This window comes from Oncorhynchus tshawytscha, linkage group LG01 (genome assembly GCF_018296145.1).
Source record: "Oncorhynchus tshawytscha isolate Ot180627B linkage group LG01, Otsh_v2.0, whole genome shotgun sequence".
Classification (NCBI taxonomy): Eukaryota; Metazoa; Chordata; class Actinopteri; order Salmoniformes; family Salmonidae; genus Oncorhynchus; species Oncorhynchus tshawytscha.
In genome coordinates, this window is record NC_056429.1 from 9,526,285 (window position 1) to 9,598,373 (window position 72,089).

At 44.1% G+C, this 72,089-nt stretch overlaps 3 protein-coding genes and 1 pseudogene across 3 annotated transcripts; 2 read left to right on the forward strand and 2 right to left on the reverse strand.

The window, feature by feature from the left end:
- Window positions 1-5,685: 5,685 nt before the first annotated feature.
- On the reverse strand, window positions 5,686-18,421 carry LOC112222202 (stonustoxin subunit beta-like). Its single transcript, XM_042327716.1, has 5 exons — window positions 18,365-18,421; window positions 13,047-13,142; window positions 6,638-6,797; window positions 6,453-6,512; window positions 5,686-6,225 (listed from the first exon to the last, which is right to left on the reverse strand). Exons 1-5 carry the CDS (start codon window positions 18,419-18,421, stop codon window positions 5,729-5,731), a joined length of 870 nt encoding a protein of 289 aa, XP_042183650.1. The 3' UTR covers window positions 5,686-5,728.
- A 6,384-nt stretch (window positions 18,422-24,805) lies between these two features.
- Window positions 24,806-44,117, reverse strand: LOC112247915 (tripartite motif-containing protein 16-like). The gene is made up of 6 exons (XM_042327642.1): window positions 43,490-44,117; window positions 42,970-43,065; window positions 27,140-27,373; window positions 25,807-25,966; window positions 25,617-25,676; window positions 24,806-25,389 (listed from the first exon to the last, which is right to left on the reverse strand). Exons 1-6 carry the CDS (start codon window positions 44,069-44,071, stop codon window positions 24,875-24,877), a joined length of 1,647 nt encoding a protein of 548 aa, XP_042183576.1. The 5' UTR covers window positions 44,072-44,117; the 3' UTR covers window positions 24,806-24,874.
- Window positions 44,118-45,525: 1,408 nt separating this feature from the next.
- LOC112221316 (tripartite motif-containing protein 16-like) lies at window positions 45,526-54,956 on the forward strand. Its single transcript, XM_042327439.1, has 6 exons — window positions 45,526-46,175; window positions 46,968-47,063; window positions 53,344-53,577; window positions 53,782-53,941; window positions 54,065-54,124; window positions 54,356-54,956. The coding sequence occupies exons 1-6, from the start codon at window positions 45,594-45,596 to the stop codon at window positions 54,877-54,879; spliced, it is 1,656 nt and encodes a 551-aa protein (XP_042183373.1). The 5' UTR covers window positions 45,526-45,593; the 3' UTR covers window positions 54,880-54,956.
- Window positions 54,957-68,318: 13,362 nt separating this feature from the next.
- LOC112222203 overlaps window positions 68,319-72,089 on the forward strand; it is an 11,621-nt pseudogene continuing 7,850 nt past the window's right edge.

Here is a 72,089-nt window from a genome sequence, read left to right on the forward strand (position 1 = left end):
AACTTTGCGACCTTTTGCCACATTTCAGGCTTCAAACATAAAGATATAAAACTGTATTTTTTTGTGAAGAATCAACAACAAGTGGGACACAATCATGAAGTGGAACGACATTTATTGGATATTTCAAACTTTTTTAACAAATCAAAAACTGAAAAAATTGGACGTGCAAAATTATTCAGCCCCTTTACTCTCAGTGCAGCAAACTCTCTCCAGAAGTTCAGTGAGTATCTCTGAATGATCCAATGTTGACCTAAATGACTAATGATGATAAATACAATCCACCTGTGTGTAATCAAGTCTCTGTATAAATGCACCTGCACTGTGATAGTCTCAGAGGTCCGTTAAAAGCGCAGAGAGCATCATGAAGAACAAGGAACACACCAGGCAGGTCCGAGATACTGTTGTGAAGAAGTTTAAAGCCGGATTTGGATACAAAAATATTTCCCAAGCTTTAAACATCCCAAGGAGCACTGTGCAAGCGATAATATTGAAATGGAAGGAGTATCAGACCACTGCAAATCTACCAAGACCTGGCCGTCCCTCTAAACTTTCAGCTCATACAAGGAGAAGACTGATCAGAGATGCAGCCAAGAGGCCCATGATCACTCTGGATGAACTGCAGAGATCTACAGCTGAGGTGGGAGACTCTGTCCATAGGACAACAATCAGTCGTATATTGCACAAATCTGGCCTTTATGGAAGAGTGGCAAGAAGAAAGCCATTTCTTAAAGATATCCATAAAAAGTGTCTTTAAAGTTTGCCACAAGCCACCTGGGAGACACACCAAACATGTGGAAGAAGGTGCTCTGGTCAGATGAAACCAAAATGGAACTTTTTGGCAACAATGCAAAACGTTATGTTTGGCGTAAAAGCAACACAGCTCATCACCCTGAACACACCATCCCCACTGTCAAACATGGTGGTGGCAGCATCATGGTTTGGGCCTGCTTTTCTTCAGCAGGGACAGGGAAGATGGTTAAAATTGATGGGAAGATGGATGGAGCCAAATACAGGACCATTCTGGAAGAAAACCTGATGGAGTCTGCAAAAGACCTGAGACTGGGACGGAGATTTGTCTTCCAACAAGACAATGATCCAAAACATAAAGCAAAATCTACAATGGAATGGGTCAAAAATAAACATATCCAGGTGTTAGAATGGCCAAGTCAGTCCAGACCTGAATCCAATCGAGAATCTGTGGAAAGAACTGAAAACTGCTGTTCACAAATGCTCTCCATCCAACCTCACTGAGCTCGAGCTGTTTTGCAAGGAGGAATGGGAAAAAATTTCAGTCTCTCGATGTGCAAAACTGATAGAGACATACCCCAAGCGACTTACAGCTGTAATCGCAGCAAAAGGTGGCGCTACAAAGTATTAACTTAAGGGGGCTGAATAATTTTGCACGCCCAATTTTTCAGTTTTTGATTTGTTAAAAAAGTTTGAAATATCCAATAAATATCGTTCCACTTCATGATTGTGTCCCACTTGTTGTTGATTCTTCACAAAAAAATACAGTTTTATATCTTTATGTTTGAAGCCTGAAATGTGGCAAAAGGTCGCAAAGTTCAAGGGGGCCGAATACTTTCGCAAGGCACTGTATTTCTCTCGTGTGCTTTCTCTTTTTCTCTCTCTTTTAAATCCTCATTTTGGGTAACGCTCCATAGTGTGTTGGCCTGTTATACTAAGTTCTAATCTATAGCCTAGAATGTGTTTTTGTGTATGTGTATCTTTTATCATCATTTTAGCTTTCTAGTAAATAAATACTCAACTAAGATTGGTGTGGTACGAACTCATTGGTGAGACCCGGGTCCGTGCAGATTCCCGGATTATGCGACGTTCAGAATGAGACTGTAGAGGTAACTGATTAATTAGCGACTGTTGTAAAATCTATATTCTGATATTCTTTGAGTTAATTTGGGAAATAGAAACTCAATAAAACAAATTTTCCCATGGTGCCCCAGGTTAATGAGTTAATAATTGCTTGATTCAGTTAATCACGCAATTAGAAACCTTTAATCATTCGATGAGCAACAGTTGTCACATTAACATAAATGTTCAATAATGTTCCAACTGGAGAATTCTTTTGTCTGTAGGAAAGCACTGGAACGAGTGCTAACTCTGTCGGGACGGTGCGTCACGAGCCTGAGACACTCTGCCAGACAACTTACTCAAACAGCTCTCATGAGCCCCTCCTTTATAGTATAATCCTCAAACCAGTTTCTAAAGACGGTCTAGTGGAAGCCTTAGGAAGTGAAAAATGACCCCATAGACAGCCTCAGATTTCCCACTTCCTGGTTGGATTTTTCTCAGGTTTTCGCCTGCCGCCTGTTATACTCACAGACATCATTCAAACAGTTTTAGAAACTTCAGAGTGTTTTCTATCCAATACTACTACTAATATGCATATATTAGCATCTGGAACAGAGTAGCAGGCAGTTTACTTTGTGCACCTTATTCATCCAAGCTACTCAATACTGCCCCCCGGTCACCAAGAAGTTTTAAGCACCAGCTGTCAGAGCAGCTCACAGATCACTGCACCTGTACATAGCCCATCTGTAAACAGGCCATCTACCTCATCGCCATACTGTATTTATTTATTTATCTTGCTCCTTTGCACCCCAGTATCTCTACTTGCACATTCATCTTCTGCACCAGTACCATTCCAGTGTTTAATTGCTATATTGTAATTATTTCGCCACCATGGCCTATTTATTGCCTTTACCTCCCTTATCCTACATCATTTGCACATACTGTATTTAGACTTTTTCTACTGTATTATTGACTATATGTTTGTTTACTCCATGTGTATAGACTTGTTTCTACTGTATTATTGACTGTATGTTTGTTTTACTCCATGTGTAACTCTGTGTTGTTGTATGTGTCGAACTACTGTGCTTTATCTTGGCCAGGTCGCAGTTGTAAATGAGAACTTGTTCTCAACTAGCCTACCTGGTTAAATAAAGGTCAAATAAAAAAAAATAGATATTCCAGTAACCGCAAATCACCCTCTCTCCTATTTGTACAGGAAGACCATTGTAGCTGTCACTGCAAAACGTTGTTTCTCTTCATTACTTCCCAATTATGGCATAACAACTGAGCTTGATTCCATTAGAGAACTAGCTAATGAAGAAAAATAATGGGGGATTCTACTGCCACTGCTGTGGAAGCATTGACTGCTGAACTTGTAGCTACACGTACCAGGGACTTACAAAATAGATTGGCTTTGGATTTTCCCCTAGTGGATAAGGGGTGGGGTTTGTGCGGTGGTGGGGGCAGAGTGTTGTACTTACATCCCGTATTCCTCCATTGTGGTTGCTAAGTCTGTGGCCATTATCAGACAGGTGGAAGCTACTGTAAACAGGGGAGATAACTAGTGGGGTTGGGATCTGTTTGCATGGGTGAAAACTAACCTGGGGAACATTGGAACACTCCTAGACCTGGTTGAAGTCCTTGTCCTTGTTCTGCCTCTTCTCACGCCTGAGGATCTTGGCGAGGAGAGAGTGGTCTGTTCTCACACCTGAGGACCGTGGTGAGGAGAGAGTGGTCTGTTCTCACGCCTGAGGACCTTGGTGAGGAGATAGTGGTCTGTTCTCACGCCTGAGCACCTTGGTGAGGAGATAGTGGTCTGATCTCATGTCTGAGGACCTTGGTGAGGAGAGAGTGGTCTGTTCTCATGCCTGAGGACCTTGGTGAGGAGATTGTGGTCTGTCCTTCTGCCTGAGGACCTTGGTGAGGAGATTGTGTGAAACAGCAGTATCTCCTCCCCACCAGACGGTCATGTGACCACAGAAGTCAACTTGAATGACCTGACAGAGCTCACCACTGTTTCAACCTTTATTGGGGATCCAAATATCCTACTGGAGATGCTAGTTCCTACTGCCCTCTAAATTACCCCGAATCCTATGAACCCCCTTTATCCCCAGATTGTGATTATTAAATGATCTTTTAGAAGTTCCATTCCACCCCTTTCCGTGTAAAATGCAATTTTCCCAGAATTCAGAAGGTTTTCAATTCTGTCTGACAACAGCTCAGATATATTATGCCTGGTGATGCCTATGGTTTCCATGCCATCAAAGGGGGAATTGCGGTGGCAGAATTTGGGGTGAGCTGTTGTAACTTCTCAAGGGATATGTTCTGTGTTGGACAGTGATGTTCTGTCTTTCGTAGACTCCTGATATGTCTGCACCCTGACACAAGGCCATTGTGTTCTGGAACTGTTGATGTATTAAGAACTGTTGTGTAACAATATGATTGTATTATAACCTCACACTATATCAGAGACATGGAACCATTTACTCATCAAATTCTTCCCTGTGAAATCACAGGTAGAGCTCCCTGCAGCTGCTTGTATTAAGGACTGTTCTATTAAACAGTTAAATAGTCTCTGCCTTCATATTAGGATCTAATTGTTCACATAGTAGAACCCTACCTTAGACCTGGTCAGAAGCACCGTAGTGCACTACGTAGGGAATAGGGAACCATTTGGAACAGAGACAGTTATTCCCCTGAACATCTTTCTCTTCCTCATCTGGTTTCTTTAACAGCCCTTCACTCCTCCACTCTTCCTCCCCTCCTCCCTTTTCATTCTATTCTATCAGCCACACCACTATCTCACCTCCACACAATACATTTAGAAGTTAAAGACACACATTGGAATAAATAACAAAGGAAAACTATTACTAGATTAAGTTTAGTGTTGTATTTTTTATTTCCCATCACCATAAATCATATTTAATCACTGAACAGTAGCAGACCTAACTTCATATGTTCCTGACTCTGGATAGTGGATCAAAAAGACCATCAATCTCCAATGATATTAAAGTACTATTCTGAACATTACTGATATAGTGAGTGGCAAATCAAGATATCTGCTGGTTATATTGTTTGGTCAATACCACCACCTGCTGGACAGGTTTAATGTTGCTTGATTGAGCAGTATGGGAGGATGAAAGATGACACATTTCGGGCCGGTTTCCCGGACATCTACATTGAACATACTGTTTAGTCCAGGACTAGGATTAATCTGTGTCTGGGAAACCAGACCATATAGTGTAGTAGAAAGTAAGTGATACCAGCTTGTAGTGGGCTGACTAGTCCTGAATTGTCCTTTAGGTCCTGGAACATTTTTCATGCAGCTCCAGGTGACAGAAAACACATCAATTAGGACCGAGCCTACAAACTGTTCAATGATACTGAGGAGATTTACATAGAGACAGAGAACTAATTGAGAAAACATATCAATGGTTCTGAATGACAACTGATATACATCAACACCACACATCATGATTCATGGAAATTTACAAGATTAAAACATTGTATTTGATAACAAATAAATACATTACATTTTAATTAAACTATACAGTCAGACAAATTATTGTACAGAAGACCATTATATCTGGGGACCATCACCACCAGCATGACTAGTATCTATGTGGACCCTACTACAGTTTAACCAGCTCAACTATAGACTACACCAGCATGACTAGTATCTATGTGGACCCTACTACAGTTTAACCAGCTCAGCTATAGACTACACCAGCATGACTAGTATCTATGTGGACCCTACTACAGTTTAACCAGCTCAGCTATAGACTACACCAGCATGACTAGTATCTATGTGGACCCTACTACAGTTTACACCAGCATGACCAGCTCATGTGGCTATAGTTTAACCAGCTCACACCAGCATGACTAGTATCTATGTGGACCCTACTACAGTTTAACCAGCTCAGCAGTACCAAAAAAGAGATAAAACCCAGGATAGAGAGGGCTGAGTGAATGTGGTCTGGACTCTGTGGAGGAGGGTCATTGTGTCAGAGACACTGTAGAAGGACAGAGTACCCGCCTTGTGATCCAGGTACACTCCTACTCTGGAGGACTGAGGGCCTGATACTTTAGTCTCAACATTATTGTGTGTGAACCAATAACCACCACTAGAGCACTTTAAACTCCAGGACTTGTTATTGTGTCCAAATATATTACCTGTCTCTGTTCTGCTGATGTCTTTATATGAGACTGCTGTAATAACATAACCACTCCACTCCACCTCCGAGTAACAGTGTCCAGACAGACCCTCTCTACACAGAACCTGGTAGTAGTTGGTGAATCTGTCTGGATGGTCAGAATATGGTTGTACTTGATGTGTACGTGTCACCTTTCTGTTCCCTTCAGACAGAGAGAGACATGTGCCTGCTATGTTTGGGTCCAGTGTGAGCTGACAGGAATCTGGGAGAAGAGCAGAGCAGAGACCAATGAGAAGAGTTAGAACAATAACGTCAGATACTGTATTTGTCTTTGACTAGAGCAGAGCAGAGATCAGATCAGAGTAATATGAGGAGTCAGATAGATACCCAGTCTTTGATTAGATCTACTATTGCTATATATTTCTAGAGGGATTGTTAGGAGTGTCAGTAAAAAGAGACTGTTAGTTACTTCACAATAAAGAGACTCACATTGTAACAACTGTTCTCTGGTCTTGGGCTCTGGAGGCAGTACAACATCAACTATATTCACTACAGACACACAAACACATTGACAGAGAGAGGGAATGTTATCATCATACCATATTCCACATGTATATGACTAGTAGGGAACTTTCAATGGTCTAAAGTTGATGTTCTTATTGTTTTCAACACACCTGTAGTGGAGATCTTGGTCCATTCTCCTTTAAGGAAGTCCTCTAATTTCTCTCTCAGTTCAGACACAGTCTTACTCACGTCTCCAAAGTACTGAAGAGGACGGACAACGATGCTGGGTAAGTCTGAAGATACACTGATACTGGAGAGAGACTGATAACTCTGGAGAGAGAGAGAGAAAGAGAGAGAGATTGAGAGAAGGAGACAGAGAGCAAGAGAGAGAGGGGGACAGAGAGAGAGAGAGAGAAAGAGAGAGAGAGGGACAGAGACAGGGAGAGAGAGAGGGATAGAGAGAGGGACAGAGAGAGGGACAGAAAAAAAGATGGAAATAGAGACAGACAGGACAACACAATGATTGAAATGAATAGTTTCACATTAAGTTAATTTCACATGTAACAAGGTAGTTTAGTTACCTGGAGGAAATGGACGTGATCCTCTGTGTGTGAGAGTTGATCCAGTTCATTGCTTCTCTTCCTCAGCTCAGCTATCGCCTGCTTCAGTTGCTCCAGGAGTCCTTCAACTTGACTCACTTGAGCCTTCTCTTTGGCTCTGATCAGCTCCTTCACCTCAGAGCTCCTTCTCTCAATGGAGCGGATCAGCTCAGTAAAGATCTGATCACCGTCCTCCTCCCTAGTCTGCCCCCCTGCACTTCCTCCCTGATCAGTACCTCTTACCAAGTAACAGGCAATATTTCCTGGGGTGAGCTCTCCAAGCCTTTACCCACTGGAGTCTCCGTTACTACGGCAACCTGCCTCTGCTCAATGACTCACATGTAAAAGGAAACTAGCCCTCTGTGAAAGTGGTTAGAGTGCTGGGCAAGTAACCGAAAGGTTGCTGGATCGAATCCCCGAGCTGACATGGTGAAAATCTGTTGTTCTGCCCCTGAACAAGGCAGTTAACCCACTGTTCCCCGGTAGGCTGTCATTGTAAATAAGAATTTGTTCTTAACTGAGTTGCCTAGTTAAATAAAGGTTACGTTTAAAAAATAAAAAGCGTGGCAATAACTTATTAACTTTTCATTGTTCACAGACAGACTCCTCTGAAGGCAGAATGGCAGCACACTCCTGAAAACTAACTGCTCAGCAAAGCAAAGGATCTTTTGAGAGCTACCAGATTTATACGAAAAAATATCATTTTCAGTGTCTGTGTCCAGTGTCTGTGTTTATATGTTAAGGGGGTGTTTCTTTGGCAGATAATGTCACCCATCTAAATATATATATTTATAAATATAATTAACTCAACTTATTTGTATGTATTTTCACTTATAAATGTCCTTGTTTTTGAAAGAAAATAAAGAATTGTGTCCATTAAAAATAACATCAAATTGATCAGAAATACAGTGTAGACATCGTTAATGTTGTAAATGACTATCCACAGTTGAAGTCGGAAGTTTCCATACACTTAGGTTGGAGTCATTAAAACTAGATTATCAACCACTCCACAAATTTCTTGTTAAGAAACTATAGTTTTGGCAAGTTGGTTAGGACATCTACTTTGTGCATGACACAAGTAATCTTTCCAGTCATTTTTTACAGACAGATTATTTCACTTATAATTGACTGTATCACAATTCCAGTGGGTCAGAAGTTTACATACACTAATTTGACTGTGCCTTTAAACAGCTTGGAAAATTCCAGAAAATGTCATGGCTTCAGAAGCTTCTGTTGGCTAATTGACATCATTTGAGTCAATTGGAGGTGTACCTGTGGATGTGTTTCAAGGCATACCTTCAACCTCAGTGCCTCTTTGCTTGACATCATGGGAAAATCAAAAGAAATCAGCCAAAATGGTAAACCTCTACAAGTCTGGTTTATCGTTGGGAGCAATTTCCAAACACCTGAAGGTACTACGTTCATCTGTACAAACAATAGTACGCAAGTATTAACACCATGGGACCACGCAGCCGTCATACCGCTCAGGAAGGAGAGTCTCCTAGAGATGAACCTACTTTAGAGCGAAAAGTGCAAATCAATCCCAGAACGAGCAAGGACGCCGACAAACCTGACTCAGTTTCACCAGCTCTGTCAGGAGGAATGGGACAAAATTCAACCACCTTATTGTTGGAAGCTTGTGGAAGGCTACCCGAAACGTTTGACCCAAGTGAAACAATTTAAAGGCAATGCTACCAAATACTAATTGAGTGTATGTAAAGTTCTGACCCACTGGGAATGTGATGGAAGAAATAAAAGCTTAAATAAATAATTCTCTCTACTATTATTCTGACATGTTACATTATTAAAATAAAGTGGTGATCCCAACTGACCTAAAACAGGCAATTTTTTACTAGGATTAAATGTCAGGACTTGTGAAAAACTTTAAATTAATGAGTTTAAATGAATTTGGCTAAGGTGTATGTAAACTTCCGACTTAAACTGTACAGAGGCCCATTATCGACAACCATCACTCCTGTGTTCCAATGGCACGTTGTGTTAGCTAATGTGTTAGCTAATCCAAGTTTATAATTTTAAAAGGCTAATTGATCATTAGAAATCCTTTTGCAATTTTGTTAGCACAGCTGAAAACTGTTGTCCTGATTAATTAAAGCAGCCATAAAGCTGGCCTTCTTTAGACTGTTGAGTATCTGGAGCATCAGCATTTGTGGATTCGATTACTGTCTCAAAATGGCTAGAAACAAAAACTTTCTTCTGAAACTCGTCAGTCTAGTCTTGTTCTGAGAAAATGAAGGCTATTCCATGTGAGAAATTGCCAAGAAACTGAAGCTCTCGCACAACGCTGTGACCTACTCCCTTCACAGAACAGCGCAAACTGTCTCTAACCAGAATAGAAAGAGGAGTGGGAGGCTCCGTTGCACAACTGAGCAAGAGAACAAGTACATTAGAGTGTCTAGTTTGAGAAACAGACAAGTACTCAACTGGCAGCTTCATTAAATAGTACCCGCAAAACACCAGTTCCAATGTCAACAGAGAAGAGGCGACTCCGGGATGCTGGCCTTCTAGGCAGATTTCCTCTGTCCAGGGTCTGTTCTTTTTCCCATCTTAATATTTGTATTGGTCAGTCTGAAATATGGCTTATTCTTTTCAACTCTGCCATCCTGGAGTCGCCTTCTGTCAGTTTCATTGTTTGTTATGATATACATTGTTTTTTATGGCTGTTAGTGATAAAATGAACTACAACATTTTACTAAATTCTGAGTAATTAAAGGATATACATTTTACTTAGTACTGCTGATACTGCTAAATAATTCCAATAGGTGGCAGCATAAGACAGTTAACACTAGTTAAGGTCAAGTACAAGTAGCCAACTCAACAAGCCCCGCCAAAAGCTTGTTAAGTCAGCGGCAGCGATCACTCTGCCTTCTCCCACAAGAGAGGGGCATGTTGAGGTACATTTACTAACCGTGAGGGTTGCATGATGTCATTTATTAGCGGGCTGGAAGATGCATCGTCTTTCTATTCCGAGGCTGTTTACTCCCAATATGACATATTAACATGATGTCATAATGCATGTTTACTAGGGTTGAGGTTAGCACATTTGACCAGGGTTCAATACCTGCTATAGTTAATATTTTTTCCTCTCCCGAAAGCAACACAGTTCTAATAGGAGATAAATAGCTAACTGCCATCTATTGGAAATATTTATAAATTAAAAGTTATTAATTCACATAAAGACATTGGTGAGGCAGCAGAGAAATAAAGTGTATTTTTCTTATTTATTCCAGAGATCAGTCACAAACCTGCCCCACACCAATTGCTGGACTTTCAAATAGAAGTTACTAGTTCACCCAGTTTTAAACCACATTTAAAAAATAAAACTAATGTATCTTATTTGTCAAGTGTTCTGCCTTGCAATAATAAAATAACTAATCACAAAAAAAGTGCAAAATATTGTTATCAAAATGTTATTTAGTACTATAATGGTATATTTACTAACATATTATTACTAAAATAGTTTCTAAACTTGTTCTAGGCTACCCTACCCTAGAATTAGGGATCATGCTAAAATGGGTTATATGTAGGGTTAGAGTTTCTGTATAGCAGTTTGTGACTTCTGTTGATGTAAAAAGGGCTTTAAAAATACATTTGATTGATTGTTAGGTTCAGGGTATTTAAAGAGAAAAACTGTATGGGTTTATAGCTCTCTTGCTCCTCCCTGTGGTCTTCTATGGGTACTACATACCTCATTTACAACACTTGATGGGCTCATAATCTGAGGTACCAACTGCGTCAGAGCTACAAATCAATGAGCTACACCAGGGGTTCTTAAACTTTTTCAACCTGGGACCCAAATGAGAAATTCTGTGTTTTCCTGGGACCCAAGCTGAGGAACGTATGCAACTATACGTAAATATTGGTACATTTCTTTGCCCTTATGCCTAAAACAAATGCAATACAGACAAAAACTACGTAAATATTGGTACATTTCTTTGCCCTTATGCCTAAAACAAATGCAATACAGACAAAAACGAAAAATCATGAAATTGAAATAGCCATAAATAGCTATTAATGTTTATTTTCCCCATTTAAAAACTCTGAGATATCTGTCTTGGTTGGAACTGTTGCTGTTAAAATTCAATAAATAATTTTCATTCTGAACTTGAACAAATTGATTGATCACATCACACAGATGCATAACAGAACAGACATGCAGGCTTTTTGATAGTGCAACCCTAAGTAACAGTACAGATGAAAAATGATCAGGCCTACTGTACATCTTACTGTAGAAATTGTTGTTGAAAACAACTGGAATAAACTTGTGAATTTACCAAAACGAACCAACTCTTTTACGTATATGTTCGTTCGTAATAAACGGAGGCAGATTAGACACCACTGCTCTTGTCGAAATCAGCACCAACACACCCCTCACAAAAATCCCACTGGTAACTAGCCGGACAACAAGACGCACCTTAATCATTACCAAAACCACCACCTTGTTCATTCTGGTTGAAGAGTGTATATGTTCCACACCCACCTGTTTGCTGACCATGATCAATAATTCTTCCACACCATTCTCCGGTACCGCTACTGCACGGCAAGCGGTACCGGAGCGCCAAGTCTAGGTCCAAGAGGCTTCTAAACAGCTTCTACCCCCAAGCCATAAGACTCCTGAACATCTAATCAAATGGCTACGCCCCCCCCCTCTATACTCAGCTGCTACTCTCTGTTGTTATCATCTATACATAGTCACTTTAATAACTCTACATACATGTACATGTTACCTCAACTAACTAGTGCCCCGACACATTGACTCTGTACCGATACTCCCCTGTATATAGTCTCGCTATTGTTATTTTACTAATGCTCTTTAATTACTTGTATTTCTTATTCTTAGATGTATTTTTTAAAACTGCATTGTTGGTTAGGGGCCCGTAAGTAAGCATTTCACAGTAAGGTGAACAGTACCTGTTGTATTCGGCGCATGTGACTAATAAAATATGATTTGATTTGATTTAGTAGGTCACTCCTATTAGATTTATCCGAGGTTAAACTATTCAATACAGACAGAATCTGAGCATCCTATAATTCTAACAGGTTGTACGTCCTCCACCCACTGGAGGGCAACTATTATCACCAACAGTTCAACTGAGTAGACTGACAGTTCATCTGTTAGTCTTCTACATATCTGCACATCAAATTCAGGAAGGTAAACGCGTGCTCCTGTGCCCCCACTATCTGGGTCCTTGGATCCATCTGTGAAAAGCTATAAAAAAGCATAAAAACTTCTACCAATGTAATTGTCAACCAGTTTCCCTTTATCACTGACTTCTGACCAATCTTTCCAATCTTTCCTTTTCTCTACCAAGGTTAGATCAACAACGGGATCTGGGAGTAACCATGGAGGAACATCCCCTATCACCACAGTTGCGTGACACAGAGCGCCCACTCCCTCTGGTTAGAAGAAACACAGACAAATATCACAAGTCCACTACAGGTTACCTTCACTGATTCAACTACACCCAACTCCTTTCCCATCCACCCTGAAACCACAAACAAACTTGATTTCCACTTGAATTATAAAAGTTTAAATGTCTCTATTCCTTTGAAGCTTTTGTGAGTGTAATGTTTACTGTTCATTTCTGATTGTTTAATTCACTTCTGTTTATTATTCATTTCAATTGCTTTGGCAATGTAAACATATGTTTCCCATGTCAATGATGCCCATTGAATTCAATTGAGAGAGAGAGAGCTCCATGTTAATGTATAGGGGACATGAGTTGGTCATGGTTACTCAAGGTTATGTGATGAGGTAGCCACGCCTGCGACATCAAAATCACTGTCGACCCAATAGGGAATGTTCTCTTGGTGTAATGGTCAAAATGTTGGTTTCTCCAGGGTCCAGGGTTCATATCCTGTCAGTTACATTAAGCAGTCTATTCTTTGAAAGGGTCCAGACAGCCTGTTCCCAACAGTGAAGTCAAGTGAAATTGGTGTGTCTCTGGTCAACAATACTCACCTTGAGAGACTCCACAGCCTGTTGGAGCTCTTTTAGCTCCTTCTCTCTCTCCTGGAATCTCTGCTGGACCTTCTGCTGACTCACTACCAGCTGCCTCTGTGGAGAATCACTCTTCAATGAGCTATCAAACTTTATTTGTCCAGTAGATCAATAGTATAGTAATGTGATATAGGGCCCATAGAAGATAAGGATACAAATATTGAGGAAATATCTGTGTGAAAATGTATCATTATGTTATGTGAAAGATTATAGTTTTAACAGAACACAAATCATAGAGCTGATTGGGTGTTTGATAACAAATGATAATGGTGTTTGATAATGAATGACAATGGTGTTTGATAACAAATGATAAGGGTGTTTGATAATGAATGACAATGGTGTTTGATAATGAATGACAATGGTGATAATGGTGTTTGATAATGGTGTTTGATAACAAATGATAATGGTGTTTGATAATGAATGACAATGGTGATAATGGTGTTTGATAATGGTGTTTGATAATGAATGACAATGGTGATAATGGTGTTTGATAATGAATGACAATGGTGATAATGGTGTTTGATAATGGTGTTTGATAACAAATGATAAGGGTGTTTGATAATGAATGACAATGGTGATAATGGTGTTTGATAATGAATGACAATGGTGTTTGATAATGAATGACAATGGTGATAATGGTGTTTGATAATGGTGTTCGATAACAAATGATAATGGTGTTTGATAACAAATGATAATGGTGTTTGATAATGAATGACAATGGTGATAATGGTGTTTGATAATGGTGTTTGATAACAAATGATAATGGTGTTTGATATCAAATGATAATGGTGTTTGATAACAAATGATAATGGTGTTTGATAATGAATGACAATGGTGATAATGGTGTTTGATAATGGTGTTTGATAACAAATGATAAGGGTGTTCGATAATGAATGCCAATGGTGATAATGGTGTTTGATAATGGTGTTTGATAATGAATGACAATGGTGATAATGGTGTTTGATAATGAATGACAATGGTGATAATGGTGTTTGATAATGGTGTTTGATAACAAATGATAAGGGTGTTATCATACTAGAACATGTTGTTTACTTTACATATACAGTGGATGAGAACAAGTATTTGATACACTGCCAATTTTGTTTTTTCCTACTTACAAAGCATCTAGAGGTCTGCAATTTTATCATAGGTACACTTCAACTGTGAGAGACGGAATCTAAAACAAAAATCCAGAAAATCACATTGTATGATTTTTTAAGTAATTAATTAGCATTTTATTGCATGACATAAGTATTTGATCACCTACCATCCAGTAAGAATTCCGGCTCTCACAGACCTGATAGTTTTTCTTTAAGAAGTTCTCCTGTTCTCCACTCATTACCTGTATTAACTGCACCTGTTTGAACTCGTTACCAGTATAAAAGACATCTGTCCACACACTCAATCAAACAGACTCCAACCTCTCCACAATGGCCAAGACCAGAGAGATGTGTAAAGACATCAGGGATAAAATTGTAGACCTGCACAAGGCTGGGATGGGCTACAGGAAAATAGGCAAGCAGCTTGGTGAGAAGGCAACAACTGTTGGCGCAATTATTAGAAAATGGAAGAAGTTCAAGATGACGGTCAATCACCCTCGGTCTGAGGCTCCATGCAAGATTTCACCTTGCGGGGCATCAATGATCATGAGGGAGGTGAGGGATCAGCCCAGAACTACACAGCAGGACCTGGTCAATGACCTGAAGAGAGCTGGGACCACAGTCTCAAAGAAAACCATTAGTAATACACTATGCCGCCATGGATGAAAATCCTGCAGCGCACACAAGGTCCCCCTGCTCAAGCCAGCGCATGCCCAGGCCCCTCTGAAGTTTGCCAATGACCATCTGGATGATCCAGAGGAGGAATGGGAGAAGGTCATGTGGTCTGATGAGACAAAAATAGAGCTTTTTGGTCTAAACTCCACTTGCCGTGTTTGGAGGAAGAAGAAGGATGAGTACAACCCCAAGAACACCATCCCAACCGTGAAGCATGGAGGTGGAAACATCATTATTTGGGGATGCTTTTCTGCAAAGGGGACAGGACGACTGCACCGTATTGAGGGGAGGATGGATGGGGCCATGTATCGCGAGATCTTGGCCAACAACCTCCTTCCCTCAGTAAGAGCATTGAAGATGGGTCGTGGCTGGGTCTTCCAGCATGACAATGACCCAAAACACACAGCCAGGGCAACTAAGGAGTGGCTCCGTAAGAAGCATCTCAAGGTCCTGGAGTGGCCTAGCCAGTCTCCAGACCTGAACCCAATAGAAAATCTTTGGAGGGAGCTGAAAGTCTGTATTGCCCAGCTACAGCTCCGAAACCTGAAGGATCTGGAGAAGGTCTGTATGGAGGAGTGGGCCAAAATCCCTGCTGCAGTGATCTTTGCTGCTGCAAAGATGGTCAAGAACTACAGAAAACGTATGATCTCTGTAATTGCAAACAAAGGTTTCTGTACCAAATATTAAGTTCTGCTTTTCTGATGTATCAAATACTTATGTCATGCAATAAAATGCAAATTAATTACTTAAAAATCATACAATGTGATTTTCTGGATTTTTGTTTTAGATTCCGTCTGTCACAGTTGAAGTGTACCTATGATAAGAATGACAGACCTCTACATGCTTTGTAAGTAGGAAAACCTGCAAAATCGGCAGTGTATCAAATACTTTTTCTCCCCACTGTATAAGGAATGTATATGTTAGGGTCAATGAAGGGTGGATAGGAACTTGGTGCATGGACAGTTACTGAGAGAGACAAGGGGAAGTGCTGAAATATTCTGTTCAAACATGTTATTGTTGAATATCAATGTTCCTAAAGAGCGAGAGAAAGGGCACAGTCTCTGTTACAGTCTCTGATAAGGCAGGCCAGCAGCAGAACTAGGGAAGAGCCAGGAATTCAACAGTCTAGTTAGTCTCTGATAAGGCAGGCCAGCTGCAGAACTAGGGAGGAGCCAGGAATTCAACAGTCTAGTTAGTATCTGATAAGGCAGGCCAGCAGCAGAACTAGGGAAGAGCCAGGAATTCAACAGTCTAGTTAGTCTCTGATAAGGCAGGCCAGCTGCAGAACTAGGGAGGAGCCAGGAATTCAACAGTCTAGTTAGACTCCTCTGATAAGACAGGCCAGCTGAGGAACTAGGGAGGTTAGTCTCTGATAAGGCAGGCCAGCCGCAGAACTAAGGAGGAGCCAGGAATTCAACAGTCTAGTTAGTCTCTGATAAGGCAGGCCAGCTGCAGAACTAGGGAGGAGCCAGGCATTCAACAGTCTAGTTAGTCTCTGATAAGGCAGGCCAGCTGCAGAACTAGGGAGGAGTCAGGAATTCAACAGTCTAGTTAGTATCTGATAAGGCAGGCCAGCTGCAGAACTAGGGAGGAGCCAGGAATTCAACAGTCTGGTTAGTCTCTGATAAGGCAGGCCAGCTGCAGAACTAGGGAGGAGCCAGGAATTCAACAGTCTAGTTAGTCTCTGATAAGGCAGGCCAGCTGCAGAACTAGGGAGGAGCCAGGAATTTGTATCGAGGTCACGTCAACAGAAGAAGTGAGAAAAAACCTCTGGGAGGGGGGCCAGAGGGGCCCACCACAACGACCCTCCTACTACAGACCTATCTCACACACACACACTTCCACTCCCACCAAGGTTTTAGCATCATACAGGGCCATGACTCCACCAGTGAGAGGATCCAATTATGTTGCTGACTAGCATCAGAGATGTATTGGCTGTCTCGATGTGTAGGGAGTTTATCCCGCCTAGCATGAGGTTATAAATATATGTGCTTGTATACATTGTCATTGCAGCTGTATGACCCAGTGGGTGAATAAACTTGGTTTGAGTTTTAACTCTGTCTGTTCAGAACCTAACCTAACAGACTTTAGAAAATGGTGATACATTTGGAGAAGCTGAGTTAACATGTCTATAAACTCAAGGTTTGTGTTCATATTTGTTCTGCTGAGGATCGATTTCATTTGAACGATCTCATATTCAAACAGCCCTAGTTCCTACTGTATCTTTAATTCTTTGTTTATCAGACAGTCAGGCCAGGGAGGAGACAGGAAGAACTAGGGCTTCCGTCCGTCCGTCCGTCCGTCCGTCTGTCTGTCGATGCAGCCAACTTCTCTGCGGTGGTTGTTGTTGCTATCAGTGTTAAAAAAAACATACAACTCTATGCACAACGACTACTTTTAAGAAAATACAAAATAATGATACAATTAAACACATTGACTTGAAGAACAGTGCAGATGCAGTTAACCAGCAGGCCACCATCTTGGTTCTAGAAGACCAGAGTGACACCACTGAATCCTCTGCAGCTTCTATTAGGGCCAGGAAAGACTTTGTCTCCAGTTATATTATTGCTCACAGAGTGAGTTCATTGACTTATGTGACTTGTTAAGTACATTTTTACTGGACTACAGAGCATTCTAAAAGTATTCAGCTCCTTTGACTTGTTCCACATGTTGTTACGTTACAGCCTTATTTTAAAACGTATTAAATCATTTTTCTACCTCATCAATCTACACACAATACCCCAAAAATGACAAAGCAAAAACAGGTTTTTAGAAATGTTTGCAATAATAAAAAATGCTGAAATATCACATTTACATAAGTTTTCAGACTCTTTACTCAGTACTCTTCTCAGTACTTTGTTGAATCACCTTTAGCAGTGATTACAGCCCCGAGGCATCCAGGGTTTGACGCTACAAGCTTGGCACACCTGTATTTGGGAGTTTCTCCCATTTCTCTCTGCAGATCCTCTCAAGCTCTGACATGCACTGTCAACTGTAGGACCTTATGTAGACAGGTGTGTTCCTTTCCAAATCATGTCCAATCAATTGAATTTACCAAAGGTGGACTCAAATCAAGTTGTCAAGAATGGCCAACAGGATGCACCTAAGCTCAATTTCAAGTCTCATAGCAAAGGGTTTGAAAATAAGGTATTTCTGTTTTTAAGTTTCATACATTTCCCCCAAAAATCTATAAACATGTTTTTACTTTGTCATTATGGGGTATTGATAAGGGAAATTATTTATTTAATCCATTTTAAAATAAGGCTGTAACTTAACAAAATGTGGAAAAAGGGAAGGGTTCTGAATAGTTTCTGAATGCACTGTATGTATGTTAATACTGAATGCTCTGTATGTATGTTAATACTGAATGCACTGTATGTATGTTAATACTGAATGCACTGTATGCTCTGTATGTATGTTTCATTCTATTAACATGGTGTGTGTGTGTGTTATAGCAGTAATGGGGTTAAACTGATATTAAAATGACAACTCCATAGGTGGTACCAGGTCAGGGGAGTTCATCTCTGCTCCCAGCATCCCTGGGACAGTACTGATCAACATAGCTGACTGTCACGGTCGTTGTTGGTGGAAGAAGGTGAGGACCAAAGTGCAGCATTAACTTAATTTAAAAATGACGCCGACAAAACGAAGAACACAAAACCAACCGTCAAGCTTTGGGCTATGTGCCCTGAACAACTACAAAGTTAACTCCCCACAAAACAGGTGGGGTAAAAGGGTACCTAAGTATGGTTCTCAATCAGAGACAACGATAGACAGCTGTCCCTGATTGAAAACCATACCAGGCCAAGACATAGAAATACAAAACATAGAAAAAAGGACATAGAATGCCCACCCTAGTCACACCCTGGCCTAACCAAAATAGAGAATAAAAAGCCTCTCTATGGCCAGGGCGTGACACTGACCTGATGCAGAGGTGGACCACTGATGATTTCCTCTCAACGGTGAGACTTGCCCTTCTATTTGACACACCTCTACCTGATAAGATCATACAAGATGTTACAGGCTTATTGCATGTAGAAACAGACCTGCGTTCAAATACTATTTAAAATAATGTTGAATACTTAATAATCAGAGTTTGATTGAGTTCGTTGTAATGGAACAATAGAAAAGTCCTAACCAAACCCACCTGGGAGACTAGGGCCTAATGATTTTATTTAAATTGATGAATTTCCATAAATGAACTGTAATTCAGTAAAATCGTTGAAATTGTTGCATGTTGGGTTTATGTTTTTGTTCAGTATATTTGAAATCTTACAAATACCTTTGAGCATTTCATTTAATCTATGGATTTCACATGACTGGGCAGGAGGGCACCCACTGGTGAGCCAGGCCCAGTCAATCAGAATTTGTTTTTCACGACAAAAGGGCTTTATTACAGACATAAATAATCCTTCATTTCCTGAGCTGTCTGGGTGGCTGGTCTCAGACGATCCCGCAGGTGAAGAAGCTGGATGTGGATGTCTTGGGCTGGTGTGGTTACAATTGACATGCTGACTGCAGGAATGTCCACCAGAGCTGTTGCCAGAGAATTTAAAGTCATTTCTCTACCATAAACCGGCCTAAAACAGTTGGTTAACTGCCTTGTTCAGGGGCAGAACAAGAGATGTTTACCTTGTCAGCTCGGGGATTTGATCTTGCAACCTTTCGGTTACTATCCAACGCTCTAACCACTAGGCTACCCCGTGAAGAGAAGTGGGAGAGAGAGAGAATCAGATAAAGTTGTGGAGATAAAGGAATATGTGAGCAGAAACCCTCCAGGTACAGATACTGTATGTAGAACCATAGTAAAGACCAGTATGGACTATCAATACAGATACTGTATGTAGAACCATAGTAAAGACCAGTATGGACTATCAATACAGATACTGTATGTAGAACCATAGTAAAGACCAGTATGGACTATCAATACAGATACTGTGTGTAGAACCATAGTAAAGACCAGTATGGACTATCAATACAGATACTGTGTGTAGAACCATAGTAAAGACCAGTATGGACTATCAATACAGATACTGTGTGTAGAACCATAGTAAAGACCAGTATGGACTATCAATACAGATACTGTATGTAGAACCATAGTAAAGACCAGTATGGACTATCAATACAGGTACTGTATGTAGAACTATAGTAAAGACCAGTATGGACTATCAATACAGATACTGTATGTAGAACCATAGTAAACCCCAGTATGGACTATCAATACAAAGTGACCATTTAGAATGAGGCCCAGTTCAATGAGGGGAGGTCTTAACAGAACTGGGAGATGACAGACATGAAGTGGGTGGGTTGAGATCTAATATTTTTTTGTGACAAAAACTAAAGCTTGATATTGTAATAAATCTACACTCTATTCCCTATGTAGAACACTACTTTAGACCTTTAGACCACTACGTAGGGAATAGGGAATAGGGAACCATTTGGAACAGAGTCAGTAATTCCCTTTAACATCTATCTCTTCCTCATCTGGTTTCTTTAACAGCCCTTCACTTCTCCCCTCTTCCTCCCCGCCTCCATTTTCATTCTATTCTATCAGCCACACTACTAACTCACCTCCACACAATCCATTTGCAAGTTAAAGACACACCTTGGAATAAATAACAAAGGAAAACTATTACAAGATGAAGTTTTGTGTTGTATTTTTTAAATTTCCCATCACCATAAATCATATTTAATCACTGAACAGTAGCAGACCTAACTTCATCTGTTCCTGACTCTGGATAGTGGATTAAAAACACCATCAATCTCCAATGATATTAAAGCACTATTCTGAACATTACTGATATACTGAGTGGCAAGTCAATATATCTGCTAGTTTTATTGTTTAGTCAATACCACCACCTGCTGGACAGGTTTAATGTTGCTTGACTGAGCAGTATGGGAGGATGAAAGATGACAAATTTAGGGCCGGTTTCCCGGACATCTACATTGAACATACTTTTTAGTGCAGTATTAATCTGTGTCTGGGAAACCAGACTATATAGTTTAGTAGATAGTAAGTGATTCCAGCTTGTAGTGTGATAACTAGTCCTGAATTGTCCTTTTGTTCCTGGACCATTTTCCATGCAGCTCCAGGTGACAAAGAACACATCAATTAGGGCCGAGCCTAAAAACTGTTCACTGATACTAAGGAGAATTACAAAGAGACAGAGAACCAACTGAGAAAACATATCAATGGTTCTGAATGACAACCAATATACATCAACACCTTACATCATGATTCATGGAAATGAATAAGATTCAAACATTGTATTTTTATCAAATATGAATACCTTAAATCTCTAACATCTGAAGATCAAATCAGTCAAATTATTGTACATAAAACAGAGCAAAATGAAGCATGACTAGTATCTATATGGACCCTACTACAGTTTAACCAGCTCAGCTATAGACTACACCAGCATGACTAGTATCTATGTGGACCCTACTACAGTTTAACCAGCTCAGCTATAGACTACACCAGCATGACTAGTATCTATGTGAACCCTACTACAGTTTAACCAGCTCAGCTATAGACTACACCAGCATGACTAGTATCTATGTGGACCCTACTACAGTATAACCAGCTCAGCTATAGACTACACCAGCATGACTAGTATCTATGTGGACCCTACTACAGTTTAACCAGCTCAGCTATAGACTACACCAGCATGACTAGTATCTATGAGGACCCTACTACAGTTTAACCAGCTCAGCTATAGACTACAACAGCATGACTAGTATCTATGTGGACCTTACTACAGTTTAACCAGCTCAGCTATAGACTACACCAGCATGCCTAGTATCTATGTGGACCCTACTACAGTTTAACCAGCTCAGCTATAGACTACACCAGCATGACTAGTATCTATGTGGATCCTACTACAGTTTATCCAGCTCAGCTATAGACTACACCGGTATGAATAGTATCTATGTGGACCCTACTACAGTTTGACCAGCTCAGCTATAGACTACACCAGCATGACTAGTATCTATGTGGACCCTACTACAGTTTAACCAGCTCAGCTATAGACTACACCAGCATGACTAGTATCTATGTGGACCCTACTACAGTTTAACCAGCTCAGCTATAGACTAAACCAGCATGACTAGTATCTATGTGGGCTGGAGGTCGACCGATTACAATTTTTCAACGCCGATACCGATTATTGGAGGACCAATAAAAGCCGATACCAATTAATCTGCCAATTTTTTAAAATGTATTTCTAATAATGACAATTACAACAATACTGAATGAACACTTATTTTAACTTAATATAATACATCAATAAAAATCAATTTAGCCTCAAATAAATAGTTAAACATGTTCAATTTGGTTTAAATAATGCAAAAACAAATTGTTGGAGAAGTAAAAGTGCAATATGTGCCATGTAAAAAAGCTAACGTTTCAGTTCCTTGCTCAGAACATATGAACGTTGGTGGTTCCTTTTAACATGAGACTTCAATATTCCAAGGTAAGAGGTTTTAGGTTGCAGTTAATATAGTATTTGTAGGACTATTTCTCTCTATACCATTTGTATTTCATATACCTTTGACTATTGGATGCTCTTATAGGCACTATAGTATTGCCAGTGTAACAGTATAGTGTCCGTCCCTCTCCTTGCCCATACCTGGGCTCGAACCAGGAACACATCGACAACAGCCACACTCGAAGCAGCGTTACCCATCGCTCCACAAAAGCCGCGGCCCTTGCAGAGTAAGGGGAATAACTACTCCAAGTCTCAGAGCGAGTGACGTTTGAAACGCTATTAGCGCACACCCAGTTAACTAGCTAGCCATTTCACATTGGTTACACCAGCCATTAGGCTGATAGGCTTGAAGTCATGAACAGCGCTGTGCTTGCGAAGAGCTGCTGGCAAAACGCACGAAAGTGCTGTTTGAATGAATGCTTACGAGCCTGCTGCTGCCTACCATCGCTCAGTCAGACTGCTCTATCAAATCATAGTCTTAATTATAGCATAATAACACACAGAAATACGAGCCTTTGGTCATTAATATGGTCAAATCCGGAAACTATAATTTCGAAAACAAAACGTTTATTATTTCAGTGAAATACGGGACTATTCGGTGGCATCCCTAAGTCTAAATATTCTTGTTACATTGCACAACCTTCTATGTTATGTCATAATTATGTACAATTCTGGTAAAATAGTTTGCAATGATCCAGGCTGCCCAAACTGTTGCATATACCCTGACTCTGTGTGCAATGAACGCAAGAGAAATGACACAATTTGTCATGAGAATTTTGTTCTCAATGTTCATAAACTGAATTTCAATTCAAATACTCTGTCTGTTACTAAGAATTAGTAAGGTTCTTATAAAAATGAAACAGTCAGAGGCCAGTCTACCATAGTCAGCAAGGTTTATTTCCGAGAGCGCTGCCATGCATATACAAAGACATTACTTTTATAATATTCTCTTAACCTACACATAGACACCAACCATTGGATTTTCTCATGAGTCTCACCACAGTTTATAACCACTCAGCTGACAGTTCCAGTCTCCCCCAGATACTAGGGCTCTGGAGGGGCTCTCCCTGTCCTATCTTATCTCTCCGGAGTTACACCCAGGTCAGTTCAAACATAGGTTAATTCATCTCTTTGTTCTCTTTCGACACACATACATTCCTTTCTTCCTAGATCTATGCTACATAACCCATTCCTAATGAACAAACATTATTTATCATTATATAAAGACAGGGTAGAATTCTGTTAGTTATAGTTCCACGTTAAGTGTATACATCATTTAGTCATTATTCATAAAAATCATAACAATCCACCCTTTGACTAAATATTATAGAATCACACATCTATTTTTATTAGAATGATCCATTATACTCGAAATCAACCACACAAAAAAAAAACAGTATATGTATTTACAATGACTGTTCCAGGCCTACATCAGAATCATAACTCTTATAGTCAGGATTTTTAGACAGAATTTCTAGACAGAACATAAGATTGCCTGCTAACCTGGATTTCTTTCAGCTAAATATGCAGGTTTAAAAATATATACTTCTGTGTATTGATTTTAAGAAAGGCATTGGTGTTTATGGTTAGGTACAGTCGTCCAACGATTGTGCTTTTTTCGCAAATGCGCTTTTGCTAAATCATCCCCCAGCATTGCATCGATTATATGCAACACAGGACACGCTAGATAAACAAATAATATCAACCATGTGTAGTTATAACTAGTGATTATCTTATTTTCATAAGATAAGTTTAATTCTAGCTAGCAACTTACCTTGGCTTCTACTGCATTCGCGTAACAGGCAGTCTCCTCGTGGAGTGCACTGAGAGGCAGGTGGTTAGAGCATTGGACTAGTTAACTGTAAGTTTGCAAGATTGGTTCCCCCGAGCTGACAAGGTGAAAATCTGTCGTTCTGCCCCTGAACAAGGCAGTTAACCCACCGTTCCTAGGCCATCATTGAAAATAAGAACGTGTTCTTAACTGACTTGCCTAGTTAAATAAAGGTATAAATATAATATTAATAATAAAATAAAAAATTAAAATCTTCCAAATCTGCGTCCAAAAATATCGATTTCCGATTGTTATGAAAACTTGAAAACGGCCCTAATTAATAGGCAATTCCGATTAATCGGGTGACCTCTAATGTGGACCCTACTACAGTTCAACCAGCTCAGCTATAGACCACACCAGCATGACTAGTATCTATGTGGACCTTACTACAGTTTAACCAGCTCAGCTATAGACCACACCAGCATGACTAGTATCTATGTGGACCCTACTACAGTTCAACCAGCTCAGCTATAGACCACACCAGCATGACTAGTATCTATGTGGACCTTACTACAGTTTAACCAGCTCAGCTATAGACTACACCAGCATGACTAGTATCTATGTGGACCCTACTACAGTTTAAACAGCTCAGCTATAGACTACACCAGCATAACTAGTATCTATGTGGACCCTACTACAGTTTAAACAGCTCAGCTATAGACTACACCAGCATGACTAGTATCTATGTGGACCCTACTACAGTTTAACCAGCTCAGCAGTACCGTAGAGATGAAACCCAGGATAGAGGGGCTGAGTGAATGTGGTCTGGACTCTGTGGAGGAGGGTCATTGTGTCAGAGACACTGTAGAAGGACAGAGTACCTGCTTTGTGATCCAGGTACACTCCTACTCTGGCGGACTGAGGGCCTGATACTTTAGTCACAACAGTATTGTGTCTGAAACAATAACCACCACTAGAGCACTGGTACTGTAAACTCCAGGACTTGTTATTGTCTCCAAATACACTATCTGTCCCTGTTCTGCTAATGTCTTTATATGAGACTGTTGTAACAACATAACCATTCCACTCCACTTCCCAGTAACAGCGTCCAGACAGACCCTCTCTACACAGAACCTGGCAATGGTTTGTGAATCTCTCTGGATGGTCAGGATATTGTTGGTCTTGGCCTGTACAGGTCACCTTTCTGTTCCCTTTAGACAGAGAGAGTTCTGTGTGTGCGGTGTTTGGGTCCAGTGTGAGCTGACAGGAATCTGGGAGAAGAGCAGAGATCAATGAGGGGAGTTAGAACAATAAGTTAAGCCAGATACTATATCTACCCTGTCTTTGATTAGAGCACACCAGAGATCAAATCATAGAAATATGAGGAGTCAGATACCCAGTCAATGATTAGATCTACTATTGCTATATATTTCTAGAGAGATTTTTAGGAGTGCCAGCAAAAAGAGACTGTTAGTTACTCCACAATAAAGATACTCACATTGTAACAACTGTTCTCTGGTCTTGGGCTCTGGAGGCAGTACAAAATCCACTATATTCACTACAGACACACAAACACATTGACAGAGAGAGGCTATATGATGTTATCATCATACCACATTCCACATGTATATGACTAGTAGGGAACTTTCAATGGTCTAAAGTTGATGTTCTTATTATTTTCAACACACCTGTAGTGGAGATCTTGTTCCATTCTCCTTTAAGGAAGTCTTCTAGTTTCTCTCTCAGTTTAGACACAGTCTTACTCACATCTCCAAAGTACTGAAGAGGACGGACAACGATGCTGGGTAAGTCTGAAGATACACTGATACTGGAGAGAGACTGATAACTCTGGAGAGAGAGAGAGAGACAGACACAGAGGGGGAGACAGAGAGGGAGGGACGGACAGAGGCAGAGAGGGAGGGGCGGGACAGAGGGAGGGAGAGAGAGGGACAGAGAATGGGAGAGAGAGAGAGAGAGAGAGAGAATGAGAGAGGGACAGAGAGAGAGAGAGAGAGAGGGACAGAGAAAGAGAGGGACGGAGGGAGGGACAGATGGAGGGAGAGAGACAGAGAGCGGGAGGGAGAGAGAGAGCGACAGAGAGGGAGGGAGAGTGTCGTGGAAATTTCCTGCATTACCAAATCAGGAGAGAGCAAACCACACACAAGTCAGAGTTATATCATAAAGTCCATATTTAATTATATGAGCTTCACCCTGTTTGACTCTCAGATCAATTCAGTGTCCATAAATGAGCCAAGACACACCCATCTCAACTCACATGATGAATAACAGATCTTAGGAACATTACAAAGGAAGACTTTACTTGAGAGAGGAGTATCCCATAGCCAGACAGCATTAGCTATAAATTATCATTCAGTTTGCTCTCCTAAAACGAGGTTCTACTTCTCGTTCTTGGTTCAACATAATACCAAAACATTACCTCATCCAATGGCATATATCAATTGTCAATTCTAGATACTCCCATCTCAAATACAATTCCTCCTGGACAAGCTCACGGAGAGGAGTGACCTGCACACAGACATTGTGGAGCCAACTAACTGGTTCCTCTTTAATCACACCATCCCTTCACCTGGTTTAGGAATAGTTACAGACACATTCACAGATAAGACTCCCCTCTCTGGGCCCCAAGTAACTGAGCCCTAGCAGAGAAGGGATAACTGCAAACTGCCAACATTATCGTCCAAAAAGAAGACATCCTAATGACAAATATCTCACATAAGCATTATTATGTAAATAAAACATCTTATTTATCAATGTTACCTAACTAATTCTGATTCTGCTACCACAAGAGAGAGAGAGAGAGACAGAGATAGAAGGAGGGAGGGAGAGAGACAGAGAGGGAGACAGAGAGACAGAGAGAGGGAGAGAGACAGAGAGGGAGGGAGAGAGATGGACAGAGGGACAGACAGAGAGAGAGAGACAGACAGGATAACATAATGATTGAGATGAATAGTTTCACATTAAGTTAATTTCATATCACATGTAACAATACAGTTTGATTACCTGGAGGAAATGGATGTGATCCTCTGTGTGTGAGAGCTGCTCCAGCTCAGTGCTTCTCTTCCTCAGCTCAGCTATCTCCTGCTTCAGTTGCTCTAGGAGTCCTTCAGCTTGACTCACTTGAGCCTTCTCTTGGGCTCTGATCAGCTCCTTCACCTCAGAGCGCCTTCTCTCAATGGAGCGGATCAGCTCAGTAAAGATCTGATCACTGTCCTCCACTGCTGCTTGTGCAGAGAGCTGTTGAAAGAGAGAGAGAGAGAAAAGAGAGAGAGAGAGAGAGAGGTGGGAGGGAGATATAGAGACTGACTTGCCATCCTCATTACACTAACACCACCCTCCCCTCCAAAAACACATTGTGTGCCACCACAACCTCCACACTATCACATTATACAGTTCCCAAACATTACAGTACAATACACCATCCAGCACCACATTCCTACCATACATCCAACCCCTCCTCTCCAGCCATACAGACAGCCCTCCTAAGCCCCCATACCTCCTGAAACATCTCCACACTGTTGATCATCTCAACCCTAAGCCATCAACAGTAATGGTATTACCCTGGCAACACAGAAAAAAACACGATGAACAGTCTGTCATTGCAAAAAAAGGACACCCTTCCCCAACTCCCAGGTCAACCCGAGCCAACCAGCTATTGGTGTCCAGGGCTCCATGTAATACCCTCCACTGGATGACCCCTGACCTTTCCAGCACTGGGAGCTGATAGAGCACCCTCCACCTATATCCTGCCATGCTCTCAGCCCCCACAACCCCCTGCCACTGATGCCCCTTCACTCCCTCTAAGCCCACCTCCATACGGTACAGTAGCCTCTGTGCTGCTGAGTCAGAATGCTGCCACCCTGCTCTCCAGGTCCACCAAACCCAGTGATCAGTGGGTTGTGGAAGATGGTCTCCTCCCATACATACGGACCAGGCACCACACGCCCGTCTCGTGTGGGTCTCAGCAGCTGCCAGACCCTCAGTACTGCAGCATAGAAATCAGAGACCCCTGTTGTATTGAGTCTCTCCAGCCGGTTGATGAAGAGCTGCTGATCCAGCCATAAACCCAATTCCATTTTCCCTAAATGCACCAAAAAATGTCTACCTTTTTATTTTACCACTAACATCCACACCTTGTTGATGCAGGGGTGGTCAGACGAGTGTTCAGAGAGGTGTATAGGAGTTTCCATCGGTGCCACGACGGTGGAGAGTCCAGACCAGGTTTCCACCGTGCGCATTCCCCCAGAATATGCCGATTTGGCTATCGCTTTTAGTAAGAAGAAAGCGACCAAATTACCACCCCATCGACGGTGGGATTGCGTGATAAACCTCCAGGAGAACGCTGCACTTCCCCGGAGTCATGGGTACCCACTGTCACAGGAGGAGACGTTAGCTATGGAGACATATGTCACGGAAGCTCTGAGACAGGGGTACATTCGGCCCTCCATGTCACCCGTCTCCTCGAGTTTCTTTTTTGTGAGGAAAAAGGAGGGAGGTCTGCGTCCACAAGCATTTCGCTACACTCGCATTAACATCTGCTAACCATGTGTATGTGACAAATAAAATTTGATTTGATTTGCCAAGTGTGTTTATGTCGGCATTACCAGCAAGTAGGGAAAAATGGAAACTTCTGACTATTTCTGGTCTAGCGATCGATGATAGCAGAGGACGCTGCCCAACTTTATGTCATTAGAAAGAGGAGATTTTCCAGATTAAAATGGTGTCTGACATGAAAAAATCTAAACACACACATTGTGAGATATTTAGTGAAATAAACAGACATATCTATATTTCCCCTTTTCGAAACAATGGGATGACCTCAGAGTTTCAGGTGTACAATTTCTTTAATTGACTTTTTAACTACCAGCAATTGGTAACAGCATTGTACGCTGCCAAACCTACATCATTAGAAATAATAGGTTTTCCTGATTAAAATGGTGTAGAACTTCAAACCATTACAATAAATACATCTATTAGAGATACTTGGAGAATTAGACAGAAATGTCCCTATTTCCCCAAAACAATGGCAGTCTGGAAGTTATAACAGCAGTCTTTTATTTAACCAGTTTACCATTTATCTACCACCATTTGACTTGTGGTTAACATTTAGTGGTTTGTAGTCTTGTGGTTAAGAGCGTTGGGCAGTAACCGAGACGTGGCTTGTTCGAATCCCCTAGCCGACAAGGTAAGAAACCTGTCGATGTTCCCTTGTACATTGACAGATTTAGAAACTTAACCCCAGCAGCTCTGGATAAGAGTGTCTGCTAAATGACTCACATGTAAATGTAAAATAGGCCTCTGTGAAAGGCCGGCAGGTAGCCTAGCAATTAAAGCCTTGGCCAGTAACCGAAAGGTTGCTGAATCGAATCCCAGAGATGACATGGTAAAAATCTGTCATTTTGCCCTTGAACAAGGCAGTTAAGCCACTGTTCCCCGGTTGGTCGTCATTGTAAATAAGAATTTGTTCTTAACTGAGTTGCCTAGTTAAATAAAGGTTACATTTAAAAAAAAAAAAGCGTGGCAATAACTTCTTAACTTTTCATTGTTCACAGACAGACTCCTCTGAAGGCTGTCAGGCAGCACACTCCTCTGAAGGCAGGCAGCACACTCCTCTGAAGGCAGGCTGTCACGAACCTCGCCGAAGAGGGTGCCTCTTCCTGTTCGGGCGGGGCTCGGCGGTCGTAGTCGCCGGCCTATTAGCTGCCATCGATTCCTTTTCCGTTTGTTTTGGTTATTGGTTAATTGGGTACACCTGTTTTGTATTAGGGTTTGTTTGTAGGGTATTTAAGGGCACTAGGCCCGCTGGGTATTTGTGCAGGCTTTTTAATTGTTACTCTGTGTTTGATGGTGTGATTTATTTTCCTATCTTTATTCTCCGGTCTATTTTGTCCTGTTGTTTTGGACTGGCAACTTATATGCGCCCTGTGTGTTGGCATGATCGTTTTGTTGCACCGGTGAAATAAATTTGATAAACGACAGAACCCTGCTCTCTGCGCCTGATTCCACCCACCACTCCTAGTTATTCGTAACAGAAGCCCGCACCGAAGAAATGGAGTCAGCAGGAGCAGCGACCACCCCTCTCCCCACTATGGAGGAGCGCGTCCATCACCACACAGCTGTCCTCCATCGGATTGGTACGGCGATGGATCAGATGATGGAGAGGATGGAACGATGGGAGAGGAGTGGTCTACCGACGTCTATCTCAGCTCTCCCACTGCCGACACCACCTACTCCACCTACGTCATCCTCTGGGTCCGGCGCACTGTGTCTCTCCCCGAGGGAGTACGATGGAGCAGCGGCTGGGTGCCAGGGATTTTTGCTCCAGCTAGAGCTCTACCTGGCTACCGTGCGTCCGGCTCCCTCAGGTGAGGAGAGTGTGAGCCTCCTCGTCTCCTGTTTAATGGGCAGGGCCCTGGACTGGGCTAACGCGGTCTGGAACAGTCCAGACTCGGCTCGGGACAACTACCTGGAGTTCACCCGCCGTTTCCGAGCTGTGTTCGATCATCCACCAGAGGGTAAAGCGGCGGGTGAGCGACTGTTCCACCTCAGACAGGAGATGAGGAGCGCGCAGGACTTCGCGTTGGAGTTTAGGACCCTAGCTGCTGGTGCTGGGTGGAATGACAGGGACCCTGATGGACCATTACCGGTGTAGTCTCCGGGAGGACGTCCGCTGGGAGCTAGCTTGCAGAGACACAACTCTCTCCCTGGATGAACTTATAGACATGTCTATTCGATTGGACAACCTGCTAGCTGCCCGCGGGCGTTCAGAAGGGGTCCTGTTAATTCCACCTTCCAGCTCTCCCACTCCCACTCCGATGGAGTTGGGAGGAGCTGCATCTAGGGGGACCAGAGGGGGCTTCTCCTGCTCCTATTGTGGACTCAGAGGACACACTTCAGACCGGTGTTGGAGGAGTCCCTCTGGGAGTCGAGATGGTCGGCGGAGCACTCCTCGGCCACCCCAGGTGAGTAAGCACCAAACTCACTCAGAGCTCCCTGTTGGTCACATGTTTTTGTTAATTTTTTTCCCTGCGTTTTTCCCCTCTCTTCAGCATAAGGCGCTAGTCGATTCAGGCGCAGCTGGGAGTTTTATGGATCGTGGACTCGCCAGTAAATTGGGTATTCCGTTAGTGCAGATAGACCCACCTGTCCCCGTGCACTCCTTAGATAGCCGACCGTTAGGGTCAGGGCTGGTCAGGGAGGCCACGATTCCGCTGGACATGGTAACGCAGGGGAATCATAGGGAGAGGATCAGTTTCTACCTTATTGATTCACCTGGGTTCCCGGTGGTGTTGGGGGTTCCCTGGCTGGATATTCACAATCCCGTTATTTCCTGGAAACAGGGGGCTCTTAAGGGGTGGTCAGACGAGTGTTCAGAGAGGTGTATAGGAGTTTCCATCGGTGCCACGACGGTGGAGAGTCCAGACCAGGTTTCCACCGTGCGCATTCCCCCAGAATATGCCGATTTGGCTATCGCTTTTAGTAAGAAGAAAGCGACCAAATTACCACCTCATCGACGGTTTGCGTGATAAACCTCCAGGAGAACGCTGCACTTCCCCGGAGTCATGTGTACCCACTGTCACAGGAGGAGACGTTGGCTATGGAGACATATGTCACGGAAGCTCTGAGACAGGGGTACATTCGGCCCTCCATGTCACCCGTCTCCTCGAGTTTCTTTTTTGTGAGGAAAAAGGAGGGAGGTCTGCGTCCGTGCATTGATTATCGAGGTCTCAATTCGATCACAGTGGGTTTTAGTTATCCGCTACCTCTCATCGCTACGGCGGTGGAATCATTCCACGGAGCGTGTTTCTTCACAAAACTGGACCTCAGGAGCGCGTATAATCTGGTGCGTATTCGGGGAGGAGACGAGTGGAAAACAGCGTTTAGTACCACATCAGGCCACTATGAGTACCTCGTCATGCCGTATGGGTTGAAGAATGCTCCAGCCGTCTTCCAATCCTTTGTAGATGAGATTCTTAGGGACTTGCACGGGCAGGGTGTGGTAGTCTATATTGATGACATCTTGATTTATTCTACCACACGCGCCGCGCATGTTTCCTTGGTGCGCAAGGTTCTTGGGCGACTGCTGGAGCATGACCTATACGTCAAGGCTGAGAAATGTGTGTTCTCCAAACCAGCCGTTTCCTTCCTGGGTTATTGCATTTCCAGCTCGGGGATGATGATGGAGTGTGACCGCGTTAACGCCGTGCGTAATTGGCCGACTCCGACCACGGTAAAGGAGGTGCAGCGGTTTTTAGGGTTTGCCAATTACTACCGGAGGTTTATCCGGGGTTTTGGCCAAGTAGCGGCGCCCATTACCTCACTGCTGAAGGGGGGACCGGTGCGTCTGCGGTGGTCAGCAGAGGCTGATGGAGCCTTCAACCAGTTGAAGGTACTGTTCACTGGAGCTCCCGTGTTGGCGCATCCGGACCCTTCGTTAGCATTCATAGTGGAGGTGGATGCGTCCGAGGCTGGGGTTGGAGCCGTGCTGTCTCAGCGCTCGGGCACGCCACTGAAGCTCCGTCCCTGCGCTTTCTTTTCTAAGAAGCTGGGTCCGGCGGAGCGGAACTATGATGTGGGGGATCGGGAGTTACTAGCTATGGTAAAGGCCCTGAAGGTGTGGAGACACTGGCTAGTAGAGGGGGCTAAACACCCTTTTCTCATCTGGACTGACCACCGTAATCTGGAGTATATTCGAGAAACGAGGAGACTGAATCCGCGTCAGGCTAGGTAGGCCATGTTCTTTACACGTTTTAATTTTACGATCTCTTACAGACCAGGTTCCCTCAACACTAAGGCCGACGTGCTGTCCCGTCTCTATGACACCGAGGACTGGTCCATCGAACCCACTCCCATCCTTCCAGCCTCTCGGCTGGTGGCCCCAGTGGTATGGGAGGTGGACGCGGACATCGAGCGGGCGTTGAGGGTTGAACCTGCGCCTATACAGTGTCCGACTGGTCGAAGTTACGTACGATAAATTGATTCGGTGGGCTCACACACTACCGTCTGCGGGTCATCCGGGGATTGATAGGACAGTGCGGGGTCTTAGGGGGAAATACTGGTGGCCCACTTTAGCTAGGGATGTGAGGCTCTATGTCTCCTCCTGTTCGGTATGCGCCCAGAGTAAGGCTCCTAGGCACCTTCCTAGAGGGAAGTTACAGCCCCTCCCGGTTCCCCAACGGCCATGGTCCCATCTCTCGGTAGATTTCCTTACTGATCTTCCCCCATCTCAGGGGAACACTACCGTTCTGGTCGTTGTGGATCGGTTCTCTAAGTCCTGCCGTCTCCTCCCATTGCCTGGTCTTCCTACGGCCCTACAGACTGCAGAGGCTCTATTTACCCACGTCTTCCGGCACTATGGGGTTCCAGAGGATATAGTCTCCGATCGGGGTCCCCAGTTCACGTCCCGGGTTTGGAAGGCGTTTATGGAGCGTCTGGGGATCTCGGTCAGCCTTACCTCTGGTTATCACCCCGAAAGTAATGGGCAGGTGGAGAGAGTAAACCAGGAAGTGGGTAGGTTTCTGAGGTCGTATTGCCAGGACCGGCCAGGAGAATGGGCGAGGTACGTCCCGTGGGCAGAATTGGCCCAGAACTCTCTTCGGCATTCGTCCACGAATATGTCGCCATTCGAATGCGTACTGGGCTACCAGCCGGTCCTGGCTCCGTGGCATCAGAGTCAGACCGAGGCTCCTGCGGTGGAGGAGTGGGTACAGCGTTCTAGAGAGACCTGGCGGGCAGTCTAGGATTCTCTCAGGCAGGCCAGTGAACGGCAGAAGAGAGACGCTGACCGCCACCGCAGTGAGGCCCCGGTGTTCGCACCAGGGGACAGGGTCTGGCTCTCGACCTGAAACCTGCCCCTCCGCCTGCCCTGCCGGAAGCTGGGGCCGCAGTGTGTGGGGCCATTTAAAGTCCTGAGGAGGATAAACAAGGTTTGTTATAGATTGCAACTTCCCTCTTATTAACGCATTAACCCCTCATTTCATGTGTCTCTCCTCAGGCCGGTGGTAGCTGGTCCCCTACAAGACAGTGAGGTACCGGAGGTCCCTCCACCCCCTCTGGACATCGAGGGGTCCCCGGCGTACACAGTACGAGCTATTCTGGACTCGAGATGCCGGGTGAGGGGCCTGCAGTACCTCGTGGACTGGGAGGGGTACGGTCCGGAGGAGAGGTGCTGGGTACCGGGGTGGGACATTTTAGATCCTTCCCTCTTGAGGGATTTCCACCGCCTCCACCCGGATCGCCCCGCGCCTCGTCCTCTGGGTCGTCCTCGAGGCCGGGGTCGGCGCGCTGCGGGAGCCGCGCGTCAGGGGGGGGTACTGTCACGAACCTCGCCGAAGAGGGTGCCTCTTCCTGTTCGGGCGGGGCTCGGCGGTCGTCGTCGCCGGCCTATTAGCTGCCATCGATTCCCTTTCCGTTTGTTTTGGTTATTGGTTAATTGGGTACACCTGTTTTGTATTAGGGTTTGTTTGTAGGGTATTTAAGGGCACTAGGCCCGCTGGGTATTTGTGCGGGCTTGTTAATTGTTACTCTGTGTTTGATGGTGTGATTTGTTTTCATATTTTTATTCTCCGGTCTATTTTGTCCTGTTGTTTTGGACTGGCAACTTATATGCGCCCTGTGTGTTGGCGTGATCGTTTTGTTGCACCGGTGAAATAAATTTGATAAACGACAGAACCCTGCTCTCTGCGCCTGATTCCACCCACCACTCCTAGTTAATCGTAACACAGGCAGGCAGCACACTCCTGAAAACTAGCTGCTCAGCAAAGCAAAGGCTCTTTTGAGAGCTAACAGATTCATATTAAAAAGGATAATTTTCAGTGTCTGTGTCCAGTGTCTGTGTTTATTTGTTAAGGGGGTGTTACTTTGGCAGATAATGTCACCCATCTAAATATATATTTGTAAATATAATTAACTACATTTATTTGTATGTATGTACATGTAAACTGAGCAAAAAAAGAAACATCCCTTTTTCAGGACCCTGTTTTTCAAAGCTAATTCGTAAATATCCAAATATCTTCACAGATCTTCATCGTAAAGGGTTAAAACACTGTTTCCCATGCTTGTTCAATGAACCATAAGCAATTAATGAACATGCACCTGTGGAACGGTCATTAAGACACTAACAGCTTACAGACGGTAGGCAATTAAGGTCACAAACTTAGGACATTAAAGAGGCCTTTCTACTGACTCTGAAAAACACCAAAAGAAAGATACCCAGGGTCCCTGCTAATCTGCGTGAACGTGCCTTAGGCATGCTGCAAGGAGGCATGAGGACTGCAGATGTGGCCAGGGCAAGAAATTGCAATGTCCATCCTGTGAGACGCCTAAGACAGCGCTACAGGGAGACAGGACGGACAGCTGATTGTCCTCGCAGTGGCAGACCACATGTAACAACACCTGCACAGGATCGGTACATCCGAATATCACACCTGCGGGACAGGTACAGGATGGCATCAACAACTACCCGAGTTACACCAGGAACACACAATCCCTCCATCAGTGCTCAGACTGTCCTCAATAGGCTGAGAGAGGTTGGACTGAGGGCTTGTAGGCTTGTTGTAAGGCAGGTCCTCACCAGACATCACCGGCAACAACGTCGCCTATGGGCACAAACCCACCGCTGGACCAGACAGGCCTGGAAAAAAAGTGATCTTTACTGACGAGTCGCGGTTTTGTCTCACCCTGGGTGATGGTTGGATTTGCGTTTATTGTCGAAGGAATGAGCGTTATACCGAGGCCTGTACTCTGGAGCGGGATCGATTTGGAGGTGAAGTGTCTGTCATGGTCTGGGGCGGAGTGTCACCGCATCATCGGACTGAGCTTGTTGTCGTTGCAGGCAATTTCACCGCTGTGCGTTACAAGGAAGACATCCTCTTCCTTCATGTGGTACCCTTCCTGCAGGCTCATCCTGACATGACGCTCCAGCATGACAATGCCACCAGCCATACTGCTCGTTCTGTGCGTGATTTCCTGCAAGACAGGAATGCCAGTGTTCTGCCATGGTCAGCGAAGAGCCCGGATCTCAATCCCATTGAGCACATCTGGGATCTGTTGGATCGGAGGGTGAGGGCTAAGGCCATTCCCCCCAGGATTGTCCGGAAACATACAGGTAAATTGCAGGTAAATTGCAGGTACCTTGGTGGGGTAATATCTCACAGCAAGAACTGTCAAATCTGGTGCAGTCCATGAGGAGGAGATACTTCTCCATGAGGAGTAGTACTTTATGCAGCTGGTGGCCACACCAGATACTGACTGTAACTTTTGATTTTGACCCCCCTTTGTTCAGTGACACATTATTCCATTTCTGTTAGTCAAATGTGTGTGGAACTTGTTCAGTTTATGTCTCAGTTGTTGAATCTTGTTATGTTCATACAAATATTTTACACATGTTACGTTTTCTGAAAATAAATGCAGTTGACAATGAGAGAACGTTTTTTTTGCTGAGTTTAGATGAAGTTATTAGGTGAAAAGTCAAATGTGTATGTCTTGGTCAGTGGACTAGAGGAAGGGGCACTAGGTGAAAAGTCATTGCTTCAACGAAAGAGGCCATTGAGTTGTGCTTGGGAGCCATTGACCAACACTATGGGCAAAAGTAGACACACATTCACAGTAGAAGTGGGTGTCCATACTATTTTTAAAATGACACCGATGTTTGGAAACTATATACATGTATTGAAAAGAATATTTGTAATAATTAAGTACTATTAGAAATGCACTTATATTGGGAATATTATTATATATATATTATACTATTATATATTATATATATATATATATTATATATGCAATAAATGTATTATTTTTTTAATTAACACTCTGGCGCCTCCACCATTATAATCTAAACTGAGCAAAGATAAGTCAGATGTGGGCATTGACATGCAAGAATTGAGACAGAAAGATAATGGTGGCGAGAGGCCAAGGGGCGTTTATCATTTACATAAGAAGGAGTGACCATGTGCGTTAGATCAGAGAAATCAGTTGTTCCATGGAATTTCTCGGCTTCTGTTACTTTTGTAATAAAGTCAAATTGAATTGACAAATTCCTGTATCTGAGAAATATTTGATTCAACATTTCCACAATACTTGTAACCTATAACTAATGCTTTGTGGTCTTATGCTGCCATCTATTGGAAATATTTAGCAATTTAAAGTTATTAATTCATGTACAAACATTGGTGAGGCAGCTGAGAAATGAAGTGTTTTTCTTGTTAGTTCCTTAGATCAGTCTCAAACCTGCCCCACCTATCCCACGGCAATTCCTGGACTTTCACATAGAGGTTACTTGGTCACCCAGTTCAAACCACATTTGAAAAATAAAACAAATGCATATTGTTTATCAAGTGTTCTGCCTTGCAATAATAAAATAACAAAAAGGGTTGCGCTTGTGTCACGCCCTGACCTTAGTATTCTTTGTTTTCTTTATTATTTTGGTTAGGTCCGGGCAGGCACCGTGTTATGTGGAGCGCACGGTGTCCCCGGTGCGGGTGCATAGCCCGGTGCGGTACATTCCAGCTCCTCATATCGGCCGGGCTAGAGTGGGCATCGAGCCAGGTGCCATGAAGCCGGCTCTACGCATCTGGTCTCCAGTGCGTCTCCTCGGGCCGGCATACATGGCACCAGCCTTATGCATGGTATCCCCGGTTCGCCAGCACAGCCCATTCCGGTTTATTCCACCTCGCCGCACTGGTCGGGCTATGGGGAGCATTCAACCAGGTAAGGTTGGGCAGGCTCGGTGCACAAGAGCTCCAGTGCGCCTGCACGGTCCGTTCTATCCAGTGCCACCTCCACGTACCAGCCCTCCGGTGGCAGCCCCCCGCACCAGGCTGTCTCTCCGTCTCATCCCTACAGGTGCTGCCGCCTGTCCAGCGCCGCCAGAGCCTTCCTCCTGTCCTGAGCCGGCAGAGTCTCCCGTCTGTCCTGAGCCGGCAGAGTCTCCCGTCTGTCCTGAGCCGGCAGAGTCTCCCGTCTGTCCTGAGCCGGCAGAGTCTCCCGTCTGTCCTGAGCCGGCAGAGTCTCCCGTCTGTCCTGAGCCGGCAGAGTCTCCCGTCTGTCCTGAGCCGGCAGAGTCTCCCGTCTGTCCTGAGCCGCCAGAGTCTCCCGTCTGTCCTGAGCCGCCAGAGTCTCCCGTCTGTCCTGAGCCGCCAGAGTCTCCCGTCTGTCCTGAGCCGCCAGAGTCTCCCGTCTGTCCTGAGCCGGCAGAGTCTCCCGTCTGTCCTGAGCCGGCAGAGTCTCCCGTCTGTCCTGAGCCGGCAGAGTCTCCCGTCTGTCCTGAGCCGGCAGAGTCTCCCGTCTGTCCTGAGCCGCCAGAGTCTCCCGTCTGTCCTGAGCCGCCAGAGTCTCCCGTCTGTCCTGAGCCGCCAGCCAGCCAGGACCTGCCAGAGCCGCCAGCCAGCCAGGAACCGCCAGAACCGTCAGCCAGCCAGGACTTGCCAGAGCCGTCAGCCAGCCAGGACCTGCCTGAGCCGTCAGTCAGCCAGGAGCTGCCAGAGCAGTCAGCCAGCCAGGACCTGCCAGAGCCGTCAGCCAGCCAGGACCTGCCAGAGCCGTCAGCCAGCCAGGAGCTACCAGAGTCGCCAGCCAGCCAGGAGCTGCCAGAGCCGCCAGCCAGCCAGGAGCTGCCAGAGCCGCCAGCCAGCCAGGAGCTGCCAGAGCCGCCAGCCAGCCAGAAGCTGCCAGATCCGCCAGCCAGCCAGGAGCTGCCAGAGCCGTCAGTCAGTCCGGAGCTGCCCTTCAGTCCGGAGCTGCCCCTCAGTCGGGAGCTGCCCCTCAACCGGGAGCTGCCCCTCAGTCGGGAGCTGCCCCTCAGTCCGGAGCTGCCCCTCAGTCCGGAGCTGCCCCTCAGTCCGGAGCTGCCCCTCAGTCCAGTGGGGCCCTTTAGTAGGGTTGCCAGTCCTAGGTTGGCGGCGAGGGTCGCCGTTCCTAGGAGGCAACAGAAGCGGTCTAAGACTAGGGTGGACTGGGGTCCACATCCAGCACCCGAGCTGGAAAGAGGCCCACCTGGACCCTCCCCTTTAGATTACGTTTTGCGGCCGGAGTCCACACCTTTGTGGGGGCACTGTCACGCCCTGACCCTGACCTTAGTATTCTTTGTTTTCTTTATTATTTTGGTTAGGTCAGGGTGTGACATGGGTGATATGTGTGCTTTTGTCCCATTCTAGGGGTTTTGTAGATTTATGGGGTTGTTCCATCTAGGTGTTTATGTAGGTCTATGGTTGCCTAGATTGGTTCTCAATTAGAGGCAGGTGTTTATCGTTGTCTCTGATTGGGAACCATATTTAGGCAGCTATCTTCTTTGGGTATTTCGTGGGTTATTGTCTATGTTATGTTGCACGTTTTGCAGATTGTTTATATAGAGGTCACGGTCGTCATAATCGTTTAGTTGTTTTTGTTTAAGTGTTCTTCTTGTTCATTTAATGAAGAATGTATTCACACCACACTGCGCTTTGGTCCCCTCTATACGACGATCGTGACAGCTTGTCTGCCCTAAGTCCCCACACTATCTGTGTTAACAAACCCTGTGTACCACCCCTCCCCCTGTTTTACCTTGAATTTCACTTGCCTACGAAAAGAGACGCCTAGCCGAGAGCACACGAAATGAAAACCACTTGCAAATTCACCAAAACGAACCAACTCTTTAGGGATCTGTTTGTACGTAATAAATGGAGGCAGCCACGACTACTCTTGTCGAAAGAGGCAAAATCAACACCAACACACCCCTCAAAAAAATTCCACTCTCAACAAGACTCACTTTTTTTCATTATCACAACCACCGCATTGTTCATTCTGGATAGAGTGTATATGTTCCTCTCCCACCATGATCAAAAATTCCTCAACACCATTCTCCAGGATGCACCTGAAGCGACAGCATTTCTTCTCCAATCGGTTGAGGGCATCGAAGCTATCACGCCACCCAAACAAACTACCCCTACTCCCCCCTCAACTCTAACCGATAAAGAGTGGAAATCAATAAACAGACCTTCCACAATGAGAAAATGTATTCTAAAAAAGAATAGTATCCCTCCTCACGAACAACAAAACCCTCACACGACCAACTTCTACTTCTTCTACGATATAATGGTGGTCCGCAAACCACCATTAAAAGGTGCATGGCGCCACCTACTGTGCTGGAGTGTGTTCAATCACAGTTTACAATATTTCTAAATCATCCTAACTTATTCAGTACTTCTGAGAAAATAAAAAAGAGCCCTACTAACTTCAATTAGACCCCCATCCCCAAAATCCCTTCCAAACCCCCCCAACCTCAATAACCCTACACTTCAATCTTTCCCTCTCTTCAACATCCTTACAACAATATAACAACACAAGCTCCACCGTTTCATTGACAATAACCTCCAGACACAAACCATTCACATGCAGCCAACCAGATGTAAGGACCAGTTCAATGTACAATGTCCTAAACACAATCAAGTAAACACCACCTCTTCCTTCATAATCTGACCTTTGAATCTTGGTCCACCAACCTTTCTTTGGAGGGCATAGAAATGCTCAGAGTCCCATGTCTTCTGCCACACATCTATCAAAATGGCTCTGAGCTTACATTTGGCCTCACCTTCTACCCAGTGGAACATTAAAATCAATTATATCTTGTTTCAAAGCTCTTTTAGCTAACTGCTGTACAATTTAATTCCCTTCCACACCTGAATGTGCTGGGACCCAACAGAATCTCACTACTACACCCATTCTCTCAATTCTCCATAATAACATTGATACCTCCAATAGTAGGTCACTCCTATTACATTTACCAGATGATAAACTATTCAGACAGAGAATCTGAGCATACTATAATTCTAACAGGTTGTACTTCCTCCACCCACTGGAGGGCAACTATTATCACCAACAGTTCAACTGAGTAGACTGACAGTTCATCTGTTAGTCTTCTACATATCTGCACATCAAATTCAGGAACGTAAACGCCTGCTCCTGTGCTCCACTATCTGGGTCCTTGGATCCATCTGTGAAAAGCTATAAAAAAGCATAACAACTTCTACCAATGTAATTGTCAACCAGTTTCCCTTTATCACTGACTTCTGACCAATCTTTCCTTTTCTCTACCGAGGTTAGATCAACAACAGGATCTGGGAGTAACATCTCCTATCCCCACAGAAGGGCCAACCTCCAACTCCCTCAAACCACTGTCATCAGCAAGCTTTCCAACTGTCCAACCAAAACCACTGCCTTGTCTACTAGTATATTCCCAACAGTCATCTAGAACAGTAGCAGTGGGAGGCTCAACCTCACAGCCTTTCAACCCAATAAGCTAATGACAATTTATTACGTCGTATATCCAAAGGCATCTCACCTGCCTCCACTAGTAAGACACATACAGATGTTGATTTAAATGCACCAATACACATCCTTAAAGCCATATACTGGATTCTGTCCAGCTTCTGAAGACAAGTCTGTGCTGCTGTTCCATAAACTATACACCTGTAATCAACTGTTGTCCTGATCAGAGCTCTATAAATATCCATCAACGATTGCCTGTCAGCACCTCATTCATATCCAGAGACCCACACATCCAACTACCATGAAAGTTATGGAATGAGAGAGAGACATCGTTACAACACTGAACATAGACATAATATAATGTTTCTTCTTCTTTGGAGTTTAACAGCGTTAAATGCAACTACTTTATTTTGTGAAACAAAATGGGAAAGGAACGTTTAATTAAATTAAATTAAATATTCAAAAACACAGCCTTCATACTAACACTACACTCATTAAAAACACACTACCCCATTCCACCTCTTTGACCCTATTGGAGCGGCAGGGTAGCCTAGTGGTTAGCACGTTGGGCTAGTAACTGAAAAGTTGCAAGAACGACTCCCTGAGCTGACAAGGTACAAATCTGTCGTTCTGCCCCTGAACAAGGCAGTTAACCCACTGTTCCTAGGTGGTCATTGAAAATAAGAATGTGTTCTTAACTGACTTGCCTCGTTATATAAAGGTAAAAAAATAAATAGTCTGCTCCTGCACCATGCCAATGACCTGGGAGGATGGGACTCAACACACCCTTTAACTCTTCTGAAGTCAAATCTTGTAAGGCCAAACACTTCTCAGCTGCCAACACAACATTCATTTTCTGTGATTTACGTTCCATATCTGCAGTACAGTTGATAACCATTGCTGTGAACGCTAAGAAGCTAACTTTACTAAAGCATATATCACTGTTAGCCTATCCCTCTGTGCTGCACAGATCTACTACTCACAGGGATCCTCTCAGGATCCCTCACCCTTGACCCATCCTCCTCTACTTTCTTCACTGCCTCAGCATACGACACCTTCTTCACTACTCTGACTCTATCCACCTCAACCTGCCTCTCTCTCACCGGACACTTCTGATCCCCAGCAACATGGACACTCCTACAGTTTACACACAATTTTATCCACTAAAACTACACAGTCCTCTATCCCATGACCTCCTGCACACTTCCCACATCTTGGAATCTCCTCCTACAAACTGCTGCAACATGACCATAAACGTTGCACCTGAAACAGCTCAGAGGATTCAACACAAAGACTCTAACAGGATAACTGATATATTCTAACATGACTTTGTTGGGTAAAGACTCAAAACTCAAAAGGCCTGAGTCGGTCATGGTTACTCATAGTTATGTGATGAGGGGCCCCGCCTGCAACTTCAAAATCAGACCTGGGTTCATGTCAGTTACAATCAGAAGTCTATTCTCTGAAAAGATTCCATCCAGCCTGTTCCCGACAGTGGGGTCAGTGGGATTGGAGAGGGGCCCTCTCCTCTCTCTCTGGCTGGAGGAGAGAAGTGAAATGGTGTGTATCCTCTGGTCAACAATACTCACCTTGAGAGACTCCACAGCCTGTTGGAGCTCCTTCAGCTCCTTCTCTCTCTCCTGGAAACGCTGCTGGACCTTCTGCTGACTCATCCCCAGCTGCCTCTGTGGAGAATCACTCTTCAATGAGCTATCAAGCTTTATTAGTCCAGTAGATCAATAGTATAGTGATGTGACAAAGGGCCCATAGAAGACAGGGATTAAAATGTTGAGGAAGTGTCTGTGAAAATGTCTGTGAGAAATGATATTATTATGTTGTTATGTGAAGGATAAGGTTTTAACAGAACACAAATCAGGGGAGCTGATTCGGTGTTTGATAACAAATGATAATGGTGGTTGACTTTAGAAAATGGTGATACATTTGGAGAATCTGGGTTAACATGTATATATAATCAAGGTTTATATTCATATTTGTTCTGCCGTGGATCTATTTCATTTGAATGATCTCATATTTAAACAGTCTTAGTTCCTACTGTATCTTTAATTCTTTGTTTCTCAAACAGTCACCAACAAGTTGTTCTGGTCTTACCTGATTCTCAGTCCTCTCTGCTGCAGCTGACACTGTATCATGGCCTTTATGTTCATCCATTGTACACAGCAGACAGATACAATGCTGATCGGTACGACAGTAAACCTCCAGCAGTTTGTCATGATGAGAGCAAATCTTCTCCTGGAGTTGTGCAGTGGCTTTGACCAGCTTGTGCTTCTTGAATGCAGGAGATTCATAGTGAGGCTGGAGGTGAGTCTCACAGTAAGAGGCCAGACACACCAGACAGGACATGAGGGCTTTCTGCTTTCTGGCCCCAGTGCAGAAATCACACGCCACATCTCCAGGTCCAGCATAGCACAGAGCAGGAGGGGGAGCAGCCTGCAGTCTTTGCTTCTTCAGTTTCTCCACCACTTCAGCCAGTACAATGTTTCTCTTCAGAACAGGCCTTGGGATAAAGGTCTCTCTGCACTGTGGACAGCTGTAGACACCTTTCAGAACATCCTGATCCCAGCTTTCTTTAATACAGCCCATACAGTAACTGTGTCCACAGGCAGTAGTCACCGGATCCTTCAGTAGATCCAGACAGATGGAGCAACAGAACAGTTCCTGATTCTCTGCCATTTTGGTGCTCTCTCCCGTAGGTTAAGCAATGCCAGTGTCAAAGATTACTTTCATTTCAGTGTCAAAGATGACTTTCTTTCATGGAACTCTACACCAGAGGACAGGGAGTGGCTTCCTACTGGACTGAGTTCTCTGTATCTACAGGGAGTGGCTTCCTACTGGACTGAGTTCTCTGTATCTACAGGGAGTGGCTTCCTACTGGACTGAGTTCTCTGTATCTACAGGGAGTGGCTTCCTACTGGACTGAGTTCTCTGTACCAGGGATAGACAGAAATTATTGCAATTATTAATTTTACATTGACATTTTAGTCATTTAGCAGACACTCTTATCCAGAGCGACTTTCAATTAGTGCATTAGTATCTTAAGACAGCTAGGTGAGACAACAATATATTACAACCGTATCAAGTACATTTTACCTCAACAAAGTATTTATCAACATTTTTACACATACATTTATATTTAGTTCATTTAGCAGACAGTCTTATCACACCATAGTACTATCATACTGCTGATACCAATGTTGTCATATAGCAGACAGTCTTATCACACCATAGTACTATCATACTGCTGACACCAATGTTGTCATATAGCAGACAGTCTTATCACACCATAGTACTATCAGACTGTTGATACCAATGTTGTCATATAGCAGACAGTCTTATCACACCATAGTACTATCAGACTGTTGATACCAATGTTGTCATTTAGCAGACAGTCTTATCACACCATAGTACTATCATACTGCTGATACCAATGTTGTCATATAGCAGACAGTCTTATCACACCATAGTACTATCAGACTGTTGATACCAATGTTGTCATTTAGCAGACAGTCTTATCACACCATAGTACTATCATACTGCTGATACCAATGTTGTCATATAGCAGACAGTCTTATCACACCATAGTACTATCATACTGTTGATACCAATGTTGTCATATAGCAGACAGTCTTATCACACCATAGTACTATCAGACTGTTGATACCAATGTTGTAATTTACCAGACACACCATAGTACTATCAGACTGTTGATACCAATGTTGTCATTTACCAGACACTCTTATCACACCATAGTACTATCAGACTGTTGATACCAATGCAGGGTGAAAGGTGGCCACAAGATGTGAACTGCTCTAAAAATTGTATAGAAAAGTATTTAGTGTTTAGAAAATACAAAAATACATTGGAGTATGGTTCAGCCCAGTATGATTTATAAGACAAGATACTCAGAAGCAATTAAAATACGTATTTCAAATACATGTAACATAAATACTGACTATCTCTGCCTACTACCCAACAATCTGTTTTACTTCCTTATCAAAGAAACCACACCCTCTACATACTGAGAACACAGTCAAGTAGGAAGCCACTCCCTCTACATACTGAGAACTCAGCCCAGTAGGAAGCCACTCCCTGTCCTCTGGTGTAGAGTTCCATGAAACAGAAAGTCATCTTTGACACTGAACAGAAAGTAATCTTCAACACTGCCATTGCTTAACCTACGAGAGAGAGCACCAAAATGGCAGAGAATCAGGAACTGTTCTGTTGCTCCATCTGTCTGGATCTACTGAAGGATCCGGTGACTACTGCCTGTGGACACAGTTACTGTATGGGCTGTATTAAAGAAAGCTGGGATCAGGATGATCTGAAAGGTTTCTACAGCTGTCCACAGTGCAGAGAGACCTTTATCCCAAGGCCTGTTCTAAACAGGAGCACTGTGCTGGCTGAAGTGGTGGAGAAACTGAAGAAGACAGGACTACAGGCTGCTCCCCCTCCTGCTCTGTGCTATGCTGGACCTGGAGATGTGGCGTGTGATTTCTGCATTGGGACCAGAAAGCAGAAAGCCCTCATGTCCTGTCTGGCATGTCTGGCCTCTTATTGTGAGACTCACCTCCAACCTCACTATGAATATCCTGCTTTCAAGAAGCACAAGCTGGTCAAAGCCACCACACAACTACAGGAGAAGATCTGCTCTCATCATGACAAACTGCTGGAGGTTTACTGTCGTACCGATCAGCAGTGTATCTGTTATCTGTGTACAATGGATGAACATAAAGGCCATGATACAGTGTCAGCTGCAGCAGAGAGGACTGAGAAACAGGTAAGACCAGAACAACTTGTTGGTGACTGTCTGATAAACAAAGAATTAAAGATACAGTAGGAACTAAGTCTGATTGAATATGAGATCATTCAAATGAAATCGAGTCACAAATTTGAACACAAACCTTGATTATAAAGATATGTTAACCAAGATTCTCCAAATGTATCACCATTTTCTAAAGTCAAACACCATTATCATTTGTTATCAAACACCCAATCAGCTCCCCTGATTTGTGTTCTGTTAAAACTATAATCATTCCCATAACAACTTAATGATATATTTTCACAGACACTTCCTCAACATTTTAATCTCTATTGTTAGCAACTGAGGTTATTCTTCAATAACACAGACCCCAAATGTAGCACACGTAGCACACGTAGCTCTGAGTTCATGACTGACATTCCACAGATCCACAGAAACCCAACTCCTATTTACAATTCCCTATTAACTATTAGGGGTGGTAGGGTACCCTAGTGGTTAGAGTGTTGGACTAGCAACCGAAAGGCTGCAAGTTCAAATCCCCTGAGCTGACATGGTACAAATCTGTTGTTCTGCCCCTGAACAAGGCAGTTAACCCACTGTTCCTAGACTGTCATTGAAAATAAGAATTTGTTCTTAACAGACTTGCCTAGTAAAATAAAATGAGTACTCTAGTTTTTTATCCTCTGCGGTGTGTATTTATCTTCAAAATATTCTTATACCATCTTCAATGGGCCCCATGTCACATGACTATACTATTGATCTACTGGACAAATAAAGCTTGATAGCTCATTGAAGAGTGATTCTCCACAGAGGCAGCTGAGGATGAGTCAGCAGAAGGTCCAGCAGAGATTCCAGGAGAGAGAGAAGGAGCTGAAGGAGCTCCAACAGGCTGTAGAGTCTCTCAAGGTGAGTATTGTTGACCAGAGGAGACACACCATTTCACTTCTCTCAGTCTGAGAGAGGAGAGGGGCCCCTCTCCAATCCAACTTTTGGGAACAGGCTGTCTGGACCCCTTTCAGAAAACAGATTGCTTAATGATGTAACCAACGGGATATGAACCCAGGTCTACCGCAGGAAAACCAACATCTTGACCGTTACACAAAGAGGACATTCCCTATTAGGAAGACACTGATTTTGAAGTCGCAGGTGGGGCTACCTAATCACATAACCATGAATAACCTCTCTCTCTCTCTCAATTCAATTCAAATGGCTTTATTGGCATGGGAAATATATGTTTACATTGCCAAAGCAGGTGGTATAAATACTAAACAAACGTGAAATAAACCATCAGAAATTAACAGGAAACTTTCCACTCACAAAAGTTAAAAAAGAATAGAGACATTTCAAATGTTATAATTTAAGTGCAAAGAGAGTGAGCCGTGCACCAAATCAAATCAAATGTTATAATTTAAGTGCAAACAGAGGGAGCCGTGCACCAAATCAAATCAAATGTTATAATTTAAGTGCAAACAGAGGGAGCCGTGCACCAAATCAAATCAAATGTTATAATTTAAGTGCAAACAGAGTGAGCCGTGCACCAAATCAAATCAAATGTTATAATTTAAGTGCAAACAGAGTGAGCCGTGCACCAAATCAAATGTTATAATTTAAGTGCAAACAGAGTGAGCCGTGCACCAAATCAAATGTTATAATTTAAGTGCAAACAGAGTGAGCCGTGCACCAAATCAAATCAAATGTTATAATTTAAGTGCAAACAGAGTGAGCCGTGCACCAAATCAAATCAAATGTTATAATTTAAGTGCAAACAGAGTGAGCCGTGCACCAAATCAAATCAAATGTTATAATTTAAGTGCAAACAGAGTGAGCCGTGCACCAAATCAAATCAAATGTTATAATTTAAGTGCAAACAGAGTGAGCCGTGCACCAAATCAAATCAAATTTTATTTGTCACATACACATGGTTAGCAGATGTTAATGCGAGTGTAGCGAAATGCTTGTGCTTCTAGTTCCGACAATGCAGTAATAACCAACGAGTAATCTAACTAACAATTACAAAACTACTACCTTATACACACACACACAAGTGTAAAGGGATAAAGAATATGTACATAAAGATATATGAGTGAGTGATGGTACAGAGCGGCAAAGGCAAGATGCAGTAGATGGTATCGAGTACAGTATATACACATGAGATGTATGTAAACAAAGTGGCATAGTTTAAAGTGGCTAGTGATACATGTATTACATAAAGATGCAGTAGATGATATAGAGTACAGTATATACGTATACATATGAGATGAATAATGTAGGGTGTGTAAACATTATATTAAGTAGCATTGTTTAAAGTGGCTAGTGATATATTTTACATCAATTCCCATCAATTCCCATTATTAAAGTGGCTAGAGTTGAGTCAGTATGTTGACAGCAGCCACTCAATGTTAGTGGTGGCTGTTTAACAGTCTGATGGCCTTGAGATAGAAGCTGTTTTTCAGTCTCTCAGTCCCAGCTTTGATGCACCTGTACTGACCTCGCCTTCTGGATGACAGCGGGGTGAACAGGTAGTGGCTCGGGTGGTCGTTGTCCTTGATAATCTTTTTGGCCTTCCTGTGACATCGGGTGGTGTAGGTGTCCTGGGGGGCAGGTAGTTTGCCCCGGTGATGCGTTGTGCAGACCTCACTACCCTCTGGAGAGCCTTGCGGTTGTGGGCGGAGCAGTTGCCGTGGTGGTGGTGATACAGCCCGACAGGATGCTCTCAATTGTGCATCTGTAAAAGTTTGTGAGTATTTTTGGTGACGAGCCTCCTGATGTTGAAGAGGCGCTGTTGTGCCTTCTTCACGATGCTGTCTGTGTGAGTGGACCATTTCAGTTTCTCCGTGATGTGTATGCCGAGGAACTTAAAACTTGCTACCCTCTCCACTACTGTTCCATCAATGTGGATAGGGGGGTGTTCCCTCTGCTGTTTCCTGAAGTCCACAATCATCTCCTTTGTTTTGTTGACATTGAGTGTGAGGTTATTTTCCTGACACCACACTCCGAGGGCCCTCACCTCCTCCCTGTAGGCCGTCTCATCGTTGTTGGTAATCAAGCCTACCACTGTTGTGTAGTCCGCAAACTTGATGATTGAGTTGAAGGCGTGCATGGCCACGCAGTCGTGGGTGAACAGGGAGTACAAGAGAGGGCTCAGAACGCACCCTTGTGGGGCCCCAGTGTTGAGGATCAGCGGGGTGGAGATGTTGTTACCTACCCTTACCACCTGGGGTGGCCCGTCAGGAAGTCCAGTACCCAGTTGCACAGGGCGGGGTCGAGACCCAGGGTCTCGAGCTTGATGACGAGTTTGGAGGGTACTATGGTGTTAAATGCTGAGCTGTAGTCGATGAACAGCATTCTCACATAGGTATTCCTCTTGTCCAGATGGGTTAGGGCAGTGTGCAGTGTGGTTGAGACTGCATCGTCTGTGGACCTATTTGGGTGGTAAGCAAATTGGAGTGGGTCTAGGGTGTCAGGTAGGGTGGAGGTGATATGGTCCTTGACTAGTCTCTCAAAGCACTTCATGATGACGGAAGTGCCAGACTGAGCTTTGGAGGCTGAATGGTGGCTCTGGCAGATCCTGGCTGACTGGCGGCTCTGGAGGATCCTGGCTGACTGGCGGCTCTGGAGGATCCTGGCTGACTGGCGGCTCCTGGCTGACTGCCGGCTCTGGCGGCTCCTTGCAGACTGGCGGCTCTGGCGGCTTCTTGCAGACTGGCGGCTCTGGCGGCTCCTTGCAGATTGGTGGCTCTGGCGGCTCCTTGCAAACTGGCGGCTCTGGTGGCTCCTTGCAGACTGGCAGCTCTGGCGGGTCCTTGCAGACTGCCGGCTCTGGCAGCTTCTTGCAGACTGGCAGCCCTGGTGGCTCCTTGCAGACTGGCGGCCCTGGCGGCTCCTTGCAGACTGGCGGCTCTGGGGGCTCAGGACAGACGGGAGACTCTGGCGGCGCTGGGCAGGAAGAAGGCTCTGGCAGCGCTGGACAGACAAGGCGCACTGTAGGCCTGGTGCGTGGTGCCGGCACTGGTGGTACTGGGCCTAGGACACGCACCTCAGGGCGAGTATGAGGAGGAGGAACAGGGTTTGGGGGGCTGCCACCGGAGGGCTGGTGCGTGGAGATGGCACCGGATAGATCGCCCGAGAAGGCGTACTGGAGGTCTCGAGCACAGAGCCTGCCCCACCTTACCTGGATGAATGCTCCCGTAGCCTGACCAGTGCGGCGAGGTGGAATAGGCTGCACTGGGATGTGCAGGCGAACCGGGGACACCATGCGTAAGGCTGGTGCCATGTACGCCGGCCCGAGGAGATGCACTGGAGACCAGATGCGTAAAGCCGGCTTTATGGCCCATGGCTGGAAGCTCAACCTAGCCCGGCCGATACGGGGAGCTGGGATGTACCGCACCGGGCTAAGCACGCGTACTGGGGACACCGTGCGCTCCACCGCATAACACGGTGCCTGACCAATACGACACCCTCTCTCACTCCGGTATGCATAGGAAGCTGGCACAAGTCTCCTACCTGCCTTAGCCACACTCCCCGTGTGCCCCCCAATACATTTTTGGTGGCTGCATCTCTCTCGGGCTTCCTACCGCGCCGCCGTGCTGACTCCATTCACCGGTATCCCTCCTCACACTGCTCCAGAGAATCCCAGGCGGGCTCCAGCACTCTCCTTGGTCAGCCGCCCACCTGTCTATCTCCTCCCAAATAGTGACCTCGTCCAGATCTCGCTCCCAAGACCATAAGTCCTGATTACGTTGCTCCTGCTGCCTGTCACCACGCTGCTTGGTCCTGTTGTGGTGGGTGATTCTGTAACGGCAGATTTCTTCCACTTCCTCTGAAGAGGTGTAGCAAGGATCGGACCAAGATGCGGTGTGGTAAGTGTCCATGTTTTAATAAGAAAAACTCAACATGAACACAAATACAAAACAATAAACGTGAACTAACCGAAAACAGTCCCGTGTGGCACAAACACTGACACAGGAAACAATCACCCACAAAATACCCAAAGAACATGGCTGCCTAAATATGGCTCCCAATCAGAGACAACGATAAACACCTGCTTCTAATTGACAACCAATCTAGGCAACCATAGACTTACATAAACACCTAGAAAGGAAACAGCCCCATAAACATACAAAACCCCTAGACAAGACCAAACACATACATCACCCATGTCACACCGTGACCTAACCAAAATAACAAGGAAAACAAAGAACACTAAAGTCAGGGTGTGACAAATTATTTATTTACTAAATACCTAACTAATCACACAGAATTACACATACACATAATTAACTCATAACTTGATTACAAATACGTCATAAAGGAAAACGTCCCTAGCGGGCGGAACAGATATGACAGCTTGTTACACAAAAGAAAAGGGGCTGGGTTTGAGTGAAAGAGCGGGAAGAATGAGGAATAAAGGGCGAAGCTGTGCTATCGTAAATACAGTATCAAATGCAATAAATATTTACTCTGAGCTGAAGTTCGGTAGGTTGGTGGTAGATGGAAGGCCGTGTTGCCCAACCGAGTCCTTTGAAGAATGTCTCTGCTGGTAAACTGTATACGTTGTAGTAACGTCGTTGTGTGATAGACGGGATACTCTTTCTGTTCCTTCCTAACCCTCATTTGCAGCGGCTGTTGCTAACTCAACGGCTAGGAGGTATCACTTCTGTAGTGAATAAGAGTTCAAAGTTCATACCATTCGCAACCAAGCTCACGCTGATGTTGGCTTCGTTCTGTAGTTATTACCTGAACCATTCTGACATCGGACCGTCGTCCTCACATCATCGGAACAGGAGGTTATATTGTTGTCAAGGGCTTATATAGGAAGGGAGAGGAGGGCATGTTTGAAAAGTTTTATAGCCCATGTCCCTTCACAGGGGCGGGCCGCTGATTGAGCAGAGCCCTATCTTATTAAAACCCAAATCTCACATTTTAGAAAACAGGGGGAAGAGGTATTTATGACTGTCATAAACCTGATGTTCCCAGAATCTCTATATTAACCCCCCCAGGCCAACGTCATGACACTGCCTTGTTCAGGGGCAGAACAACAGATTTTTATCTTGTCAGCTCCGGGATTGATCGAGCAACCTTTCGGTTACTGGCTCTAACCACTAGGCTACCTGCCATCCTTTCACAGATGCCAAGTGTACGTTTACATGTGAGTCATTTGGCAGACATTCTGCCTAAATATGCCTAAAAAAAGTAGATTTGCTGATTTTTCAGCTAGTTGGTGTCACGAGTCCGACCGAGGGTGGCTCCCTTTTCCGGTTGGGTGGCGCTTGGCGGTCGTCATCGCAGGCCTATTAGCTGCCACTGATTGTTTTTCCTCCCCCTCCTTGTATGTTTATTGCTAGCACCTGTTAGTGAGTCATTAGTTGGGCTTTATTAGACAGCCGGCCCGCCTGGTTCTTTGTGAGGATTAATTATTGTGACCTTCAGTTATGTAGTAGAGGAACGTGTTTGTTCCTGGTCGTGTATTCTGTTGTACTGTTTTCATCCCCGTGTTTGGGGCATTTGGTTTTGGAACACCCAGTGTTGCGTGAGTGCATTAAAGAGCACAGTATTGCACTCTCTGTTTCCTGCGTCTGACTCCACACCCACGACACCCGGAGCGTTACAGTCGGCTCGGGATTTGACCCAGCCACCTTTCGGTTACTGCCCAACACTCTTAACCACTAGATTACAAACCACTAAATGTTAAACACCAAAGGTCAAATGGTAGTAGATAAATGGTAAGCTGGTTAAATAAAAGACTGCTGTTATAACTTTCAGACTGCCATTGTTTTGGGGAAATAGGGACATGTCTGTCTATTTCTACAATTATCTCGAATAGATGTATTTATTGTATTTAGTGTAAGGGCTTGGTATTGATGTATTTAGTGGGTAAGGGCTTGGTGGGTTCATCACAGGAAATATTGCCTGTCATTGGGGAAGAGGCACAGATCAGGGGGAAGTGCTGGGGGACAGACTGGGGAGGAGGAGGACAGTATTGTGCCAATGGAGGAGGAAGATGGGGGGGGTTGGGGCGCCACAAGTGGTGTTCTGTACCTGCCTGTCAAAGAGGGGGACAAAGCCTGGTGGACCTGAAGAGCAGGGTGGCAGCGTTCTAACTCAAAGTGGTGCAGAGGCAACTGTACCTACTGTCTCTCTGTCTCTCTCTGTCTCTCTCTTTCTCTCTCTTTCTCTCTCTTAACAGCGTTCTGCACAGGCAGCAGTGGAGGACAGTGATCAGATCTTTACTGAGATGATCTGCTCCTTTGAGAGAAGGCGTTCTGAGGTGAAGGAGCTGATCAGAGCCCGAGAGAAGGCTCAAGTGAGTCAAGCTGAAGGACTCCTGGAGCAACTGAAGCAGGAGATGGCTGAGCTGAGAAAGAGAAGCACTGAGTTGGAGCAGCTCTCACACACAGAGGATCACATCCATTTCCTCCAGGTAATTAAACTACCTTGTAACATGTGATATGAAATTAACTTAATGTGAAGCTATTCATCTCAGTCATTATGTTATCCTGTCTCCCCGCCCTCGCTCTGTCTCCCCCGCGGTTGCTCTGTCTCCCCCCTCTCTCTCTGTCTCTCTCTCTGTCTGTCTCCCCCTCGCTCTCACTCTCTCTCTCTCTCTCTGTCCCTCCCTCTCCAGAGTCATCAGTCTCTCTCCAGTATCAGTGTATCTTCAGACTTACCCAGCATTGTTGTCCATCCTCTTCAGTACTTTGGAGATGTGAGTAAGACTGTGTCTGAACTGAGAGAGAAACTAGAGGACTTCCTTAAAGGAGAATGGACCAAGATCTCGTCTACAGGTGTGTTGAAAATAATAAGAACATCAACTTTAGACCATTGAAAGTTCCCTACTAGTCATATACATGTGGAATATGGTATGATGATAAAATTCCCTCTCTCTGTCAATATGTTTGTGTCTGTAGTGAATATAGTGGATGATGTACTGCCTCCAGAGCCCAAGACCAGAGAACAGTTGTTACAATGTGAGTCTCTTTACTGTGAAGTCACTAACAGTCTCTTTTTACTGACACTCCTAACAATCCCTCTAGAAATATATAGCAATAGTAGATCTAATCAAAGACTGGGTATCTATCTGACTCCTCATATTTCTTTGATTTCATCTCTGCTGTGCTCTAATCAAAGACAGGGTAGATACAGTATCTGACTTAACTTATTGTTCTAACTCCCCTCATTGATCTCTGCTCTTCTCCCAGATTCCTGTAAGCTCACACTGGACCCAAACACAGCATACACACACCTCTCTCTGTCTAAATGGAACAGAAAGGTGACCTATAAACGCCAAATACAACCATATCCTGACCATCCAGACAGATTCACCAACCACTACCAGGTTTTGTGTAGAGAAGGTCTGTCTGGACGCTGTTACTGGGAGATAGAGTGGAGTGGTTATGTTATTACAGCAGTCTCATATAAAGACATCAGCAGAACAGAGACAGGTAATATATTTGGACTCAATAACAAGTCCTGGAGTTTACAGTACCAGTGGTTTAGTGATGGTTATTGTTTCAGACACAATAATGTTGAGACTAAAGTATCAGGCCCTCAGTCCTCCAGAGTAGGAGTGTACCTGGATCACAAGGCAGGTACTCTGTCCTTCTACGGTGTCTCTGACACAATGACCCTCCTCCACAGAGTCCAGACCACATTCACTCAGCCCCTCTATCCTGGGTTTTGGCTACGTAGTTGTAAAAGTACTGCTGAGCTGGTTAAACTGTAGTAGGGTCCACATAGATACTAGTCATGCTGGTGTAGTCTATAGCTGAGCTGGTTAAACTGTAGTAGTGTCCACATAGATACTAGTCATGCTGGTGTAGTCTATAGCTGAGCTGGTTAAACTGTAGTAGGGTCCACATAGATACTAGTCATGCTGGTGTAGTCTATAGCTGAGCTGCTTAAACTGTAGTAGGGTCCACATAGATACTAGTCATGCTGTTGTAGTCTATAGCTGAGCTGGTTAAACTGTAGTAGGGTCCACATAGATACTAGTCATGCTGTTGTAGTCTATAGCTGAGCTGGTTAAACTGTAGTAGGGTCCACATAGATACTAGTCATGCTGGTGTAGTCTATAGCTGAGCTGGTTAAACTGTAGTAGGGTCCACATAGATACTAGTCATGCTGGTGGTGATGGTCCCCAGATGTGATGGTCTGTTTTTCTGTACAATAATTTGTCTGACTGTATAGTTGAATTAAATGTAATATACTTATTTTTATCAAATACAATGTTTTAATCTTGTACATTTCCATGAATCATGACACATGGTGTTGATGTATATTGGTTGTCATTCAGAACCACTCAGTTTTCTCAATCTATGTAATTCTCCTCAGTGGCATTGAACAGGTAGTATCACTAACTAACTAACTAACTAACTAAACTATATGGGACGAACACAGATTAATCCTAGTCCTGGACTAAAAGTATGTTCAATGTAGATGTCCAGGAAACATGCCCGAAATTTGGCATCTTTCATACTCCCAAACTGCTCAGTTAAGCAAAATTAAACCTGTCCAGCAGGTGGTGCTATTGACCAAACAATAAAATCAGCAGATATCTTGACTTGCCACTCAGTTTATCAGTAATGTTCAGAATAGTACTTTAATATCATTGGAGATTGATGGTCTTTTTGATCCACTATCCAGAGTCAGGAACAGATGAAGTTAGGTCTGCTATTGTTCAGTTATTAAATATGACTTATGGTGATGGGAAATAAAAAATACAACATTAAACTTCATCTAGTAATAGTTTTCCTTTGTTATTCATTCCAATGTGTGTCTTTAACTTCTAAATGGATTGTGTGGAGGTGAGCTAGTGGTGTGGCTGATAGAATAGAATGAAAAGGGAGGATGGGAGGGGAAATGGGCAGATATATCAGCCCATGCCAACACCAACCCAATGCTTTTACATTTGTGAGGAGTAGTGAAGGAATCCTACTCTTCAGGAGGAAGTAGAGATTATCAGGACGTCCCCATGGAGTGATGAAAGAGGGATGTGAAAGAGGAGAGAGGTAATGGTTGTACTCCCCATGGAGTGATGATAGGGGGATGTGAAAGAGGAGAGAGGTAATGGTTGTACTCCCCAGGGAGTGATGATAGAGGGATGTGAAAGAGGAGAGAGGTAATGGTTGTACTCCCCAGGGAGTGATGATAGAGGGATGTGAAAGAGGAGAAAGGTAATGGTTGTACTGGACTTATTTATTCTCTCATTACTTACTTATTCTGTTTCAATAACATAATTGTATAACACAAACTAATTACATTTGAGGATTTATTATTGTATTAAAGTAAACTTGTATTAAAATTCACCACAAAATGTACAGTTCATTCCATAGTTTAACATGGGAAATTTTCCCTCCCTCCTATAGAGTCATGGAAGTGTTGGATGAGATAGGACCCTGCCTTCACTGGGGGATGTTTGTTGGATCCGTCACAACAGGTTATGAGGACCTCATCCTCAAGCTGCAGTGCGCTCCAGTTTCCAAGAGGGGGCAGTAGAACCCTATGGACCTGAAAGGGAAAGAGAGGAGTAAAAATCAAAGGTGATTTTACATGGATGTTCCCATAGAGACCTGAGTCATATTCACTAGGCATCAAACTAAAGGAAATGAACTGAAACAGGGAGAGACTAACTGAACTTGTCCAATAAAAAAAGTTTGTTTTCATTTTCTTTTTGAATTTTTTTTGTTACAGCCCTAATTAATATTAATACGACCCTGGCAGAGTTGCAAAGAAAAAGTCATATCTCAGACTGGCCAATAAAAGGAAAGATTAAGATGGGCAAAAGAACACAGACACTAACAGAGGAACTCTGCCTAGAAGGCCAGCATCCTGGAGTCACCTCTTCACTGTTGACATTGGGACTGGTGTTTTGCGGGTACTATTTAATGAAGCTGCCAGTTGAGGACCATTGAGGCGTCTGTTTCTTAAACTAGACACACTCATATACTTGTCCTCTTGCTCAGTTGTGCACCGGGGCCTCCCACTCCTCTTTCTATTCTGGTTAGAGACAGTTTGCTCTGTTCTGTGAAGGGAGTAGGACAAGACCTTCAGTTTCTTGACAATTTCTCACATGGAATAGGCTTCATTTCTCAGATCAAGAATAGACTGACAAGTTTCAGAAGAAAGTTCTTTGTTTCTGGCCATTTTGAGCCTGTAATTGAACTCACAAATGCTGATGCTCCAGACACTCAACTAGTCTAAAGGCCAGTTTTATTGCTTCTTTAATCAGGACAACAGTTTTCAGCTGGGCTAACATAATTGCAAAAGGGTTTTCTAATGATCAATTAGCCATTTAAAATGATCAACTTGAATTAGCTAACACAATGTGCCATTGGAACACAGGAGTGATGGTTGCTGATAATGGGCCTCTGTACGCCTATGTAGATATTCCATAAAAATCCTCAATTTCCAGCTACAATAGTCATTTACAACATTAACGATGTCTACACTGTATTTCTGATCAATTTGATGTTATTTTAATGGACAAAAAAATATACTTTTCTTTCAAAAACAAGGACATTTCTAAGTGACCCACAACTTTTGAACGGTTGTGTATATTTGACAACTTTTACTTTTACTTCACTACATTCCTAAATAAAATAATGTACTTTTTACTCCATACATTTTCCCTGACCCCAAAAGTACGAGTTACATTCTAGAATGTTTAGAAGGACAGGAATATGGTCCAATTCACACACTTATCAAGAGAACGTCCTAGGTCATCCCGTCTCTGATCTGGCGGACTCACTAAACACAAAATCTTTGTTTGTAAATTGTGTCAGAGTGTTGCAGTGTGCCTCTGGCTATATGTAAAACAAGAAAATGGTACAATATGGTTAGCTTAACATAGGTAATTTTACATTTTTGTACATTTACTTTTGATACTTAAGTATATTTATAACCAATTACTTTTAGACTTTTACTCAAGTAGTATTTTACAGGGTAGCTTTCACTTTTACTTGAGTCCATTTCCATTAGGGTATCTTTACTTTTACTCAAGTATGACATTTGAGAACTTTTATTCCACCAGCTGACTGCACTGTATTGAACTGAACTATACTGGACTGTACTGAACTGAACTATACTGTACTGTACTGAACAGAACTGAACTATACTGGACTGTACTGAACTGAACTGAACTATACTGGACTGTACTGAACTGAACTATACTGTACTGTACTGAACAGAACTGAACTATACTGGACTGTACTGAACTGAACTGAACTATACTGGACTGTACTGAACTGAACTATACTGTACTGTACTGAACAGAACTGAACTATACTGGACTGTACTAAACTGAACTGAACTATACTGGACTGTACTGAACTGAGCTGAACTATACTGTACTGTACTAAACTGAACTATTCCTTACTATACTGTACTATACTAAACTGAACTATACTGAACTATACACTATTGTACTGAACTATACTGTACTGAACTGAACTATACTGGACTGTACTGAACTGAACTGAACTATACTGTACTATACTAAACTGAACTGAACTATTCCTTACTGTACTTTACTGTACTATACTGGACTGAACTATACTGCACTGTACTGAACTGAACTGAACTATACTGGACTGTACTGAACTGAACTGAACTATACTGGACTGTACTGAACTGAACTGAACTGAACTATTCCCTACTGTACTTTACTATACTGTACTATACTGAACTGAACTATACTGAACTATACACTATTGTACTGAACTATACTGGACTGTACTGAACTGAACTATACTGGACTGTACTGAACTGAACTGAACTATACTGGACTGTACTGAACTGAACTGAACTATACTGTACTATACTAAACTGAACTGAACTATTCCTTACTATACTTTACTATACTGTACTATACTGAACTGAACTATACTGGACTGTACTGTACTGAACTGAACTATACTGTACTGAACTATACTATAATGAACTGAACTATACTGGACTGTACTGAACTGAACTATACTGTACTATACTGAACTGAACTATAGTGAACTGAACTATACTGTATCAAATCAAATCAAATCAAATGTATTTCTATAGCCCTTCGTACATCAGCTGATATCTCAAAGTGCTGTACAGAAACCCAGCCTAAAACCCCAAACAGCAAGCAATGCAGGTGTAGAAGCACGGTGGCTAGGAAAAACTCCCTAGAAAGGCCAAAACCTAGGAAGAAACCTAGAGAGGAACCAGGCTATGTGGGGTGGCCAGTCCTCTTCTGGCTGTGCCGGGTGGAGATTATAACAGAACATGGCCAAGATGTTCAAATGTTCATAAATGACCAGCATGGTCCAATAATAATAAGGTAGAACAGTTGAAACTGGAGCAGCAGCACGGCCAGGTGGACTGGGGACAGCAAGGAGTTATCATGTCAGGTAGTCCTGAGCCATGGTCCTAGGGCTCAGGTCCTCCGAGAGAGAGAAAGAAAGAAAGAGAGAAAGAGAGAATTAGAGAGAGCACACTTAAATTCACACAGGACACCGAATAGGACAGGAGAAGTACTCCAGATATAACAAACTGACCCTAGCCCCCCGACACATAAACTACTGCAGCATAAATACTGGAGGCTGAGACTATACTGTACTGAACTGCACTGAACTATACTGGACTGTACTGAACTGAACTGAACTGAACTATACTCTTCTGAACTGAACTACTCTACTCTACTGTACTGAACTGATCTATACTCTACTGTACTGAACTATACTGTACTGAACTGAGCTGAACTACTCTTCTGAACTGAACTATACTGAACAATACTCTGCTGTAATGAACTATAATATACTGTACTGAACTGAACAATACCCTACTGTACTGAACTATACTGTACCGAACAATACTCTACTGTACTGAACTATTATCTACTGTACTGAACGGAACTATGCTATACTGTACTGAACTATACTATACTGAACTACTCTACTGTGCTGAACTATACTATACTGTACTGTACTGAACTATACCGTACTGAAATGAACTTAACTACTCTACTGTACTGATCTATACTATACTATACTGAACTATACTGTACAGAACAATACTCTATACTATACTGAACTACTCTACTGTGCTGAACTATACTATACTGTACTGTACGGTTGTACTGTACTGAACTATACTATACTGTACTGAAATGAACTTAACTACTCTACTGTACTGAACTATTCTCTACTGTACTGAACGGAACTATACTATACTGTACTGAACTATTCCATACTGTACTGAACTACTCTACTGTGCTGAACTATACTCTACTGTACTGTACTGAACTATGCTGTACTGAAATGAACTTAACAACTCTACTGTACGGAACTGAACTATACTCTACTGTACTGAACTAGACTCGACTGAACTGTACTCTATTGTGCTTAGCTATACTATACAGAACTGAACTATTCTCTACTGTACTGAACTAAACTATTCTGTACTGAAATGAACTATACTCTACTGTACTGAACTCTACTCCACTGTATTGAACTGAACTGTACTCTACTGTGCTGAACTGTACTGTACTGAACGTAACTGAACTACTCTACTGTACTGAACTATACTGTACTAAAAGTAACTTAACTACTCTACTGAACTGAACTACTCTACTGTACTGTATTGAACTGAACTATACTCTACTGTACTGTATTGAACTGAACTATACTCTACTGTACTGAACTGTACTGTAATGTGCTGAACTATACTATACTACACTGAGCTGAACTATTCTCTACTGTACTGAACTATACTATTCTGTACTGAACTGAACTATACCCCACTGAACTATACTCCACTGTGCTGAACCGAACTACACTGAACTATACTCTGCTGTGCTGAACTATTCACTACTGTACTGAGCTATACTCTACTCTACTGAACTATACTCTGCACTACTGTGCTGAACTATACTCTACTGAACTATACTCGGCTGTGCTGAACTATACTCTGCTGCACTGAACTATACTCAGCTGTACTGAACTATACTGTACTTAACTTAACTACTCTACTGAACTGAACTATACTCTACTGTACTGATCTGAACTTAACTACTCTACTGAACTGAACTGAACTATACTCTACTGAACTATACTATGCTATACTATACTATACTGAACTGAACTATTCTCTACTGTACTGAATTATACTATTCTGTAGTGAACTGAACTATACTCTACTGTACTGAACTATACTCTACTGTACTGTGCTGAACTATACTATACTGAACTATACTCTACTGTACTGTGCTGAACTATACTATACTGAACTATACTGTACTGAAAGTAACTTAACTACTCTACTGAACTGAACTACTCTACTGTACTGTATTGAACTGAACTATACTCTACTGTACTGTATTGAACTGAACTATACTCTACTGTACTGAACTGTACTGTAATGTGCTGAACTATACTATACTACACTGAGCTGAACTATTCTCTACTGTACTGAACTATACTATTCTGTACTGAACTGAACTATACCCCACTGAACTATACTCTACTGTGCTGAACTATACTCCACTGTGCTGAACCGAACTACACTGAACTATACTCTGCTGTGCTGAACTATTCACTACTGTACTGAGCTATACTCTACTCTACTGAACTATACTCTGCACTACTGTGCTGAACTATACTCTACTGAACTATACTATGCTATACTATACTATACTGAACTGAACTATTCTCTACTGTACTGAATTATACTATTCTGTAGTGAACTGAACTATACTCTACTGTACTGAACTATACTCTACTGTACTGTGCTGAACTATACTATACTGAACTATACTGTACTGTGCTGAACTATACTCTACTGAACTGAGCTCAACTGAACTAAACTCTACTTTTCTTTCTGTGCCGTTAACTTGTGAAACATAGACATCTATGATTAGTTCAGATTTGGTCCAGATGTTTGTGTTGATCTTAGTTTGCAGGGGTATTTGGACTTTTTCAAATAGATATTTTCTAAAAACCCATTTCCCATCTGACTGACAAGAAATCAAAGCCTTTGCTTATTCAACATTTTTCAGATGGAGAATGGTTCAAATGTATATATGCCTTCATTTCTTAAATATAGACTACTCTACTGAACTGAACTATAGTCTACTGTACTGTATTGAACTGAACTATACTCTACTGTACTGAACTATACTTTAATGTGCTGAACTATACTATATGATACTACACTGAGCTGAACTATTCTCTACTGTACTGAACTATACTATTCTGTACTGAACTGAACTATACTCTACTGAACTATACTCTACTGTGCTGAACTATACTATAGTTCACTGTACTGAACTGAACTATACTCTACTGTACTGAACTATACTCTACTGTGCTGAACTGAACTATACTGAACTGTACTCTGCTGTGCTGAACTATACACTACTGTACTGAACTATACTATACTCTACTGAATGGTTCAAATGTGTATATATATAATTTCTTAAATATAGACTCTTAGCTTTCATTTGACCCCCAATTTGGCATGCTTCTATGACCTTCACATGTTGGTGCTCATGGGTCCTTTTACATGGAAATGACCTTGAATGAGCGATAGATATGTGGTAGTCTAATTTCAGTTGTGCAGCGGGAATAAACCAGTCATGTCAGAACATCTGATAGTAATTTAGATATAATACAAGTCAAGGAAACATATGAGGCTACATGTTGCTATGCCGTCTCCTTACTAACTGCAAATACATCTCTTTTAGCATTACATTTAAATGTTTTTATTAGCTTACCATTATTATAATTCCTGCTTGTCAAACGCCAACATTTCACCCAAAATAACAAGATTTACTTGTAATACAATTCTTGAACCACTAGAAGTTGTGTTCTGAGCTGTGTGTGGAGATATACACACTTTCCCATCAAGTTCAGACTTCATAAATACCAACCTTTGTGGGGAAAAAATACCGCACGCAAGGTTTAGTCTTTTTTGTATGTACGCACCTTTCATAAATGAGGCCCTAGGTCAGGGGTCATCAACTAGCTGAGGGATGTTTGTTTTTTATTGAGCGGATAGTCAGGTGGCGAAACACAATTATAAATCATTTGTAGCAAATTGACCACAAGAAACAACACTTATGTGTTAGAATTTTTTGGAACAGATTTCTAAAATGAAAATGACTTGGAGCTGATTTGTGTTTTTAGTCTCATGTCCAACAATAAAACAAAAGGCCGACACCGGCCTCGAGGACGACTGGAGGTCGAGGTGCAGGGTGATCCGGACGGAACACCCGCAGCATTGAAAGGTCCAACACGTCCTCCACCGGAACCCAGCATCTCTCCTCCGGAAAGTACCCCTCCCAGTCCACGAGGTACTGAAGGCCCTTTGCCCAACGAATGGAGAACACAGGGGCCCCCTCTGGACAGAGGGACCTCCCGCACCTCAGACTCCTGGAGCAGGTATAGCCACCACCGGCCTAAGGAGAGACACATGGAACGAGGGGTTAATACAGTAATCGGGGGGAAGCTGTAACCTATAACAAACCTCATTCACTCTCCTCAGGACTTTAAATGGCTACACAAACCGCGGGCCCAGCTTCCGGCAGGGCAGGCGGAGGGGCAGGTTTCGGGTTGAGAGCCAGACCCGGTCCCCCGGTGCGAACACCGGGGCCTCACTGCAGTGACGGTCTGCGCTGGTTTTCTGGCGCAGCACGGCCCGCTGGAGGTGTACATTCGCGGCTTCCCATGTCTCCTCCGCGCGCCTGAACCAGTCGTCCACCACAGGAGCCTCGGTCTGACTCTGATGCCAAGGCGCCAGAACCGGCTGGTACCCCAGTACGCACTGGAAGGGGGAGAGGTTATTGGAGGAGTGGCCGAGCGAGTTCTGAGCCATGTCTGCCCAGGGCACGAACGCTGCACACTCCCACGGCTGATCCTGGCAATACGACCGCAGAAACCTGCGCACATCCTGGTTCACTCTCTCCACCTGGCCATTAATCTGAGGATGAAACCCCAGTAAAGCTGATCGAGACCCCCAGACCCTCGAAGTGAACTGGGGACCTCGATCAGACATTATTTCCATCCGTAAAAGGGCCTCTGCAGTCTGTAGGACCGTAGAGAGACCGGGCAGAGGGAGGAGATGGCACGACTTAGAGAACCGATCCACAACAACCAGGATTGTGGTGTTTCTCTGTGAGGGGGGAAGATCGGTAAGAAAATCCAACGACAGGTGCAACCAAGGCCGCTGTGGAACGGGTAAGGGATGTAACTTCCCTCTGGGCAGGTGCCTAGGAGCCTTACACTAGGCTCACACCGAGCAGGAGGAAACATAAACCCTCACATCCTTGGTCAAGGTAGGCCACCAGTACTTCCCAGCCAAACAGTGCACCATCCAACCGATCCCAGGATGACCAGAGGAGGGTGATGTGTGGGCCCAATAGATCAACCGGTCACGGACATTAGACGGAACGTACAGGCACCCAGCGGGACACTGGAGGGGAGCGGGCTCTACAAGTAACGCCTGCTCAATGTCCGCGCCCAGCTCCCACACTACCGGCGCCACCAGGCAGGAGGCCGGGAGTATGGGAGTGGGATCCATGGGCCGCTCCTCTGTGTCATACAGTCGGGACAGTGCGTCTGCCTTCACGTTCTGGGAACCTGGTCTGTAGAATAGGAAAAAACAAAATGGGTGAAAACATGGCCCACATTGCCTGGTGAGTGTTCAGTCTCCTCGCTGCCCGGATGTACTCCAGATTGCGGTGGTCAGTCCAGATGAGAAAAGGGTGTTTAGCCCCCTCAAGCCAATGTCTCCACGCCTTCAGAACCTTGACAACAGCCAACAGCTCCCAGTCCCTCCCTGTCATAGTTTCGCTCCGCCGTGCTAAGCTTCTTCGAGAAGAAGACACAGGGGCGGAGCTTTGGTGGTGTACCCGAGCACTGAGGGAGCACGGCTCCTATCCCGGCCTCGTCCACCTCCACTATGAACTCCAAAGAGGGATCTGGATGGGCCAGCACGGGAGCCGAGGTAAACAGAGCCCTCAGGTGACCAAAAGCCCTGTCCGCATCAGGTGACCACTGCAAACGTACCAGGCCCCCTTCAGCAGTGAGGTAATGGGAGCCGCTACCTGACCAAAACCCCGGATTAACCTGCAATAGTAATTGGCAAACCCTAGGACAACTGCACTTCCTTTACCGTGGTGGAGTCGGCCAATTACGCACAGCTGAAATGCGGTAACTCTCCATATCCACCCCTGAGGTGGAGACATATGTTTCCATAGCCTCCGTCTCCGCCTGTCACATGGGATACACGTGACTTCTGGGAAGTGCAGCGTCTACCAGGAGATTTATCGCACAATCCCCCGTCGATGGGGTGGTAATTGAGTCGCCTTCCTTTTTGAGAAGGCGAGAGCCAAATCGGCATATTCGGGGGGAATGTGCATGGTGGAGCCCTGGTCTGGACTTTCCACCGTAGTGGCACCAACGGAAACCCCTAAACACCTCCCTGAGCACTCGCAACCACCCTGTGAGAGCCCTCTGTTGCCATGAAATGGTGGGGTCATTACGAGCTAACCAGGGAAGGCCTAGTACCAAGGGAAATGCAGGAGAGTCAATGAGGAAGAGACTGATTCTCTCCTCGTGACCCCCCTGTGTCACCATGCCCAGAGGAGCAGTGGCCTCCCTAATCACTCCTGACCCTAATGGTCGACTATCTAAGGCGTGAACTGGGAAGGGCATAGCCACAGGAACAATGGGTATCCCTAAACTGTGGGCAAATGATCTTTCAATGAAATTCCCAGCCGCGCCTGAATCGACAAGTGCCTTATGCTGGAAATGCGGGAAAAATCCCAGGAAAGGTAAAGAACAAAAACAAGTGAGCAACAGAGGGCTCTGGGTGAGAATGGTGCCTTCTCACCTGGGGTGACGCCAGAGTGCCCTGCCTGCTGCCTCGACCCCCAGAGGAACCAACCCGTGTGACTTCTGCGGCCACAGATGGTGCACGAGACAGAACCTCCTCCGATCTCCCTGAGTGTAACAGATGTGAAACGGCTAGCTTAGTTAGCGGTGGTGTGCGCTAAATAGCGTTTCAATCGGTGACGTCACTTGCTCTGAGACCTTGAAATAGTAGTTCCCCTTGCTCTGCAAGAGCGGCAGCTTTTGTGGAGCGATGGGTAACGATGCTTCATGGGTGACTGTTGTTGATGTGTGCAGAGGGTCCCTGCTTCGCGCCCGGGGATGGGCGAGGGGACAGTCTAAAGTTATACTGTTACATTGATGCTGTTGACTTGGATCACTGGTTGCTGCGGCAAAAGGAGGAGGTCAAAGGGGGTGAGTGTAACGGATGTGAAACGGCTAGCTTAGTTAGCGGTGGTGCGCGCTAAATAGCGTTTCAATCGGTGACGTCACTTGCTCTGAGACCTTGAAGTAGTGGTTCCCTTGCTCTGCAAGAGTCGCGACTTTTGTGGAGCGATGGGTAATGATGCTTTGTGGGTGACTGTTGTTGTGTGCAGAGGGTCCCTGGTTCGTGCCCAGGTATGAGCGAGGGGACGTTCTAAAGTTATACTGTTACATGAGCGCAGCACCTCCCAGCTCCATGGGCATCGGAGCGGTGGTGCTGGGGGATGGAACCCCGATCTGGACGTCCACGAGTAGCCAGCAGGTTATCCAGCCGAATGGACAGGTCCACCAGCTGGTCGAATGTGAGGGTAGTGTCCCTGCAGGCCAACTCTCGACGGACGTCCTATAGCGATATTGGTTGATCAGGGCCCTGTCCTTCCATCCCGCTCCGGCGGCCAGGGTCCGAAAGTCCAATGCGAACTCCTGTGCGCTCCTCGTCTCCTGCCGCAGGTGGAAAAGACGTTCACCTGCCGCTCTGCCCGTTTCTGGTCGAAGACTTCCCAGAAACGACGGGTGAACTCCTCAAAGTGGTCCTGCACCGCATGTCCTTCCACCCACACAGCGTTGGCCCACTCCAGGGCTTTCCCAGAGAGGCATGAGACGAGGATGGACACCCTTTCACAGCCCGAAGGAGCCGGGTGGACGGTTGTCAGGTATAACTCCAACTGCAGCAGGAAACCCTGGCAGTGGGCAGCCGTCCCATCATACTCCCTGGGGAGAGCGAGGCGAATCACACTGGAACCGGGTGCAGGGGGAGCAAGTGGAGGCCCCTGTTCTGCTGGTGGAGGTGCTGAAGGAACTCTACATCTCTCCCAGCGGTCCATCGCTTGGACGACGAGGTCCATGGCGGCGCCGAGATGGTGGAGCATCGCTGTGTGTTCCTGGACGCGCTCCTCGACCCCCACACCAGGGGCACCTGCTCCTGCTGACTCCATATTGTTGTGTGGAATTCTGTAAGGGGTGCGTAACCGGTGGCAGGGAAGTCAGATGCAGGAGAGCAGAACTAAGTAATAGCCGAAGCAGTTTAATAGCAAAACCAACGGCATAAAGAGTAACAAGACATGGGTACAAAACCCGTCGCACACCAGTCAACATGGTCACACGCACTTACAATAAACAATTCCACACAAAGACATTGGGGGAACAGAGGGTTAAATACACAACACTTAACGAGGGAAATGATAACCAGGTGTGTAGGAAAACAAGACAAAACAAATGGAAAATTAAAAGTGGATCGACAATGTCTAAAAGACCGGTGACGCCGACCGCCAAACACCACCCGAACAAGGAGAGGAACCGACTTCTGTGGAAGTCCCGGGAAGTCCCACGGTGCCCGGGGAACAGTGGGTTAACTGACTTGCTCTGAACGACAGATTTTTTTTAAGTATTACCTCATTCTCAATGATCAGTCAATACATACATGTACAGTATTCATTTCAACTACAGTATATTGTATCAATATCAAGTTCCCCTCATTACAACCACTTATGAATTATTATAGACAAATATAATTACATGTTATAACAAGTGTATTATAAGGCATTTTAAAGATCATTAAAATAATTATAATATGTACTTCATAGAAACTGCTACCCTTTAAATATTCTAACAACTCACATTTGTTAGATTTTTTCCATATTAAGGGCCCTAACCTAGAACTCAACTCTTTGTCTCCTTCTAGACGTTGAGTGCAGTTTGCTCTCCCTCCTCCAACCCCACCTTTCTGGCAGAACCAGGAAGTCCCTCCCCCTCCTAAAAACAATTTTCTGAGAAAACAAACTGATCTGAGTCTCTCTGTCGTCTGTCTCTGTGAGAGTGAACAACCGTCCAAATGGCTCAGCGAGGAGTTCTGCTGGACAAGGACCAGTTCTGTTGTTCTGTCTGTCTGGATGTACTGAAGGAACCAGTCACCATCTCCTGTGGACACAATTACTGTAGAAGCTGTATTGAGGGCTGCTGGGATCAGGAAGTTCTAAAAGGGGTCTATAGCTGTCCTCAGTGCAGACAGACCTTCAATCCAAGGCCTAATCTGAAGAAAAATAACATGTTGGCAGAGATGGTGGAAGAACTGAAGAGGACAGGACTCCAGGCTGCTCCCCCTCCTGCTCTGTGCTATGCTGGACCTGGAGATGTGGCGTGTGATTTCTGCACTGGGACCAGAAAGCAGAAAGCCCTCATGTCCTGTCTGGTGTGTCTGGCCTCTTACTGTGAGACTCACCTCCAACCTCACTATGAATCCCCTGCTTTCAAGAAGCACAAGCTGGTCAAAGCCACCACACAACTACAGGAGAAGATCTGCTTTCATCATGACAAACTGCTGGAGGTTTACTGTCGTACCGATCAGCAGTGTATCTGTATGCTGTGTACAATGGATGAACACAAAGGCCATGATACAGTGTCAGCTTCAGCAGAGAGGACTGAGAAACAGGTAAGACCAGAACAACTTGTTGGTGACTGTCTGATAAACAAAGAATTAAATATACAGTTGGAACTAAGGCTGTTTGAATATGAGGTCATTCAAATGAAATCGATCCACAGCAGAACAAATATGGACACAAACCTTGAGTATATAGATATGTTAACCCAGATTCTCCAAATGTATCACCATTTTCTAATGTCAAACACTATTATCATCCTGAATGCCCTTTTATGAGTTCAAAGTTCAGTCTCAACCTCTTGATACATGTAGGCCCACCATAAAAACGATAATCATTCGCAACATAATATAATATTGTAAAGGGACTTACTCAATATTTTAGACCTTCCTCTCTATGGGCCCTATGTCACATGACTATACTATTGATATACTGGACAAATAAAGCTTGATTGCTCATTGAAGAGTGATTATCCACAGAGGCAGCTGGGGAGGAGTCAGCAGAAGGTCCAGCAGAGATTCCAGGAAAGAGAGAAGGAGCTGAAGAATCTCCAAAAAGCTGTGAAGTCTCTCAAGGTGAGTATTGTTGACCAGAGCACACAAACCATTTCACTTCTCCACTCCAGTCAGAGAGAGGGAGAGGGGCCCCTTTCCAATTCCACTGACCCCACTGTTGGGAACAGGCTGCCTGGACTGCTTCATGTAACCGACTGGGTTACCTCATCGCATAACCATGAGTAACCATGACAGACTCATGTCCCCTACACATTCAAATGGAGCTGTCTCTCGCTCTCAATTTAATTAAATTCATAGGGCTTTATTGGCATGGGAAATATATGTTTACATTGCCAAAGCAAGTGAAATAGACAATAAACAAAAGTGAAATAAACAATCCGAAATGAACAGTAAACGTTACACTCACAAAAATGTCAAAGGAATAGAGAAATATCAAATGTTATAATTCAAGTGCAAACAGAATGAGCCATGCACCAGACCGAGTTCGGGAGGTGAAATGGATATGAATGAGGGAGAGTTAAGTGAGTGAGAAGGTGTGGTGAAGAGCTCAAAACCAGAGTCTGGCATCAATGGACATGATAAAGAAGAATCTGGTGCAGTAGGAGTCACATTTTTGGAGAAGGTGGATCCATGACTTTTGGCAGATCCATGTGTGGTTTCAGGGTGGGTGGGAAAGGAGTTGGGTGCAGTTGAATCAGTGAAGGTAACCTGTAGTGGACTTTTTCTTTTCTTTTCTTTTTCATATCTGTAGTGGATATCTGTTTGTTTCTTCTGCCCAGAGGAGTGGGTGCTCTGTGTCATGCAACTTGGGTCAAGATCTGTTTCTTGCTTTGCTCTTAGGAACAGGGCACCATTGAAAGGAGTTTCAGGTGCAAAGTTCACAGTGATTTCGACAGAGTTTATAGGAGGGAGATTCCAAGATGTGGGAACTGTGCCGGAGGTCATGGGATAGAGGATTGTGTTGTTTTGGTGGATAACTGTAGGGGTGTCCATGTTGCTAGGGATCAGAAGTGTCCGGTGAGAGAGAAGCAGGTTGAGGTGGATAGAGTCAGAGAGGTGCAGAAAGTGTCTTATGCTGAGGTAGTGAAGAAAGTAGAGGAGGATGGGTCAAGGGTGAGGGATCCTGAGAGGATCCCTGTGAGTAGTAGATCTGTGCAGCACAGAGGGATAGGCCAACGAGTGATATATGCTTCAGTAAGGTTGGCTTCTTAGCGTTCATAGCAATGGTTATCAACTGTACCACAGAGATGGAACGTAAATCACAGAAAATAGATGTTGTGGTGGCAGCTGCAGAGAAGTATTTGGTCATACGAGATTTGATTTCAGAAGAGTTCCAGGGTGTGTTGAGTGGTGGTGTCCTGTCCTCCCAGGCCATTGGAATGGTGCAGGAGCAGATAGGGTCAAAGTAGTGGAATGGGGTAGTGGGTTTTTAATGAGTGTAGGGTTAGTTGGAAGCGTGTTTTTAGTATTATCAGAATTTCCCCATTTTACCATTTTGTATCACAAAGTAAAAATATATTCCAGTTGGGGGCAGTAAATGCAACATATTAGAAGCCAACCGCCGTTAGTTAAACTCCAAAGAAGAAGAACGTTATATTAAGGGGAATACCTCGTCAATTGTACAACTGAATGCATCTTCTGCATTTAACCCAACCCCTCAAAATCAGAGAGGTGCAGAGGGCTGCCTTAATCCACATCCACTTCTTTGGCAACCGGGAAACAGTGGGTTAACTGTCTTGCTTAGGAGCAGAACGACAGGTTTTTAACTTGTCAGCTCGGGTATTCGATCCAGCAATGTTTCGGTTACTGGCCCAATGCTCTAACCACTCGGCTATGGCTAGTGTTGTAAAGATGTAAATTCAATTCAAGGGGCTTTATTGGCATGGGAAAAATATATTAACATTGCCAAAGCAAGTGAAGTAGATCATAAACTAAAGTGAGAATTTGGTTCTGTGTGGGTGCTGTGGGTCGTGAGGCGGGCTACTATACTTATTCCTTACTTTTGGTTCTTGCGTATTTTCATAGTTTTTTCCATGGTGGAGGGTTTGTTTGTTGGTTTCCACTGTTTATTTGTTGGAGTTGAGTAGGGGTAGTTTATTTGGGCGGCGTGATGGCCATCATGTTGTCAGTCGAATGGGGAAGAAACGCTGTCGCTTCTGAATGGCTTTCAGTACGTTCTGGAGAATGGTGTGGAGTACGTTTTTGCTCATGGTCGGCGAACAGGTGGGAGCGGAACATATACACTCTGCATCCAGAATGAACAAGGCGGTAGTTGTGGTAATGAAAAGTCTTGTATTGGTTACGAGTGGGGTGTAATTGTTCTGATTACGCCTCTTTCGACCCCGTAAACAAGAGTAGTGGTGGCTTATCTGCCTCAGTTTATTACGTACAAACAGATCAACATGGAGTTGGTTTGTTTTTTTGTAAATTTGCAATTGGTTTTTGTGTGCTCTGGCTAGGTGCCAAGCCTTTTGCATTTTGGTACACCAGAAGTACATTCGTTTCCAATGGAACCCTGCGTTTTCCTTGCAGCGTTGCTTTGCAGACGCAGTTGCAGTGCGTTCTGTGTGGTGTATACGTTGGATTTATCGAACGCATGCGTCAGACTGTATGTGTAGACAGAAAGGGTAGCAGAAGGTGAATGTTGAACTTCTGTTGCATATATATCCAGATGATGCTGCGTACTATTTTGAGGAA

Excerpts from the sequence above, each read along its gene's own strand:
- LOC112247915 (XM_042327642.1), bottom strand. The coding sequence starts at position 44,071 with ATGGCAGAGAATCAGGAACTGTTCTGTTGCTCCATCTGTCTGGATCTA. Across the intron at positions 27,374-42,969 it reads AGGCTGTGGAGTCTCTCAAG|CTCTCTGCACAAGCAGCAGT; the intron begins GTGAGTATTGTT and ends CTCTTTCAACAG. Across the intron at positions 25,967-27,139 it reads ATCACATCCATTTCCTCCAG|AGTTATCAGTCTCTCTCCAG; the intron begins GTAATCAAACTG and ends CTCTCTCTCCAG.
- LOC112222202 (XM_042327716.1), bottom strand. The coding sequence starts at position 18,421 with ATGTTGATCAGTACTGTCCCAGGGATGCTGGGAGCAGAGATGAACTCC. Across the intron at positions 6,798-13,046 it reads AGGCTGTGGAGTCTCTCAAG|AGTTATCAGTCTCTCTCCAG; the intron begins GTGAGTATTGTT and ends CTCTCTCTCCAG. Across the intron at positions 6,226-6,452 it reads CAGAGAACAGTTGTTACAAT|ATTCCTGTCAGCTCACACTG; the intron begins GTGAGTCTCTTT and ends CTCTTCTCCCAG.
- LOC112221316 (XM_042327439.1), top strand. The coding sequence starts at position 45,594 with ATGGCAGAGAATCAGGAACTGTTCTGTTGCTCCATCTGTCTGGATCTA. Across the intron at positions 53,578-53,781 it reads ATCACATCCATTTCCTCCAG|AGTCATCAGTCTCTCTCCAG; the intron begins GTAATTAAACTA and ends CTCCCTCTCCAG. Across the intron at positions 54,125-54,355 it reads CAGAGAACAGTTGTTACAAT|ATTCCTGTAAGCTCACACTG; the intron begins GTGAGTCTCTTT and ends CTCTTCTCCCAG.